The sequence below is a fragment of the Vipera ursinii genome (genome assembly GCF_947247035.1).
Source record: "Vipera ursinii genome assembly, chromosome: 2".
Lineage (NCBI taxonomy): Eukaryota > Metazoa > Chordata > Lepidosauria > Squamata > Viperidae > Vipera > Vipera ursinii.
The window spans coordinates 80,687,482-80,759,570 of NC_139513.1; the positions used below are offsets into that span (position 1 = coordinate 80,687,482).

At 40.4% G+C, this 72,089-nt stretch overlaps 2 protein-coding genes across 5 annotated transcripts; one reads left to right on the forward strand and one right to left on the reverse strand.

Annotated features, from left to right (window-relative positions):
- Positions 1-620: 620 nt before the first annotated feature.
- G3BP1 (G3BP stress granule assembly factor 1) lies at positions 621-32,909 on the reverse strand. Of its 3 annotated transcripts, none has more exons than XM_083354356.1 (12): positions 32,810-32,909; positions 20,883-20,996; positions 17,452-17,533; positions 14,384-14,557; positions 10,912-11,002; positions 7,953-8,046; positions 7,223-7,427; positions 6,149-6,250; positions 4,988-5,099; positions 4,218-4,343; positions 3,986-4,116; positions 621-3,123 (listed from the first exon to the last, which is right to left on the reverse strand). In XM_083354356.1, exons 2-12 carry the CDS (start codon positions 20,975-20,977, stop codon positions 2,917-2,919), a joined length of 1,419 nt encoding a protein of 472 aa, XP_083210482.1. In that variant the 5' UTR covers positions 20,978-20,996; positions 32,810-32,909; the 3' UTR covers positions 621-2,916. The 3 variants fall into 3 exon arrangements, with proteins under 3 accessions (XP_083210482.1, XP_083210483.1, XP_083210481.1); XM_083354357.1 differs by having other exon boundaries at positions 3,986-4,095; positions 7,223-7,430; XM_083354355.1 differs by having other exon boundaries at positions 7,223-7,430.
- An 11,486-nt stretch (positions 32,910-44,395) lies between these two features.
- On the forward strand, positions 44,396-53,538 carry ATOX1 (antioxidant 1 copper chaperone). 2 transcript variants are annotated; one of them, XM_083351808.1, is made up of 4 exons: positions 44,396-44,524; positions 48,464-48,539; positions 50,665-50,835; positions 53,293-53,538. In XM_083351808.1, exons 1-3 carry the CDS (start codon positions 44,519-44,521, stop codon positions 50,787-50,789), a joined length of 207 nt encoding a protein of 68 aa, XP_083207934.1. In that variant the 5' UTR covers positions 44,396-44,518; the 3' UTR covers positions 50,790-50,835; positions 53,293-53,538. The 2 variants fall into 2 exon arrangements, with proteins under 2 accessions (XP_083207934.1, XP_083207935.1); XM_083351809.1 differs by having other exon boundaries at positions 53,366-53,538.
- Positions 53,539-72,089: the final 18,551 nt, after the last annotated feature.

The window sequence follows — 72,089 nt, forward strand, 5'->3', positions numbered from 1 at the left end:
ATAGTAAAAGCGTTCTTCAAAAACTGGAACACTTGTTGAAACCGCAAAAAGAAATTAAATTTAACCAAATAAATGGAAAGTATGCTGAGAACAATTAATCAGAACTTTAAACACATTAGAACTCAGCAATCTGGCTAGAATGGTAATTAGAATATTGGATAAAGAATGACTTAATAAGGAGATTGCAGAGAAATATTTTGTCTTCATTACTTACCACGTAAGATACTGTAGATGACTTTGCCAAAACTTGTTGGTTTCTAGTAAGGGTTTTAGGAACCTCTACAAACAATAAAGAACTGAGATGTGGGGTTGCGTTTGGCTTTTTTAGACAAATGATAAAAACAAATCTGAAGGATAAGGAAGCAATCAGCTTTGAAATATTTGCTATTTTTTTTTACAAAATGTCTCTGTGATTGTTTGCAAGACAGGAAAGTAGGCAACCTAACTCAAACAAATTTGAGCAGGCATGCCTTTATACTCTGTTGACAAATGATCTGAAGTTAGGGCTGAGCAATGAGTTTAGGAGTCGACTCCAACTTTAATACATTGGTTGGAAAAATAACCAGCAGTTCCAAGAAGTTATCTCCAAATTTTAAGAATGCATACTAATATTGCCCAAATGTAAGCAAAAACTAATTGTTCACATTTAATACAGCATTAGCTGAGGTATCAATAGTAAACATGTCTTTGTGACGGGCAGCACAGTAAAAGGTCAAATAATTTGTGGCTTCAGGGAGAAAGACCAAATTGAACACACTGAACACATCTAGTTCATATAGATTACAATATTATTCAAGAAACAGTAAAGATGCAAAAAAGAGCAAGCAAAATGATCAAGGAAAGCACAAATACCATACAAGGAAATGTTAGAATGTGGAACTACTTGGGTGCAGAAACCAGAATTGTTTAAAATACTTCACTGTAGAGTCCTTTTCACATGTAATTTGATACAAATATTCACATAGCACACAATCATAGATCAGAGAATAAAAGCCATCAGTAGCTATTAATCTAAAGGCTTTTCTCTCAATTGTCATAAACAGTATTCTTCTACATGTTATTTGCTAGGGAATACTTAACACTTGCTTATGGCCTTTCCAAATGTTAATTGCTCATTACAACAGAAGACTGGATAGAAGTTTGTTTTCCTTTATACTGCTGCCATGTCCTTAAATAAAATACCAAATGCAATTTACTTAACTGAAATAAGACATTCAAGGAACATATTTTCAGTCCAGAGCAAAATGCTGTAGCATGATTCATGATAGCTACTAAATCAGCCTCTTAAGCTTACATCTTAGTTCTCCAAAGCCTCAAATTACAAATCTAAGTTTAAAACTATCAAAAGGTAATTTGTCCCCTTTATCAACTACAGAATACCAATAACAACTGAATTCAGCTACACCATGTCAACAGGCGTGTCACCATCTCAATACAAATTGTAATTTTAAAATTTTCTAGTATGGTGGCCCATGAACAAATGTTCAGCTGTATTCTAAATTAATATGATTACACCAGCCATACTGCTTTTAAATAGGTACTGCAGTTGGCTTTCTAGAGGCCATGCACAGTGTGATGGTCTTAATATATAGTGGAGAAGACTATCAGGCATTCCCACAGCTGCAATGTTATTTTATTTTCTTTTATATACATTCAGCAAAGACAGATGTCTCATAGCTTATCCAATGCCATGAATATAATCACAGTGAAAAATGGGTATTATCAGAAATTGGACTTTATCGTTTCCCCCTTATTAGAGCGGCATTTAAAAGCCAATCTAAGTCTTAACACATAGCAACATACTTTGTAAATTGAACATATGCATATTATAAAGATTTATGATTTCATTTCCCACAGTCATGTAATAGTGGAAGGCACTCACTTCAGAGCTAATGACAGTGTCAATACATAGCTGGGCCTCTGAAACTCCTGAAAAGCATTACACAAGTATATAAGGCTATTAAAAATAAAACTGTGCAACTATAAAACCATGTGACAATGAGAAAGGGGTCAAAAATCTCATGAAAGATTTCAACATACTCCAAAACTGAATAAAGCAAATCTATACTTTTTTATTTTTTTTTTAACAATTTGCCAAGACTGGAATGAGAGATAAATAGAAGGCACAACAATTTTGTTTCGGTTTTAATACAAATACAAACTAAACATGAAAAAGTCCCTATTTCAATAAAAAAAATTTACAAGTTCAGGAAGAGTGTTTTAAAGAGTCAAGTTCTAGACATTTAAAACCTATCCCACAATCCTTGTAAGTGGTAAAACAGTAGTGAGAATTCCTTTTCGTGATCATGTACCAAAAGAAAATATTCTATGAATACCCTTTATTCCACTTTTACAACGCCACAAAAAAAAAAAAAAAGGGTAACGTCGATTTCCAAACAGCAACATCTCCAGACTGGGAATGAAGAGGTCCTATGACCCCACCTTCCAAGGGTTGTACGGATTTCCCCGCCCTTGAAATGTTTGTCAGGTGCTAGATTTTCCTATAGGCTCCAGAACACATGCAGGTAAAAAGGGTAGTTCCAACTGACTAAAGCGCACCTCATGTCAGTAAGAGGGGGGAAAAAAGAAGAAAAGCGCCACACTTCCATTAGGAAAAAAATCACTGGTACCAAAAAAATATATATATATATATCCAGTCCATATGTCTGCAGCGAGCGAGCAAGGATTTGGTAATTCTTTCTAAAATCCATCTTTTCCTGAAATATTGTTCCACAAAGCTGGAATCTGGGACAAGGACTAGGAAGAAAAATCACAAAACCAAACACAAACAAAATGAGCCAAAATTGTATCAAACGTAGCAGTCTATAACAGGGTAGGACCACATTCCAAGATACCCAAGGCTGAAATTCACAAATCTGCAGGAAGAAGGGTTTGTCTCCTCTCGTCATCCGTTAATCACTGGCGTTGCCCGATGCCCCTTCCAGTGCCAAATCCTGGTTTCTGAGACATCCCTCCACGTGGAGGGCCTCGAATCCCACCTCCCAGCCCCCCACGGGTGCCACCAGGCCCACGGGGTCTGTTGTCTCGGCGATCACCCTCCCTGGCTGCTCGTGTTTTTTTCTCTTCTACATTCAAGCGTACTTCTCCTCTGAACATTATTGGCTGCAAGAGAAAACGAGAGAGAAATCAAGAGACAAAAAAAAAGCCATTCAGAACAGTGAATAACAGAAGTACAATCCAAGTCTACTCAGAAGCAAGACTCACTGGATTCACCATGATCTCTTTCTGGGGATCACAGGATTGCAACCTAATCCATTCAATCTTCCAAAAGGCTAAAAGATAATGCTGTGGATCCTACCACCTGTTTCAAAATAGGTATACTGTATGTGTTTCTGTGAATTTAAACCACTCCGTATTCCTTTATTTTTTAACAAGTTGGGATTACTTATGAAGTTCCTGTACAAAGCTGTAAGAACACTGGATGCTCTCCTGTCCATCATATTTGGTCTCATTTCAACATATAATAGAGTATTGTTTAAGGAGATAAGGGCTATTGCATTTCCTATTCTGTCCTTCAAAGCTTCCTGAAAATCCAAGAGAACAGTTTCGTACGTGGGGTCCAAGCAATCCACAATTATTCACTAAACTGGTGAACTACCCACACACATTTACTATTATGGCTTCAAAAAGTACCGAAGAATCCTAATATATAAGATTACACAATACTGTTTTTAAAAAACATCTTTCCGAATAACTAGAGTATGAAATTGATATTTATTTAATAATTATTTTAAATGACTACTGCACACTAATTGCAGAAATAATCTAATTACGGTAACTATGTACCACTCTTGTTAATTCCATTTTAGCAATCATTTGCCAACATAAAAGCAGAAGCATTCCGGTGATTTTTTTTGTTTGTTTTTAATACAAATATTTTCTGTTTTACTTCAAAAGGATAGATATTTAGCAAAGTTCAACACGGTCATATCACTTAAAGTTTATTAATTTGAATTTAATGTACCCTATTGCCGAGGATCTTCTGAACTGGTTCTGGATCATCAAATACCACAAATCCAAAGTTAGGGAGTTTTCCTCCACTGTTGATACGCAGTTCTACGACGTTTCCATAGCCTGCAAGAGAGTTTCCAAGTTCTTTGATCATACATTAGACTGTTCTGTGAAAATAAGCATGTACTTTTAAACACCACCAATAGCAAATTCCAACCGACAGAAGAACAATGTTCACAGCTTACTTTGAAAGAAGTCCTTTAGTTCCGACTTATCAACGTCGTGAGGAAGGTTCCCAACAAAGAGCTGTTGACTGTCTGGGTACCTCACAATCCGTCTGGTTTCCATGTCACCCTGTTCTCCTTCCCGTACTTAAATAAATGATAATTATGGCGTAAGAATACCATGAGATTAAAGAAAATGAAAAAAGCATCTATCTTAATCTTTGTTTATAGTAAAAAAAAAAGCTAAAGTCATTAATTAGGCAAATGAAATTACAAACAGGATGCAACAATTGGTCTAGTTATTCCTATTCTAGAGGCTTCATTATTGACATGTAAGTGGCATCTTACCAAAGCCTTCAAAGTAGAATAAAGACTAAAGTGCTGGTGCAGTGGTTAGAATGCAGTACTGCAGGCTACGTCTGCTGACTGCCAACTGCCAGCAGATTGGCAGTTCGATTCTCACCGGTTCAAGGTTGACTCAGCCTTCCATCCTTCCGAGGTTGGTAAAATGAGGACCCAGATTGTTGTGGGTGATATGCTGACCTTGTAAACCGCTTAAAGAGGTCTGTAAAGCACTGTGAAGTGGTATATAAGTCTAAGTGCTATTGCTATCCACATAGAATTAATTTGGACTCATTCTTTCCAACTCTTAAGCAATATTTTTGTATTTTTTAACCTAAGCACAGAAGTTGGGAAGTTTTATTTCAATACTGAATTTCCTTTTAAAAACTATACAGCATCACCACCATACAATTCTTCTATATGCCAAATACAGAATTTAGTTTTCTTACTTGTCCTAGGGCCTCTTTGTAGTGGCATGTTTGTCCGTTGCTCTCTCACCCTCTGGTCCCGCTGAGGTCTCTGGGGTGGAGTTTGGGATTCGGGCTTAGATTCAGGACGGGGCTGCAAAATGTACCAGCACAAAATGAGAGTACAAAAGACAAGCAAAATTAAATTTATTCTGTCTGCAACCATTAAGAACCTGAGGAAAACAGGCTTAAAAGATGGAATGGAGAAAATTGAAGCCCTTTCTTTCACTTAGCACAACTCGGCGTGGAAGCTGGCAGAAGTCATACTGAATTGGAAGCACTGGTGATGAAATGCTTCCTTTCCACAGTGTTTTTCATGCATTCCTGGTGATAATAGCAATATATGGTTGCATTTTATCTTTAATGTGGCAGTGTCTCCTCAAAATGATCAGGGGGTTGAAGAATAGAAACCAAGTCCAAATGATATGGCCAGGAGACAATTTTATAGTTAGAAGCAAATCCCTCCAGAGAAGGGGTGTCAAACTGCCAGGCCGCAGGCCGGATGCATCACGACGAAACCACGCCCACCCCGCCAGCAATGGGGGGAAACTTCCAATAGGTGAAGTGACGTCACGTGACATTGCGAGTTTGACATGTCTGCTCTAGACCCTAGTGTTTTTAACTAAAAAAAAAATGCCCATTCCCATTCTTAATCAAATTTTCTCCTCAGGAATTTTAGAAAGAGGCTAGAGTTATTGGGAGCGGGAGAGCCAATAAAATTGATGTGAAACCCATTGTTGCCGCTTTTTCTTTTAATATTGTGTTTACTTGAAATCAATCCCCAAGTTAAGAACATCCAACTTACAGGTAACTTGTGTAGGCTACCTCTTACTAAAAATGGTAGATGGCACTCTCCTTAAGCCAACGAACTGCTGAAGTTGTGCGATGTTTTCATGAATTGCTGAAGTTGCATATTTTTAATATATAGCCTATTTTCAGTGATTTTCAACATTCATTGAAACATTGTGCAACTTCAGCACTTTGCTGGTTTAAGGAAGGAGAGTGCCATTTGCCACCTATGCTGAACACGCCATAAACAATTGACTAGTGCTAAAAATTCAAATTAATTGTAAATTCAAGGCATCTATAGATTGTATTGAACTTGTTGATTACTCTTGCATGCATTTGGTAGGCGGTTCCTACCTGTGATGTAGGCAATTTGACAACATGGGGTGGTATGCCTGACACTGGAACTGCTCCACTGGGTGGCAAATTCTTACTGGTCACAGATGCCCATGAAGATGTCTGGGGGGGGGGGGAAAGCTTTATTAACGATAGAATCCTATGTTCTTCAAGGCTGCCCCTCTCAACTTCTACAATTTTTTACAACTCCACTGGTACAGTCTCATTTATATACATAATAAGTATATACTTAATAAATAAATAAATAAATATTTGTCACCATTTAAATTTTTCCTTCAAATTATCTCAGTAGTTAAGAATAAAACTTAAAAATAATTGGTTCTAAGTACTGGCAATTAACAAGAACAAAGATAATTATTTTTGCCTACTAAAATTGCCTTTCAATGCTTCGTTAGGGCATAGCTCAGGGGTCATGCCTGGCTGGGGAATTCTGGGAGTTGAAGTCCACAAGTCATAAAAGGGCCACGTTTGAAGAGCCCTGGCAAAGCTAAGCCATAAATAGGAAGATTTAGACATTTGGTTCTTATACCATACTACATTTCGATGCAAATACTGATGCTTACATCGGAGTTCCTTCCCACTATATGGAGTGCTTTCCGTAAGTTGGAATGACTAAATCTAACAGAGTCATGATACGTTGAAACAGTTCTCCATGTTGTATAACCATAATCTCTTATCTGCAAATAGGACTTAGATAAATCTCATTATCACCCTGTAGGTCACAGTGATGAATTGCAAGTAGTTGTTTCAAATTTCCTCAACAGCTGGTTGGTTTCCAGAAATATGGTATATTTGCCACTGGGTGTCTATGGAGGTATTGCCATTTTGTCAATAAGCTGCAAGTGAAACATCTTATAACTTGTATAGGAAAAATACGAGGATTTTGGTAGTGCTTTGGTAGTGCTTTCAGTGACACAATAACATTAAAAACAGATTTAGCAGTAATTAATTTAGTGGTGCAATTTTAGGGAACTAAAAGCCAGAAAAATAATTGCAAAAATGAACATTTTTTTAAAAAAGTAAAAAGAACAAGTTTATGGAAGGACAACATAGAAAAAAAAATTCTTGTATTACTCTAGAGTCTTCTTGCACAACAGGTGTTGGATCTGCAGGAACCGGAGAAGGACTCTTCTCAATAGCTTCCTCAGGAGCCGCTTCCTCTACCACTAGGTCAGTTTTTTCTTCTTGAACTTCTACTTCAGGTTCTTGTTCAGGCTCAGCTTCTGGTTCCGGTTCTGGCTCTACAACTGGTTCTTCTAGTTGTTCCTCCAAGTCATTGCTGCTGAAGAAAGATCTTTTCATTATAGGCGGCAATTTGTCTACACCGTTCAATAACAATCTTAACTGTTTCTAAATCCTACATAGTTAGGGTATTTATAAAACGTTCAGTTATTTATAAAATGTTCAACATAAATAATTAAAATTCAATTCTATACCGGCCTGCAAAAACGTTTTCTTGACTAAAGTCACTAATGCCTCCATTTTAAAAAAAAATAATAAAGATTCTTTCGTTCTTTTTCCTTGAACTACATACGGAAAATAGGTCTTCCAAAAATACATTATTTCTAAAAACGAAAAGAATTGATAGGGGTTTATATATTCTAAGAACAAGATGGCCAATTACCGCTGAATGGTGAAAATTTGACTCTAGAATTAACAATGGACTTCTCTGTTATCTATCAGCAGTGCTGTGAGAGGCGACTTGTAAGCAAAGGTGAGGTTAGACTGGATGTTCCGAGAACTGGACTTTTACTTCAGCTAGAGCAAGAAAAGACAGGGTAACTGGAACGTTGGGTTGACTTACCTGACCGACTGTTCATAGTAAGCTGCTGAATCATCAGCAACTGCCTCCGGAGTCTGTTGCCTTTCCTCAGGCTCTTCTGCCTCTTCCTCAGATTCTGGTGAGGGAGGAGAAAAAACAACAACTATGTATCCTACTTTGCACAAATTAAAAGGACAGCTCATAATGTTCATTCAATCTTTTATGGCTTACTAAATATGTGTACGTTTTAGGTACATATACGTTTTTATACACGTACATTTTTAATGGGACAATTAATGGGGCCAAATGCACAACCGGGAAAGAGGTCAAGGTCTTTGGGTTGCTCGGGTTGCTCTAGCAAAATCTTGAGGGAATAAACAAAATAATAAAATAATGGAATAAAAAGGAATAACTAGTGCATGCTGTCTGCTCTCCCACTCCTCCTCCACATAGCCCGGGGGTCCCCAAACCATGGGCCGTGAGAGATTTGCAACCAGGCAATGGAAACAGCCGCCGAGCGCAAGCACATGCATCTTCACTTGCGCATCGAGCGAGCGCGTGCGCTCCATTTAAATAAGCAGCAGGCACGTGTGCACGTCGCTTGCGAAAATGGAGCTGCATGCATGTGCACGAGCTTGCCAGCCACTTGCGCGAATCAACCTCTCTCCGCCCCCAGTCTGAGAAAGCCGGAAACATTGGGAACTTTGACGTAGACTATGCACTAGCCAGCAAATCCCAATTATAGGTAGTCCTTGATTTACAACCAATTATTTAGTGACAATTCGAAATTAGAATGGTACCGAAAAGTGACTTATGACTATTTTTCAGAGCCTCCCACGGTCACGTGCTCAAAATTCAGATGCTTGGCAACTGGCACGTATTTATGACAGCTGCAGTATCCCGGGGTCATCTTTTGCAACCTTCCGACAAGCAAAACCAATGGGGAAGCCAGATTCATTTAACAACTGGGTAACTAACTTACCTGTGACAAGAAAGATCATAAAATGGGGCAAAACTCACTTAACAACTATCTTGCTTAGCAACTGAAATTGTGGGCTCGATTGTGGTCGTAAGTCGAGGACTACCTGGACACAGTGACTTCCTTCTCCTGCTTCACATCCACTGATGTCTCAGGAAGGCATATCCATCTTTTCATTCTTCTTCTTCCTAGCAACTTTCCGCTGACTCAGTTCCCAGACTGATATATCACACCAGACCACCCCCATCCTTATCTTCCGGAGCCTCCTTTTACACCCCCCCTAAGCTGCCAATATCCTTGGCTTTTGCTTGACTTCCCCCACCCGAAAAAGCAGTTTCATTTCATGGATAGACCGAAACACCCAAAACATTTATTTTTAACCTTGATACAGAACACCCCAAACCTATTGTCCCATGCGTTCTATTTCTGCCTATCCTCACCTCCCAATGTTTGGCTTTTGACTGAATTGCCAGTATCAGAAAACAGAAACCGAACCCATTAGTGACTGAAGAAGGCATCCCTCCAATATTGTCTTTTCCTATTATTATTTCAGACTGTAAAAAGATTTCATCCACTTCTCTATCAGGCTTACGTCAATTAATCAGACTAGGACAGCAACACAAGTAATCCGTGACTTACAATTGTTCATTCAGTGACGGTACTGGAAAAAGTGACCTATCACCATTTTTCACACTTACGATTGTTGAAGCATCCCACGGTCACGTAATCAAAATTCAGAACCTCGGCAACTGACTCATATTTATGAATGTTGCAGTGTCCCGGGGTCATGTAATCACCTTTTGCAACCTTCTAACAAGCAAAGTCAATGGGGAAACCAGATTCACTTAACCGTGTTACTAACTTAACAACTGCGGCAAGAAAGGTCGTAAAATGGGGCTAAATTCATTTGACAACTTGTTTCACTTAGCAACAGAAATTTTGGGCACAACTGTGATCACAAGTCAAGGACTATCTGGAAAGGTCCGAAAATATATTGCAATGTAAAACAACAAGTTCATTAAGAAAGCATTTCTAATGATAACTCAGTTTACGGTAATTAGCTTTCTTACAACTTAAACTATAGAAATACCTGACAGCTAAATGGAACAACAGAGTTGGAAGGGAGATTGGAAGTCTTCTTGTCCAAGCCCCTGCTCAAACAGGAGACATCTATACCATTTCAGACAAATGGCTGTCCAATCTCTTCTTAAAAACATCCACCCACAGCTTCTGAAGGCAAGCTGTTCCATTAATTGTTCTAACGGTCAGGAAATTTCTCCTTACTTCTAAGTTAGTTCTCTCCTTGATTAAGTTTCTACCCATTGCTTCTTGTACTGCCTTTCAGGTGCTTTGGAGAACAGGTAAGCCAAAATAGAGGTAAACCAAATTTGGCTAACTCGTTAATTCTATTAATAGACAAATACAGCATAGCACCTGACTGTACTGAAAACGGCAGCTTTAAGTTAAAGGTTGAAATCAATAGGCTGTTTTCAGTTTAGTATTTTAGTATAGAAAAACAGAATTTCTGATCAAAGGAAGAATGATGAAAGTACAGATTTTCAGGGTCCTATTTTTAGATCTCACAAGTTTTGGGTAGCATTATCCTTTTTCTGGCTCGTATCTTTTCACTGATCTTCACTGTTACTGTAAATCTAGTTCTGCTTCCTCTCTGGAAATATCAACAGGTGCTGCACTTGGGCTTTATACCTAAGCAGAGTCACACATGGTTAATACTTTTACGGAGACATCAAGGGGTTTCAAGGGCTGTAAACTAGACTAAAGTAAAGTAAAAAAGTAAAATCACCAGAAGCTTAACAGTGGTCACTTGTATAATGCTACCATGTAAATAGCACAGACAAATTCACCAAATCATTAGGATTTGAAAGAGATCCTACCTTTTTATTATTCAAAGGCATATTTAAATTATGCAGACAAGTCATGATTTGGCCATTTCACTATTTAGAGGAGTTATGAACAAAAAAAACCCCGTCATAAACACAAAATTAAGATTATGGACCTTACCCTCTGGAGGTTCAGCATTCAAGTCACCAAAAACTTCATCCTGATAGCGAAATATGTCATTATGGACATAAAACTTGTTGGCAACTGATCCCTGTAGACAATACAATGTGAAAAATAAAATTCAGCAGTTTGCTCACCACAGATATTTGATTTCATTCTGTCATCCCAAAATCATTTGCAGGTAGTCCTCGACTTACAACGGTTTGTTTAGTGACTGTTCAAAGTTACATTACAACGGCACTGAAAAATGGAACTTGTGACCGTTGTTCAGAGCTACGACCTTTGCAGCATCCCCATGATCATGTGATCAAAATTCAGATGCTTGGCAACTGGTTCATACTTATGGCCATTGCTGCCAAGGCCATGCGATCACCCTTCTGTGACCTTCTGACAAGCAAAGTCAATAGGGAAGCCAGATTCACTTAACAAACTGGTTTCTAATTTATCAACTGCAGTGATTCATTTAACAATTGTGGCGAGAAAGGTCTTAAAATGGGCCAAAATTCAATGAGTGTCTCGCTTAACAACAGAAATGTTGGGCTCAATTGTGGTCGTAAAATGAGAACTACCTGTACTGGAATTTCAGTCCAAAACAGTTTTAGCTATATGTGCTATTCAGAAAATACAAGGAAAGACTTGCACAGCTGACTTAACCATTGATTTCTGAACTCTCAATCACTTCAAGCAAAATACAACAATAGAGCTCAATGACTAAAAGACAAAGAGTGAATTTTCTTAATTTTAGTGATAAGACACTGAAAATAAGCCCCACCCCGCCAAAAAACACCCTGATTTTTGGGGTGGGCCTAATATAAGCCATAGCCCCCAAAATAAGCCCTAATTAGGACACCACCCATTCCAGCCCACCTCACTGCTGCAATGTTGCAGGAAGTCGCACGGCACATCGTGTCACTACCACCACAAGGAGGCGAGATAGGTGGGGGAAGGTGGAGCTGCCCAATGCACCTGCTTCCTGCTTCTTTCAGCTGCCCCCCCCCCCCCAGGCCAGGTCATCCCTTGCTCAGCGACATTCCATTTCACTCCCCCTCCTGAGCCGGACTGCCATGCTAAGGAGGATGGCGAGGTAGGCCAAGTCCCCCTCCACGTTTTGGAGCTCGGAGGGAGAGATGGTAGAAGGCTCCACTGCGCTGTGCGCCACTGGAGGGGTTTTCTTCACGCTTTGCCCACAGATCACCTGCCTGCCAGCAGCCACCACCTCCTCCTCCTCCAACTGTCCCGTGGCTTGCGCCATGGCGGGGCAGCACCAGCCTCCCCCTCTGCCAGCCCTCCGGCGCTGCCACTGGAGAGAGCAGAGAGCAGAGAGGCTCTATGCAGCGATGCAGAACAGAGAAAGAAATGATCAGTCTATAATTTTAATGGTAGGTTTATTTTAACAGTGAGAGATTGAATAACAACAAAATAAATCCAGAAAAACGCATTTCAAAAAAGTTATAAATTGATTTGCATTTTAATGAGTGAAATAAGTATTTGATCCCCTATCAATCAGCAAGACTTCTGGCTCCCAGGTGACTTTTATATAGGTATCGAGCTGATATTAGGAGCACTCTCTTAAAGGGAGTGCTCCTAATTTCAGCTTGTTATCTGTATAAGACACCTGTCCACAGAAGCAATCAATCAATCAGATTCCAAACTCCACCATGGCCAAGACCAGGGGTAGTCAACCTCGGCCCTTTTATGACTCATGGACTTCAACTCCCAGAATTCCTGAGTCAGCAGCTGACTCAGGAATTCTGGGAGTTGAAGTCCATGAGTCATAAAAGAGCCGACGTTGACTACCCCTGGCCAAGACCAAAGAGCTGTCCAAAGATGTCAGGGACAAGATTGTAGACTTACACCAAGGCTGGAATGGGCTACAAGACTATCGCCAAGCAGCTTGGTGAGGTGACAATGGTGCGATTATTCGCAAATGGAAAAAACACAAAATAACTGTCAATCACCCTCAGTCTGGGGCTCCATACAAGATCTCACCTCGTGGAGTTTCAATGATCATGAGAGCAGTGAGGAATCAGCCCAGAACTACACGGGAGGATGATCTCAAGGCAGCTGGGACCATAGTCATCAAGAAAACAATTGGTGACACACTATGCTGTGAAGGACTGAAATCCTATAATGCCCGCAAGGTCCCACTGCTCAAGAAAGCACATGTACAGACCCCGTCTGAAATCTGCCAATGAACATTTGAATGACTCAGAGGAGAACTGGGTGAAAGTGTTGTGGTCAGATGAAATCAAAATCGAGCTCTTTGGTATCAACTCAACTCGCCGTGTTTGGAGGAGGAGGAATGCTGCCTATGACCCCAAGAACACCTTCCCCACTATCAAACATGGAGATGGAAAAATTATGCTTTGGGGGTGTTTTTCTGCTAAGGGGACAGAACAACTTCACACATCAAAGGAACGATGGAAGGGGCCATGTACTATCAAATCTTTGGTGAGAACCTTCTCCCCTCAGCCAGGACATTGAAAATGGGTCATGGATGGGTATTCCAGCATGACAATGAACCAAAACACAAGGCTAAGGCAACAAAAGAGTGGCTCAAGAAGAAGCACATTAAGGTCCTGGAGTGGCCTAGCCAGTCTCCAGACCTTTCCATAGAAAATCTGTGGAGGGAGCTGAAGGTTCGAGCTGCCAAATGTCAGCCTCAAAACCTTAATGACTTGGAGCGGATCTGCATAGAGGAATGGGACAAAATCCCTCCTGAGATGTGTACAAACATGGTAGCCAATTACAAGAAACATGTGACCTCTGTGATTGCCAACAAGGGTGTTGCCATTAAGTACTAAGTCATGTTTTGTGAAGGGGTTAAATACTTATTTCACTCATTAAAATGCAAATCAATTTATAACTTTTTTGAAATGCGTTTTTCTGGATTTTTTTTTTGCTGTTATTCTGTCTCTCATTCTTAAAATAAACCTACCATTAAAATTATAGACTGATCATTTCTTTGTCAGCGAGCAAACGTACAAAATCAGCAGGGGATCAAATAATCTTTTCCCCCACTGTACAAAGAATGTCTAAATAAAAAGAGAAGATTAAGAATGTTAGGATTCAATGAATTGGAAAAATACTCAGAAAGAGGTATTATAAATAAAAGAATAGGCAATACGTGAATTGATATACAGATGAAAAAATGCAAGTAAGATTTTTCAAGGACAGAGAATTATGAATTCATACAGTGAACAGTGGAATAAACTAGATTTAATTAATTTCCTCTCCTTTTTTACTAATTCATGTCTTCAATTTCTTTCATTCCCTACTTCTCTCTTCTTTTTCAACTTGCAAAAGATGTACTGGCAACAATATACATTTTTGGTTTAGCCAGTAAGCCAGATAGTGAGATTTCTTATCTACAACTTGTTAGAGACAGATTTTTATGGTGAAAAACGTCTTACAATAACCTAGCAGTACCTAAAATACAAAAATGTAGACAAGTATTTCCCTGGCTACATACCTCAGGAGCAAGGACAAAAGTTTGCATGAATCTCCTCATTGGCTGAGTGTTATTAGACAGCTCACCCATGACCTGCACAACAACACCATCATTAATAGTGGCGTGAGCATCCACGTGGCGGATCTTTGTGCGGCAATCCTTAAAATTCAGTGACAACACCTTCTTGTGGATATCCTAAACAATAAAATGGGGAGAAGGAAAAATACAATAAAAAAAAGATTCTCAGAAATGAAATGAAAGTAGGGATGTGCACATAAAAGGAAATATATTTTGTTTTAAATCCAAAAGAAATAATTGAGTTCTGAAAGTTCTGATGAACCATTTAGATTGGCAGTAGCTCAGTAGAAAAAATGTAGTACGTTTTGACCATTCCAGGTTCCACGTGAAATAAATCTCAGAGCACTAAACCAAAATCAGAAAACTAGATCATTCTCACTCTCTTCTCATCCTACACATTTTCCGAGCATCTTCTGCTATCTCCCCCACCTTAGGCATCACTACTTGTGGCTGTCCTGGGGGCCTACTCTTTAATGTAATGATCTCTGCACTAAGAAGCAAGCTTCCAGCACCTTCACTCTTTCCCTCTCCTTTCGGCCACTGCCAAGATTCACATCTTTTTCAAGGAAGACACTACATTTTTTTTCCTGCGCTTATCTCCTCCCAACCACTTCTGCAGTATTGTGTTCCATATATGGACTAAACCAGAGGTCCCCAAACTTTTGAGCACCAGGGACCAGTTCTGTGGAGAGCATTTTTTTCTGCGGACCAGAAGGGGCATGGTTTCATGTACAGCCCCGCTCAGGGGCAGGGGGGCGGTAGCACCGGCAGGGCACTCAGAGGCAGGGCAGCAGTAGCTCCAGTGGGACACTCGGGGCAGGGGTAGCACCAGCGGGACACTCGGGGGCAGGGCAACAGCAGCGCCAGCAGGATGCTCGCCACTAGCATGAGTGGGGGGTGTGAATGCATACGGATGTGTGCATGCACTGGCCATCCCTTCATGTGTCCCGGTGGCCAAGTGGCCGTGGCCAGGTAGTGGGCCGCGGCCCATAGGTTGGGGATCCCTGGACTAAACAAAACTGAACAGAAGAATTTATGCATTTTACAGGGAGTGCAGAATTATTAGGCAAGTTGTATTTTTGAGGATTAATTTTATTATTGAACAACAACCATGTTCTCAATGAACCCAAAAAACTCATTAATATCAAAGCTGAATATTTTTGGAAGTAGTTTTTAGTTTGTTTTTAGTTATAGCTATTTTAGGGGGATATCTGTGTGTGCAGGTGACTATTACTGTGCATAATTATTAGGCAACTTAACAAAAAACAAATATATACCCATTTCAATTATTTATTTTTACCAGTGAAACCAATATAACATCTCAACATTCACAAATATACATTTCTGACATTCAAAAACATAACAAAAACAAATCAGTGACCAATATAGCCACCTTTCTTTGCAAGGACACTCAAAAGCCTGCCATCCATGGATTCTGTCAGTGTTTTGATCTGTTCACCATCAACATTGCGTGCAGCAGCAACCACAGCCTCCCAGACACTGTTCAGAGAGGTGTACTGTTTTCCCTCCTTGTAAATCTCACATTTGATGATGGACCACAGGTTCTCAATGGGGTTCAGATCAGGTGAACAAGGAGGCCATGTCATTAGATTTCCTGCTTTTATACCCTTTCTTGCCAGCGACGCTGTGGAGTACTTGGATGCGTGTGATGGAGCATTGTCCTGCATGAAAATCATGTTTTTCTTGAAGGATGCAGACTTCTTCCTGTACCACTGCTTGAAGAAGGTGTCTTCCAGAAACTGGCAGTAGGACTGGGAGTTGAGCTTGACTCCATCCTCAACCCGAAAAGGCCCCACAAGCTCATCTTTGATGATACCAGCCCAAACCAGTACTCCACCTCCACCTTGCTGGCGTCTGAGTCGGACTGGAGCTCTCTGCCCTTTACCAATCCAGCCACGGGCCCATCCATCTGGCCCATCAAGACTCACTCTCATTTCATCAGTCCATAAAACCTTAGAAAAATCAGTCTTGAGATATTTCTTGGCCCAGTCTTGACGTTTCAGCTTGTGTGTCTTGTTCAGTGGTGGTCGTCTTTCAGCCTTTCTTACCTTGGCCATGTCTCTGAGTATTGCACACCTTGTGCTTTTGGGCACTCCAGTGATGTTGCAGCTCTGAAATATGGCCAAACTGGTGGCAAGTGGCATCTTGGCAGCTGCACGCTTGACTTTTCTCAGTTCATGGGCAGTTATTTTGCGCCTTGGTTTATCCACACGCTTCTTGCGACCCTGTTGACTATTTTGAATGAAACGCTTGATTGTTCGATGATCACGCTTCAGAAGCTTTGCAATTTTAAGAGTGCTGCATCCCTCTGCAAGATATCTCACTATTTTTGACTTTTCTGAGCCTGTCAAGTCCTTCTTTTGACCCATTTTGCCAAAGGAAAGGAAGTTGCCTAATAATTATGCACACCTGATACAGGGTGTTGATGTCATTAGACCACACCCCTTCTCATTACAGAGATGCACATCACCTAATATGCTTAATTGGTAGTAGGCTTTCGAGCCTATACAGCTTGGAGTAAGACAACATGCATAAAGAGGATGATGTGGTCAAAATACTCATTTGCCTAATAATTCTGCACTCCCTGTAGGTTCAAGTATGAGCACAGTACTTGTTTAAAAAAAGGAAGAGACCAAATTTTTGTTAACTCAATCCTCTTTCACAAAAATATAGTTTGATTAAGCTTTCCTATTTAAATTAGATATTTGTGCCACTATATCCAAAATTCAATCTCTACAGAAGGGTAAAGTACAACCAAGTCCCTGAAAAGTATACAATATTTAAAGTAACACAGAAAAAACCAAGAGACACTCGGGGACTATACTGATGCATAAAGCCTAAGAATGTAGAATGGTTTATATCATCTTGTAATGGGCTGTCGCAGTCAAATAGGAAGTCCTGATCCCTACATCCCACTTTAAAAATCAATTTCCAAGTTTGAAGGACTATTTTTTTCTAGACATTTTACATATGACTTTACAAATGCTTACAGATTGTCCGTGAACGGCATCTGCTGGTTTTCCATTTGAATCCAAGCCACCATGAACATATGAAGAATTCTTTCCATAAAATCTGTGAGACAAAAATTTACAAACACTGTACATACAATTTCAATCTACCAGGTGCATTTTCATAACATTTTATCTATTGGCATTAAGCAACAGATATAGGCTCTTGTTTAATTTAGATCTATAGATAAACAATGATTTACCAAACCAATTTCTGCAATAGATATTGGTAAGGCTCAATCTTTCACCTGCCATGGGTAAGAAATGCAGAAGGAATTTTGATATTATTTCAGGCTTGTCACAATAAAAAATTAAAACTAAATAAAAAATTTAAAGACTAAAAATTGGGGAAAATCAGGTTTTATTTAAGTCATTAATCTCACATATCTCTTCTAAGTATGTTCAGTTAATTGCTCTCATTGAAGTTGTTTAGTATCTAAAGCCTTCAGTTCTTTTGCAGAAAACTTATCTGGATCCTACTTATATAATTTAAAATATAGTAACTTACAAATTCCATCAATTCAAGCAAAGCTAATAGAAAGGAGTTGTGGGAATTGTAGTTTGAAATAATGCAATCAATTAGTTTGGGCTTGTTTCCTGATTTTCAGTTATGTATTCTTTGCAAGCTCTTGTACCTTGCTGCTGTATGCTGTATGCTGTATTCATATAATTAAGAGACACTAGCAATCACCATTCTTTTTTTTAAATAAAAAGCTACTTGCAGTCTGAACAAAATATCAGCAAAGAACATCGTTTATTTTCCCTTGGCTTGTGCCAAGGAGATAAAGTAGAATTCCGAGCCAAAATCTGTAGTTTAATCTCGCTGAAATTAGTGGAGGGATAGTGCCCATAAGGTGATGAATTTAAAATAAATTAATAAATATATGCATACATATTTCAAAGAAAGGGAAGGGAAATCTTCAGGCTGAGAAAGTCCCTAATTGAAATAAATGTTATATTGGGGTTTGTTTGTCCTGTTAATATGTTGGCTATGTGCCTCAACATTTATGGAAAGGGGGGGGCAAGGAAACCAAGGTCTCTGGTAACAGATTCTAATTCTAATTAACTGATTTTCCGTCATCAAGCGAGAGCAGAATTACATTTCTCATAATTTTTTAAAAATAGGGAATTATTCTAATATTTTCAAAAATTATTTTTAAAAGCATAATTAGGTCAATTGGAATAGCATGGTCTGGTATTCTACCTATTTTGTGACTGAAATGAAAAATGAAGATGTTCAAATTCCCATTGCATCACTTTGAGTTTTGTTCCACTAGAACACCCTATTTCAACTTTTGCTCTGTCAAAACCCAGCCAATCTTAAAATATGAAGCTGCATGTTTGCTTCATCCTGGTACTTGATGATAACTTGAATTCCAAATAAACTACTGAAAATGCCCCCCAAAATTGATGTTTTTAACATGACAAAATGTACATAAATGACATAACGACATATGTATTTCCTAACATATGCAAATATTATTCAAGACATACAATCAAGCAGTGAACAGCCTAATCAAGAAGCTACCAAGGAGAAAGTAACATCCCACCAACACTGACAGAGCCACCCACCTACTGTATATAAACAGAAAGCAAATCCCTCTCGTTTCTACCAGTGAAGAATTAACTAGTCTGGTAACAATAAGCCTGCAAGCAAACAGGCAAGCTCAGAGCAAAGACTCCACAGTTCAACCCTGAGTACATATATTCTCTTCTACTAGTATTATTTATGAATTTCTCCTAATCCATTTTTTATCAAGGGCATCATCATAGAGATGAAAAAAACTGAACTATAGCTTCCTTTTGATCTGCATATTAATTACAAAAATGCAAATTAGGCTGGTTAGTATTCAAGTATCAAAACAATTTGTCCTCGTCTTTACTTTGGTATGAAGCTGAGGGGAATTCCAGAATATGGAGTTTTTAAAAAAGGCATCTTACTTCACAGAATAGTATCGCTAAAATACAATGTAGTATATTTTCTGATAGAAGTGATACTGATCATCCTCTCCTTATGACTGACTATTCAGAATCACAACACTGAACAAAGAGATTTATGACCCATGTTGTTGTTGTTAGTTGCGAAGTCGTGTCCGACCCATCGCGACCCTATGGACAATGTTCCTCCAGGCCTTCCTGTCCTCTACCATCTTCTGGAGTCCACTTAAGCTCAAGCCTACTGCTTCAGTGACTCCATCCAGCCACCTCATTCTCTGTCGTCCCCTTCTTCTATTTCCCTCAATCTTTCCCAGCATTAGGCTCTTCTCCAGTGAGTCCTTCCTCCTCATTAGGTGGCCAAAGTACTTGAGTTTTAGCTTCAGGATCTGGCCTTCTAAAGAGCAGTCAGGGTTGATCTCCTCTAGGACTGACCGGTTTGATCGCCTTGCAGTCCAAGGAACTCGCAGGAGTCTTCTCCAGCACCATAGTTCAAAGCCTTATGACCCATGCCCAGTTACAATTGTTGCAGTGACCCCCTGGTCATGTGATCAAAATTTGGGCTCTTCCCTGCCTACACTTAGGAATCCAGGGGAGGCTGCAACTTTCCCCCACTCACCTGACTGTCTCTCATCTCTGCTCTTTTGGCCCCTGCTACCTTACCTTGTAGGGTAGCAAGCTAACCCAAAATGGTGTGGCTCACCCAGCTACCTTGTGTCCCAGTTCTGCACCAAACGTCTGCAGCCAGCTACAGTGGCCAAAGCAGAAGTGCCTCATTTCCTTAGCTACCTCCTTTTCATACCCTTTTCATTGTTCATCTACCTCCTTTTTGGACCCAGCTTCTCCTGCGGCCGTTTGCTACCCATGGCTAAAGCCAGCAATAGTTCAGGAAAGCTTTTTGTTGCGTGTCTGCCTCCCATTAGGACCCAGCCGAATACCAGGCCTCCTAGTGCCCTCCCCATCCCTCTGAAACACCCTGGCATTCCTTACCTGGGACTTATCTGCTTAACACCCATTATTCCCTATGAACGATCACAATCAGAAGTGCCAGGATTATGGTCTTTGAGCAAAGCAGCCACATGACATCTCACTTAATGACTGCTTTACTCAACAACTGTCATTTTGGCCCAACTGTGGCTGTAAAAATAGGATTAACTGTAGCAGAAAGGAGGCAGGCAGTTCATGTTCCTTTTAACATCTGCATCAAATAATTACACAATTGTTGAGAACATATTTTAGAGTGGCACAGAAAAAGCATGTACATAAGAAATTTGCTTGCATAATACCAAATTTTAAGGCGTAATTGCTGTTCTTTAATGTAGCAAGCAAATTGCTAAAAGCATTAAGAGTAAGGGTAAGGAGCCGATGTAAGAAAAAGGAATGAAAAGCACAAGTGCTATGACATACGCAAGTACCAAACAGAAGAACAGGTTAATTTATTGTTAGAAAAGCTTACAAAGGTAAGTTGAAAACTGTACCTGTGCAGGTAGTCTGGTGCTTGATTCAGCAGAGTATAATACTGTCTCACGAACTCCCGCCCAACCAGCAGGGGACTTGGCTTCTCCATCACCATTTCTTTGGTCAACTGAAAACTGAAGGCCAAAATCTTCATGAAAATCTGAACCCACCTAAAGTCTTGCAAATTAAGTTCAGCTAAATTAATGTATTATTTATTTCATATTTTATTAAATTACCCTAAAATTCAAGCACTATTCAGGGATATAAAAGTATTTGATTTTCTTCTTCCCAGGCACTCCTTAGGGTCCTTAAGGACATGAGAAAGCTCAGTCTACACTGGCTTTGCATATTCAGCCCGAAATACAGGAATTACCTCTCACTTCCAGAAATATCTCATATGAAAGGAAAAAGTTATTGCCATTCAGGCTCTTCCAATGCTCAAGAGAACATGCATGAAAGTGACAAAAGGTTTCATTTTAGTTCATCTACACTGAGAGAAGCAGCAACAGATCAATTCCTAATCCAGGGGTCTTCAAACTTGGTCCTTTTATGACTTGTAGACTTCAATTTCAAGAATTCCTCAGCCAGGCACACTGACTGAGGAATTCTGGGAGTTGAAGTCCACAAGCCATAAAAGGACAAAGTTTGAAGACCCCTGTCTTAATCTCTTTTCTTCTAGAAAAGTCCAGCAAAATACTTTCCTCTCCCTTCTGTGGATCATACAGAATAGGACCCTATGAAAAGAGCTAGATAGATCTTTCATTTTTATCAATATTTTGATCAAAGTTATCTTTCCTAGGTAGTGAAACAGTGCCCTCTATCAGAGATCTGACCACTTTGCTGGCCTTTACTATTTTCTATAGTTGTATGTGTAGGACTCTTTTACCAACAAGATGCTTTAGCTGTTTTCATGAATTCTGGAGGAGGGGGCTATATGTCACCCAAAGTCTATTGGACTTGGGTTGCTATAATTTAAATAATAGTTTAAAAAATACAACACTTCCAGCAAAATTCTGTCTGGATTTTCCAGAACTTGTAAAATACTCATTGTTACAGCTTACTTATTAAATCAAAAACTAAGTAATAGGCTTACTCTTTGAAATACGGTTTACATAAACTGGTATCTGATACAACTAGTCAAAAACCAATCTACTTCAAATATTAATATAATATCAGGTATAAAATTGTTCATGAGTTTGAAAATATATATGCTACTACCATAATAGGTTAGCCAATCTCAAAATGACATGGAAACGGTTATCACTGAAACAAAAGTATTCTCTGTAAAATATAATTTGCTCACATGAAAAGAATTAAATTTGTACACATTGATTAATCTGGATGAAATCTTAGAGGGCTAACTATGTGAAATAACTATACAAGAAACAATAAAAGCTCTCATGGCAACTCAAATACCAATATGTTTCTCATTGTGAACACAATACCTCATCAGAGGCAGGAAAGCTCATCTCGATTATTTTCCTACCAAACCCACGAACAAACGGGGTTAGCAAACATCAAGAGGTAATGAAGTACTAGCAGTGAATGTAGATAAATTAATAAATGCAAGAAATTTGTCTATTATACAATGAAACAGCTATGGGTATTCATCCACAGATAAGTTTATTAGGGAAAGTAGTATATGAAACAAACAGTATTCTTACTAACCTTGGGGAATGGTTATTTGAGGGACCATCTCTCCCTGGTTACATCTACCTATCCCATTAGGTTCAGCAGAAGAGCTCAACTATGGGTACCGCTTATATAGGGGGTTTCATCTGAGGGGACTCAGGACGAGAGCCCTTTTTCACCTTGGCATCTGCTGTCTGGAATGTCATTGCCTTTGAGGTTAGACTGACCTAACCCCATTGGCCTTTCAGAGGAGCCTGAAGCCATGGTTCTGGCCTGGGGACCAGTGGAGGTATGGAGCTGATAAGATGGTTATACTATAAACTGTTGGATGGTACTCTCCTATATTTTCCAATTGTGTTTTTTGTTGGTGGTGGGTTTTGTTACTGTTGTTTCTTGTTATTCCTTTTTCGTTTTTGTTTTTAACTTTGTGAGCCAACCAGGGTCACACGTGTGAGATGCCTGGGCCATATAAATGAATGATAGATAAATGATAGATGAGAAATATTAATATTCTGAATGAATTCTAGATTAATTGCTTCAAAATGGCAGCAAAGGACTGAAATATATTTGTTTTTGAATGGTGCATTTCAAACTGTTACCTATTTACTCTTTTTCTCAGAAACCAAAATAATATACGATATAAAATACAGTTTAACGTAAATACTTTTAAAAACCTGGTTGAACTACATAATCCATGATTTTCTGCAGCAATACAAAAATATCATTTTAAAAAAAGAAAATGCGTCAATCCATGTTGATACTAGGTTACTAAGTTCTGTAACAATATTATAAGGACAGATTTGGCTAGGACAAGTTGAAATCTGGATCTACTGCTTGATCTGGCTTCTATATCTGAACTGTTCTATTGCAGTCTGTTATTGTGTGTAAGCAAAGAAGTCCAGATCTATTATCAAAGGCCCATACAAGGCAACACTGACCAGAATAAATACTAAAAGATTCGTGAATTCTTTTAGCTAGGAATTATAGTTAATGTACACAACTCTACCTTTGTTAAACTAATATTTAATGAAGCTAAACAGCTTAACAAATGCCTACTTAAAATCACTTGAATGCATGACAGTTGAGTTTGAACAGATACCATTATATTGTAGGGATCAGATATAAACAATAGGTTATATGATATTCTAAACTGAAATTGGAAACATGCTTAGCAATTGGTTTCTGACATAAAAAAATCTCGTAACTTTACAGTAATGTGAAGGAAATTATTGTGAAGTCTAGCATAAGGTTAATATGAGAAGAAAATTCACGCAATCTCGAGAGAACGTTGGTATTCTAGAGCTCCCTAAAAAGAAACCGCAGGTACTTCTCACTAACGAACAATAATTCAGGCCAGAATTTCCATCGCTAAGTGATGTAGCCATAAAGTGCAACATGACATGACTGCACAGATTAGCGATGTAAATTCTAGCGTTCATGGCTGCTGTTGTTAAGCAAATCAGTCTGTGTCATTAAGTAAGGGTGTCCCCACTGATAACCTCCTGCTGGATTCCCCATTAACTTTGCTGGTAGGAAGCCAGCAAAGGCTGCAAATGGTGATCTGTACACTCTGATGTTCTAACTGGAAGCTGGGCACTAAGGGCCCAGATCCCAATTGTGCAATTATATGCTGCAATCAACAGGCGCACAAGGATGGGTGATAACTGTCACTTGTTCAGCACCATTTTAAGTGTGAGTGGTCACTCAGTGAGGACCACATCTACTGTACTTCAGCCCGGTGGCAGAATATCAAAGCTTAATAAGCGATAGCCCCATCAGTAATGCTTCTTTTTTACACAAATAGCAATAGCACTTGGGCTTATATACCACTCCATAGTGCTTTACAGGATTCTCTGAGCAGTTTACAAATGTCAGCATATTGCCCCCAACAATCTGGGTCCTCATTTTACCGACCTCGGAAGGATGGAAGGCTGAGTCAACCTTGAGCCAATCAGGCTCAAACCCCTGGCTGTAGGCAGAGTTAGCATGCAATACTGCATTCTAACCACTGCACACAGATACACACGCCTCATAAATATCCACTTTGGGTGGTTTAAACCTGAGGAGGAAGGAAATCTATGATACACCAGCACACTGATAACATGTGCTCTCAGAATAGAATCCACATACAGTATAGAAACTTCCCAGGTTAAGAATGAGTTCTATTCCTAACTTTTCTCTTTAACCCAAATTTCGGTAGTTGGAACTTGTGCTTAGAAACAGACTATGTATTACTAAAAATGGCAGGCAATAATGTCCTTTCTTGAAGTGACAAAACATTGAAGCTGTGCAATACTTTTACAAACTGACAAAAACGGACAGTATTTTAAAAAAACACATGGCTTCAGAGGTTCCTGAAAGCATTGCGCAACTTCAGCACACTGTTGCCTTGAGGAGACAGTACTGGCAACCTATCTGAATTCAGGGTTAGTCCTTCAGTTGGACATTCTTAACTGAGGGATTGCCTGCAATTGAAAGGGTTACAAACCAAATTAAATTGTACTACCATCTTAAACATTTCTATAGTGTAACGCTACATTCAACATAGTAAATAAAATTCTAATCTATTTCATTAAACTTACAAGATACAGTTAAGTTGGGCCACAGGATTCCATCATCTATGCAGTCTTTGGGATGCCTAAGATAGCCCCACACTACATCTCTGCTCCATTAATTTCACCGGCTATTGGTCTGCTTCTGAGGGCAGTTTAAGGTGTTAGGTCCAGGCTACCTGATGAATCATCTTGTCCCAGTAGGACACATCTGTCCTACTCATGTCGGCAAAGATAACCTAGTGCGGATCCCATCAATCGAAAAACTCTGACTTTCCGGATCCAAAAGAAGAGCCTTCTTTGCCACAGTGCCCACTCTTGGGAACATCCTATCCTCTAGAGCAGGGCTTTTCAACCTTTTCACCCATTGTACCACTTTTAGGATAAGGCAACATCCGAGTACCACCAGTCGCCTAACAAGATGTCAAAAACGTGATGACCAAAAAAAAAAAAAAAGGAAAAAAGTGATGCACAGGTAGTCCTCGACTTACAACAGTTCGCTTAGTGACTGTTCAAAGTTACAATGGCACTGAAAAAAGTGCCCCCAAGCCACAGCCAAGCAAGACACGTGCCTGCCCACCCGGCCGTGCTCTTCCTCCTGTCCGAGGTTTTCATTGTTTTAAGCATTTCTGTGAGGATTGGCAGCAGGGGTGAGGTGGGGGGGGGTGTTTGCTTTTTATTCCCCCCATTTGCTGGGTGGTTGCAGCAGGTTTTGGTCACTTCACATGACCCTGTGACTGTCATAAATGTGAATCAGTTGCCAAGCATCTGAATGTAAATCAAAAGATCCTGGAGATGCTGCAACATTCCAGCTGATCGGCGCTTCTTCAGGGCTCAGCAGAAGCACCAGGATCAGCGCCGAACTCCAGCTAGAGCCTGGTGCTGATCCTGGTGCTTCCGCTGAGCTCTGACAGCCCTACAGCTCCAGCCATTTCTCGCTCAGGCTTGTGCGGTGCTGCCACCAATTCAGCTCATTCCCCTCCCCAGCTACTTCTCTAGGATGGTCGTGTACCACCTGCCAGGTGCCAATGTACCACAGGTGGTACCCGTACCACAGGTTCAAAAGCCCCGCTCTAGAGAAAGTTCTATGCCAACCCTCCTACCCTTCTAGAAGAGCTTGAAGACCTGGCTCTGCCAGTTGGCCTGGGGATTTCCACAGTGCAGGTGGCTGCTGGATTTATGTCAACTCCCCCTCCCCCTTTACTCTTTGCTTTCCACCCACCCATCCATCTTTCCCATTTTTTTATTTCATTGTTCTATTATTTTACTTCTGTTTTGTTTATACTCTTTCATTTCTTTGTTGTTGTAAGCCACCTGGAGTACCCCCACAGTGAGATAAGTGGCAAATAAGTTTAATAAATAAATATCATGTTTGAAATATTTAAATTGATTTATAAACAATTTAGAAACAAGGGCACTATAATGCCATTCAGTGCAAAGACTTCTGATCTATACCACTGAAGAGGATCAGCTTTCAATGTCAACTTGTCAACTGCAACTCAACAGACCCGGAAAAACACCAGTTGCTGAGCTCCTAAAGAAATGCAAGCTTTTCATGGTAACTTATGAATGCTGATGTGGGGGTGGTGTGGGAGGTGTCTCTCTAGAAAGTGAAGAACATATTGTGAGCACTCTCACAAAATGACTGACAACATGAATTATGTTAGGAAGCCAGGAGCTGCATGTCTTTGATATAGTGAAGCAAACAATATTGCTGAGAATTCATCCACTTGCTTCCCACTTGGTCAAATTAGAATGATTATAGAACGCCTCTTAATAGAAATGTTGAAAAGCCACTGTAATGCATATTTAATTTTCATAACTGAAGCTATTTTGGGGGAAAGTGCCTTTCTTTATCCTTGGTTTTTTATTTCATATATTTGAAGCAATATATTTCATCTCACTTTTCAAACCAATTAGGATACATAATTAATCAAGTCAGAACCAAACTACTGTTTCTATTTGTGGAAGGGACAACAGAGTAGATGAAATTATCCAATTTCCATTATATGAAAACTACTTTGCTCCATTCTTCCCAATAATCAAGAACACTACTGAGAGGGAAAATAGGACATGGTAGCTTTCAGAAATCTTGTCTTCAGATTTCAGCACTATTTTCCTTACACCTTCATAACTAAACAGTTTTTCAGCAATGTATGGGCATAGCCACAAAATCTGATTCTGTATTTCCTTTCTGCAAGAAAATCCTTGATAGACCGACCTTGCTTAGTGACCATCTGAAGTTACGATGGACCACCAAAAAGGTGGAGTTTCGACAGCCGCACATCCCCTCCTGTCTTGTGGTTTCATTTTGGGCACTTGGCAACTGCTCACATTCATAGCTGTTTACAAATCAGCATTTGTTTCTGGTTTCCAGTGTTTACTTCTGATTTCCAATGAAAAACGCTCATTTAATGACCAGCTCAAAAAAATAAAATTAGGCAGTCACATGGTGATCCGTTTAATGGCTACCATGACTTCTTACAACAATAATCCTGGGCTCAATAATGGTTGTAAATTGAGGACTACTGTAATCAGAAATTGCAATATGTGTAAATGGAAAGTTATAAAAGATCATATTCAGACACCAACTATTTAGGAAGTAGAAGAAATGGATCTGTCTTTTACATCTAGAGTGAAATGTTCTAGAAGACTCCAGGGAATTCAGCTTCTTGCACATAATCTGCAGGTACTCCTACCATCAAATGCATGGGAATAACTAAATAGATTTAGTTTACAGTAAGATGTTACAGGTAAAAGAATTATACCCAACAGAAGTTTATTTGAAATATTATTATTCAAGCCAGTGGATTAGTAGAACTTATTTCAGTCTGGTACGCAATCTGTTTTTTCCCCGTTGTCACATTTTTAAAATTGTGAAATAGCTTTCATAAGCTGCTTAGAGATTTTGGCCATCCAGCAAGGAGGAATGTGATGGATGCTGTATGGTACATTTGCCAAAAGCATTAGAGAAAAATATAGACGACTTTTTCTGCTAGAGTTGATGGGATGGCCAGAAATAATCGGGGAGAGATGGTCCTTTAAACAGCACGTGTCATAAAGGGCTTTTAAAGCCAAATCAGCACCTTGGTTTTGCCAAGGAAACACATAATTGCCTACATCATCACATTTTGCACCAGATGGATGCTTCGTGATACTGTTCATGTGGAGTGTATTACTGTAATCCATCCAAGAGTTGATCAGAACATGAGTGATCATGAGCAGAGCCTCCCAATCCAGGAATGGGAGGAACCAGTACACAACATGAAGCTGTGCAAAGGCCCTCCTAGCCATGGCTGTCATCTGCTGTTTGAATAACAGTTACAAGTCTAGGTGGACTCCCAGACTGTATAAAGTCTGTTTGGGGCAGTGCAAATCTATCCTATAACAAAGATGGCAAAGTTCCTGAATTGGAGGGACTCCAAACCTTGGAGCCATTCAATCTTTCCAAGGCTCAGCTTAAGCCTGAAGTTCCCCATCCAGTTTCCTATAACCTCCAGGCACTGGGACACAACATCAACAGCATCATTTAATTCCAAAGCAGGAAAAAGGTATATCAATATGATACCTCACCCAATGGCAGTGGAGGATTTCACCCAGCTGCTTCATGTAGTTTTTGAATAGGGGAGAACACCAAACCCTATGGGGCACTAAATAGAATTTATGCCAATTTCTATGAATCATATAGCAACATGGGTGAGCTAATTCAAGAAGGTCTAGCAACTTACAACTATTACTAGCATTTTCCAAAAACTTGTTCATTATTATGATTTTTTATATCTACCATTAAAGGTAGTTATTTATGTTCAACTAATATTAACATCTGATACCAAGATTAATCACCCTTTTTCATTTTAGCTAATACAAACTTTAGCCTTTTCAAATAATCACAACAGTACTTTTACATGGATGGCAATCACATTTATATTCTCTAGTACCTTCTGGATTTTATTTAATCACTACATATTGTACTGAACTTATGTCACTGCTTAATATTCACCTTGTATTTAACTATGAATTGGGGAACTTTGGACTTCAGATTACCAAACACCTACTAGCCTTTCCCACTGAGCACTAGGTGCTAAAAGTTATCCTATGTTCCCCATCACTGTGAAAGATCCTTTTTGCACATGGGGATATTGTAATGCATTAAGCTGATTTTTACTCTGACATCTTAACAGTTAATAACAGCTATAGGATTAAACGACCGGTGAGGCAAACCTGGTATGGAAATCCTTAGTTTTGAAGCAGAAATCTCCATCTCTGCAGCCAGTGTTCTAATAGTAAAAGTTTTGCAAATCTTATCCCAGAATAGGAGAAACTACATTCAGCTGCTCCTTCTACTTGCTATGAAAGGAATAAACATGTCAGGAAAGGAAAAACTTTCCTTTTCATCCTCACTAGAATAAACTCAACATGGTTGACAAAATGGCAGTTCCTCCACTATGAACTCTTCTCCCACTACACACTGGTCTCCATAGAAACATCCTGCCCATGGCTTTCCCTTGGTTATATATACAACACTAACACAAATAAAAGAATGATTTAGCAACACACTCCCAACATTTAGAAATTCACAATAAAACTCTTTGCCAGCAAGGAGAGGGATATAAATTCAGTATCATTTGGTACTGTCAGTTTTGTATTCATAAAAAGCTATGACATATGTCTCAATTTTTAAAAAAAAACAAGGAAAAAGGTGCTAATTTACAGCAATTCCTCAATCAGCTGGATGGAGACGGAAGTTTTTAGTATTTTTCTGTGGCAAGTTAGTAAAGAGTAATTTTAGAGCACCATTGCTCCTTTCAAACTTATTCTCAAAGGAAAGCTAAATGAAGTACTTACAAAGTACCACATCACAAAGATGCATGAAAACTTTTCTTCTGTTCCCTTCATATAAATTATTCCTTGATTTTAAATTAGAAAGGGAAAGATGATTTGTTGCTGCAGAATGCATGTTACCAAGCCAAGTTGCCAAAAAAATGTGCCAAACCCAGCAAGAGGAAGTCAAGCTAGATTATTTTTCTGTTGCTGCCTATTATTGCATATAAAATTTAACCTTCTCATAGTAAGTCTTTTTAAGCTTCATAGGAAAACTTTTTTCTGTGAAAAATGTTCTGTGACACACATCTACAGCATCCCTTATAAGAGGAATATTAAAAAGCACAATAGGGGGGAAAGAATCAATTTTCCATATGCACTCAAAATAAAATTCTATTCAGGTACAATTGTTTGGAATAGGATGCGTAAGTACTGCTATGTCAGGCTCCAAGAATCTCTTGTGTCACTAGTATGTAACACCAGCACAAAGATCAAAATAACCATTAGGATATTTCATTGTGGTCTTTAACTTAAGGGGACATAACTGACATTCCCCAAAAGAAACTGCAGTATTGAGTTTTATAGAACTACATTCACAGTGTACAATTACATTCAAACCACAACTCTTCTGGCTTCCAAACAGCAAGTTATAAAGGAGTCATATACATAAAACTTAGAACCATCTACACTTCCTAAACGTAATGCTGCCGATAAGACAAAAATAGCACTGACTGGAAGGAAACATGGCTACTCTACAATACTCAGCATCAGATTAGAAAGCTCCCACTTGACCCAGTTTACATATTAGTTACAATGTTCACCACAGATTTCTGTTGCCAAGTGAACATACACATAAACGATTTCTATTAAGACTACCTGGGGCAAGAGTACAGCTGAGTGACAGGTGAAACGTGAAGGGCTCAAAAGTATTTGAAAATTCATGCCTACGATTTAAATGCATATATTTTCTGCACACTTACGCATACCTATCTGCACCCAAACAGGCCTGACGAAGGGGGAAGGGGTGTTTTCAGGGCAGTTATTATTAGCACTTCAACAAAATTGCATGTTTTTATAGATAGATAGATAAGATAGATAAGATAGATGATAGATAGATAGATATAGATAGATAGATAGATAGATAGATAGATAGATAGATAGATAGATAGATAGACAGATATTTGTTTTCTGAGGTTTTCACGGGGAAAAACCCGAATGACCAAAGGTCCATATATATAGATATAGATAGATATAGATAGATATAGATAGATATAGATATAGAGATAGATATAGATATATATATAGATAGATGATAGATGGATATATAGATATAGATATAGATATATAGATATATATATAGATATATCGATATAGATATATAGATATATAGAGATAGATAGATAGATAGATAGATAGATAGATAGATAGATAGATAGATAGATATTTGTTTTCTGAGGTTTTCACGGGGAAAAACCCGAATGACCAAAGGTCCATATATATAGATATATATAGATATATATAGATATAGATAGATATAGATATAGAGATAGATATAGATATATATATAGATAGATGATAGATGGATATATAGATATAGATATAGATATATAGATATATATATAGATATATCGATATAGATATATAGATAGATAGATAGATAGATAGATAGATAGATAGATAGATAGATAGATAGATATCCAGCCTAGATCTGATGGTGGTGGAATGAAATTGTCATTCCGTGAGGCGACAGACAAAGCTCGTAGCTGTGTGCCAGGGTAGCACAATAAAGCCGCGACCATGGTTCACTTTGTGAGCGCTGCCCCCTTTTTTTTTTTACCCATGCCTCCTTTTTTCTTTCCCCCTTCGCTATTGAAGGACACCATTGTCCTCTACATGCAGTTATTTCTGCTACGGTAAAAAAGAAAAAAAGAAAAAAAGGGGGGCGGCCTCTCAAGCCTCTTTCCTTTGATTATTCTCCCACCCCTACACCGCCCGAGACGGCCGGTGTCGCGGAATTTGTGTCTTTTTCATCGGGAAGAGAAGAGCCGCGGCGGCTTTTGAAGAGGCCCGTTTCCTCCCTCGGCAGGCCCGCGGCGCTTCTTTACAGACCCGCTCAGCTACCTTCTGACTGAGCGAGCTAGCCGTTCGGGGCGCGGGGCCACCTTCTTTTTTCTTTTTTTTTCCTTCCCCCTCTCAGGGCACGAGGAGGAGGCAGGGAGAAGCGAGGTTTGGCACCGATAAAAGTACCGACTCCGGGGCGGGCTTAAGAGTCGCCCAAGTCAGTATAAAAGAGGGGTCGGCAACCTCGGCTCTTTTATGACTCGTGGACTTCAACTCCCAGAATTCCTGAGCCAGCATAGCTGGCTCAGGAATTCTGGGAGTTGAAGTCCACGAGTCATAAAAGAGCCGAGGTTGCCGACCCCTGGTATAAAAGCACCATCCTCCTGGCCACGCGCGTGCGTCGAGGCCGACCCTCCCCGTCCTTCACATCCCTTGGCCGGCCGGGCCTGCTAAAGCCGCCAATTGGCTATCGCAGGCGTGTATTCCCGCACTACAAAAGGAGCAGCGAGAGAGAGAGAGAGAGAGAGGTCGTCTCGCTCGCTCGCTCGCTGCCGGCCCTCCCGCCCCACGATCTCCTCATTCCGCCACTTCGAAACCCTTTGGCCGTAAGCCTCCTTGCAGGGCCGTTGAACAGGATCGATGCCTCCAAGCAGTAGTCGGCGGCATCTCCCTTCTCCGGCCCGCTCTGGAAGCAACCAAAAAAGAAAAAAGAAAAAAAAGGCCGTAGAGTCCGAGAGAGCCCGAAACGGGATTGATTATGGAGGGGAGGAGGACCGCAGCCACCGCCGCTCGGGCCCTCTGCGCATCTATGGTGATGGTGACGACGGAGCCGTTTGCAGTCCCGTGAAGGACGTGACCCGGCCTACCCCTGCCAAACCAACCTGAGGGCGAGGCGGAGCTGGACGAGAGGAGGTTTCACTCCGAACGAGGCAGACACGCACGACGAGAGACGGGAAGCACCTCACGCAACAGCGTGCTCAGCCGCCGGGTAAATATACCTATGGCGCAGCCTAACCCTGTTGAAAGGCCACATCCAATCAGCTGTCGGCCAAGTTCCCGTCTCGGAGATCGATAGGCCACAAGAAAAAAAGGGGACGGACAGCTTCCAGAAAGGCAAGGAAATAGTCCAATAGAGTGACGGGAAGCCCCGGAACGAGGAGCAAGATTGATGCCTGCAATAACCAATAACTGCCGACAAAAGGCCTATTAAGGCAGGAATAGAAGAAATAGATTCAGGCGAAGACCAACGAGACGACGCTACCTTCATTATTAGGAGAAAGATGCCGCGGAGGCGTGGCTAGATAGCCCGCCAAGGATAGGTGCGCTGCACGGTTGAAAGTCTGATAATCAAGACTCGGAAACCCCGTGTAAAAAAGGGCGTTGCTACGGATCAGTAACGAGCGCAGAGTCCGATTACAGTACGACGAACGGTAATGTATGATTGACAGAATTGGGATGTGGACCGATTGAGTCGGGAAAGCACCTCATCCTGAAACGAGTCCGGTTCCGAGTGAATAAACGGGAGGGAGAAAAGTGGGCTCCTTGCATCGTGCCCCTCCCACAAGCGAGTCTTGCGCTGCCGCCTTGTTCGTTTGAAAGCTCAAGTTCGTATTGCTGGCCCTGATCCGGCTTGAACGACTGAACTCCACGGTGGTCGCAGAACGCGGACCTGATAATATCTGTTCCGATCTTTCATTAACTCCACAGACGGGCGCGCCAAGTATTTGCCCGGGCCGAGACCTGTACAAGCAACCAATGTGCTCACGCCTCTAATAGACTTTTTATGTTTGACTCGTAACAGAATGAAAAGTTCGATCAAAGTACACCCCCAAGTTTCAAATGAAGATTTAGGCTTTAAAAGTAGGGCTTGCCCCAGTCTCTCAAATGAATTTCCCATTTTAATTTCTGTTCACAAGTAGTAAGGCTTGTGTGATTCCAGGGCCATCTTCAGAAGGATGCTTTTGCAGTGTGATTACTACCGGTAGACTAGTATTGACAGCAATCGATACACAAGTAGTCCTTGACTTATAACCACAATTGGGACCAGAATTTCTGAGGTTAAGCAGGGCTATTGTTAAAGGATTTTATGATTTTATCATGATTTTATGACCTTTTCTGCCGTAAGCAAATCTCTGGAGTTGGTAAGTTAATGAAGCGGTCATGGGGGAATTCAGTTTTCCCCCCATTGAGTTTGCTGGTCTGAAGCTGACCAGGAAAGCTGCAAATGTTGATCACATGACCCTGAGATGCTGCAACCATAAATACATGCTGGTTGCCATATGCCTGAATTTTGATCATGTTATCATGAGGATGCTAAAATGGTTATAAGTGTGAAGACAAAGTCATAAGTCACTTTTTTCAGTGCCAGTATAATTTCTGGTCATTAATTTGTCTAGTCATTAACTAGGTTTTGGTCACTTCATGTAGCCCTGGGACACTGTGACCATTATAAATATGAATCAGTTGCCAAGCATCTGAATGTAAATCACAAGACCCTGGAGATGCTGCAACATTCCAGCTGATCCGTGCTTCTTCTGGGTGGACCCTGGCACTGATCCTGGTGCTTCCACTGAGCCCTGACAGCCCCGAAGAAGCACTGATCCTGGTGCTTTTGCTCAGCCCTGACAGCCCTGCAGCTCCAGCCATCTCTTGTGCGGTGCTGTCACTGTTTCAGCTCAGTCCCCTCCCCCACTACCACTTTTGTAGGATGGTCACGTACCACCTGCCAGGTGCCAATGTACCACAGGTGGTACCCGTACCACTGGTTGAAAAGCCCTGCTGTAGAGTGCCTTGGGGCTTAAAAAAATTAACCCAGCTGTAAGGTGAAAACAGTTTCATTAAATCTTGATAAAGTACAACCCTTTGAAAAATATGTTCCCTCACTTTAAAGAACACTGCTTGCACTCTAGAGTAATATTGTTAGGACTCATATATAGACATGTTGTTGCCAATAATGTTTTATATATTTCATAGCCATACACAGACTTTGGAAGGATAAATAAAAAAATCACACATTACTGTACACTACTGTAATATCAGTTGTCCATGTATGATGAATAAGATAACTAAAATGATAATTCCACATGTATAATTTAAATAGTATGTTCAGCATCAGAATGACTACATGCAAGAAAGATCAAACCCCAAAAGTTTCAGGAATTGTGCTTTTTCAACAAAGTAAAATCCTGCTAAACAATAATATAGAAATTCTGTTCTGCCTTACTTCTGATCAACTCTTGTACATTTTAACCAGAGCTGTGTGGCCCTTTGCAGAAAGTGATCAAAACTATTTTTGTATTCGTGCAACTAAATAATAAAAAGCCCACTAATAGAAAGCAATCTGATCTGAATTAAATGCTACTGAATAATACAGGGACAAAGGTAAGTTTTCCAGTTGATAGTTTAAAATGCTGTTACTAGATTCTAGTAAATGGGAAGATATAACTTCTCATTTATCCATTATTTATCATAGTACTGATGTAGGCTTGGTGCTACCTTCAGCTTTTTTAAAAAAACAAAATAGTTCTTCCTTTTTCTACTATAAGTGTATGCCCCCCAATATTCCAAAGTGCAGAGAATAATAGACATTCAATAAATAGCATACTGGCTGTTACAATTTAAAATTGTATTCCATCTACAAATTTCCTGAAAAAGAAATTCACTGGTATTGATCATCTAACAGCATGTGTTGTTGTTTTTTTAAAAAAAAAACTTTTCCTGCCTACCTAGGTTTGCACCAAACCTGGAGAGATGAATATAACTTTAATATGTAGTTGTAAGAAAGGTATTATCAAATAATAAACATTCAGTCAGAATGTGTTCTTTAATATATTTCAGATGCTTAATATTCCCTTGCTTTAAAATTCTTAAAAATACAGAGTTTCTCCAAGCAAGGAGTCCTAGTGGTGCCAGCCATCAAAATATATTGTTTAGCATTTTCATCTTTTCCTTCCTTAATGGATTTTCAATGGGAAGAAATGCCACTTCCAACTCTGTAATTCAATAGCTATTGTTCAAGAGTATTGAGGTATCAGGATGTTAAAAAGGGTCTAGCATATCTACCTCAGGAAACATAGGTGCTTTGGACAATCTGGAAAATAATTGAATAGCATAAAGGTTGAAAAAAGCAACAAAAGTAGCATGTAAATAGTTTTAACAAGGCGTTCAGCGTAGAATCAAAAATAAGATCCTCCCTGAAAAGCCATTAACATTTCTAACATTTCTCTATTTATTGGAAGTTGAGTAATTTTGGATGAAAACAAATTGATTTTGTATGTATCATGATACAAGCTCCTGTTATTTTAACTTTAACTTTATTGTCACTTTGAATGTACACTAATCAGCATACATTAAAATAAAAATTCATTGCATACAGCAGGGGTTCCAACCCCCAGTCTATGGACCAGTACTGGGCCGCGGCACGCCAGCAACTAGTCCACACAAAACAAACCCCCATGCTTGGGATGCAGGCAGCACACAAAACCATGCCCCCTCCAGTCTGCAAAAAAACTTTTCTCCAGTGAAACAGTCCCTGGTGCCCAAAAGGTTGGGAACCTCTGGTATACATCTCTCAAGGATCACCACCTCCCATATACACTACATAAATATGACAAAAATAAATACAGAATTATGCATATACCCACATATATTATATGACACAGAGAAACAACAGTCTAGTTCAGGTTATGTATACATTTCCTTGGTGAGAATAACGAATCTTCTGAGTTTACCAGACGGATGGCATAGGTAACAAAAGCTGGTGGGTAGTCCTGCTAGAAATACTTTGAAATCTTCTCCCAGAGGGGAGAACAGAAACAGACCGTAAAGTAGGTGTGTTGGGTCTCTAACAATGCTTTGAGCTCCTGGATACCAAGGAGCCAGCTTCCTATGATCTCAGCTGTCCATACCATTCTCTGTATGGACTTTCTACTGTATGTGAGGCACTGCTGCCACCAAATCAGACAGTGATGCAGTTTGTTAAAAAGAGCCTTGGTGGAGCAGTGGGCTAAGTAAGTAACACCAGCTGCCTGGTTCGAGTCCCACCAGGCTCAAGGTTGACTCAGCCTTCCATCCTTCCGAGGTAGGTAAAATGAGGACCCAGATTGTTGGGGGCAATAAGCTGACTTTGTAAAAATGCCGCTTGAGGGGGGGGAGGCGAAAGCCCTAATAAGCAGGCATATACATAGGATGAAGGCTATTGCTAAGCACATTGATTTGTGCTTCTTAAATTGTAAGCCGCCCTGAGTCTTCGGAAGGCGGGATATAAATGGGATTAAAAAAAATACTTTCAATCGTGCCTCTGTAAAAAGTGGTTAGGACAGAAGGAGAAAGATGTGCCCTCCTCATCCGACACAGGAAATGCAGATGCTAGTTTGCATGCTTCACTAAGGATGACGTGTGGAGACACCAATTCAGATTGTTAGTTATCTGCACCCCTAGATCCTTAATACTGTTGACCACCTCTACAGCTGCATCCTTAATACTGAGTGGAGTATGACTATGCCAGCTCTTTCTAAAATGATCTCCTTTGTTTTATCAGCATTTAGAATCAGGTTACTTTTATTGCACCAGAGCCTTCACCTCTTCCCCATAAGCATCTTCATTGTCATCCCGGATAAGACGGGATGTTTGATGTTCTCTCCAGAGCATCTGACAACATTTATTTATAATAGAAAGTCAGGTATCTATCTATGAAGTTTTATCCTTCATTTATGGCAAGACAGATATATGACACATTTTGATCCTTCCTTTCACTTGGAGTAGCTCTCAAAGAGACTTTGTTTTCTATTACATCCTTGCAGACATTGGACTGGCACTTTGTTATCTCTAAACCCCTCATTTGTTCTGATATAAAATACAGCACACTGCACACTGCTAATTCATAAATCGGTAGCTTGGGACAGGCATTTACAGATAAAATAAATGATCACAGAACCTACATTCCTTTTAAATAACCTGAAACCACATCTAATTATTAGCCTTCTACTATAAAGATCACTTACATCACAGCTTCAAACCACGACAAATTAATCTTCCCCCTTCTGGTAAAAGACCTTTGTCACAATTTGGTAATTTCTAGAGCAAGGGTATCAAACTCGATTGCGTCACGTGACATATCGTGATACATCGTCACCTTTTTTGCCTTTGTGGAGCTGGGGTAGGCGTGGCCTGCGCATGATGTATCCGGCCCACAGGCACCAGTTCAACACCCCTCTTCTAGAGAGAAACAGACTGTACTTCAGAATTTCCAGCCCACGTGGCCTTTTGGAATTTGGGAATCCAGCCTTTGTGGAGGAAGCCTTTATTAAAAGAATTGCCTTCCTCTAACCATGGTCACTCAGCATTTGCTCACTGCTCCCACCCTAAATTCTGCATTTTTAAGTGTGGAAAGGCTAGGATCCCCATACGTTGAACTTAATCATACCATGTGCTTTGACAACAGAACATAATTCTTTCCTATTGCCTTCTTCCAGATGTCTCTCAACTTCCCAGTCAAGCCAATGGTCCTCACATTTTCTAGTGTCTCATTGAATTCTAAAGGTCAGCTAAATTCTTACCTGCTATAGCAGGGGTGTCAAACTCAATTTCATTGAGGGCCGCATCAGCATTGCGGTTGCCCTCAGGGGGCCGGGTGGGCGTGGCCTACTGGGTGGGCGTGGCTAGAGTGCGTATGGCCTACTGGGTGGGCATGGCCAGCTCTACATCGTTCGCATCAAGGGTGCCTAGGGGGGCCTGGGAAGGAGTGGGACAGATCTGAGGGTCTCTGGCAGAAGGAGGGTCTCTGGGCCAGGGCCATGGCAGTGGGGGCCGTTCCCTCACTGTTTCCAGGATGGCTTTGCGGGCCACATGAAACCACTTTGCGGGCCAGATCCGGCCCCCAGGCCTTGTGTTTGACATGTCTGTGCTATAGCTATTATAAGTCTACAGCATAATCTTGTAAATCTCTTCTCTAAAGAGCTCATTTTGTTTACAACTGATAGGCAGCTAAATCAACTTTCCATACTTTTTTTAAAAAAATTAAGGTGCATATTATTAAATTGCCTTGTCTTCAAAATAGCTGAAGAATTTCAAAGAGTATTTTCAAGTTCAGCTTTTAACGTAAGTGTATTCAAAATAGATTTAAGGGGTTTTAATGATTTTTAATAAAATAGTTTAGATCAAATGTTGAGATATATTTTAAGATATCTTAAATGTAAACATTGTAAGATATTTAAGATTTACATTTACAGATTTACATTTAAGATATGTATAATGTAAAATATATAACATTGCCATGGAGTATTTTTAGCAATTTTTTTAAAATGTTCCTTTAATTAAGTATTAATTATTAAAGTCAAAGGAACATGCTAATTTAAAATCCCAGGGTCTTAATATTTTATAATGTCTTATGAAATGTTCAATGTTAATAATAGTTTCTAACATACTTTAAACTTCACAAATTTTGGAGAATTTTATATCTGTCAAATCATTAAGGATGTGAAAATTGAGAATGTCATTCATTGTGGAATTTATACTAAGCAGCTAGCTCTGGATGTACAGTATTGCTCTTTTGACAAATTACAATTAATGTTTTTGAATATTAGCATTCAGTTTTTCTTTAGAAGTAATTAAATGTAATTATAGGTTTCCACTATGCTGCAGTACAAATGAAAACACCAATTATAAAAACAGCATTGAAACTACAATATAAATGAACTCAATTGTTAATAGGATTTAAAAAGCTTATATATTTAAAAAATGAAGTTTGCCAGCATGCAAGCTTCTATTTAAGCTATTTATAATTTTGCTTGTATTTCAGTTTCCACAGATTTTAACATGCTGTAGGATTATTTCTGATAACACTGGCAAAAGTCAGAGTTGTCTCCTGCAGGTGATTACCATAAAGTTCCAAAATTAGCAGTAAACACATTCCCATTCCTTGAAAATACCACATTATCCATTTTCCACATGGCAAACAGAGATTCCTGTTAGTCTTTGGTAACAAAAAAATGAGTCTGGTAGAATCTTTTCCAACTAACACAGTTTATTAAAAGATGATTTGAAAAGATTTTCCCAGATCCTTGTCTTGCTATCCAAAGTTATTGCATCAGTCAAGGAGAATCTGACTTTTCCTGCAGTGGAATCATATTTAAAGGTCCCCACAACCAGCAATGGCAGAGATGATGGTGAAGAAGCAGCAGCGAGCTCACATCTTAAAAACAACAACTGTTTGGAATGACTGCTTTTCCTTTTATTCTCCAGCATTTTTTACTATTTTTAAGTTGGGAGTAAACAAAGAAACAAGTACCCTTTCTTCCATTTTCTGTACCCCTCTGAGCTTATTTTCTTGTTGATCATTTTACTGAACATCATTGTTCTTTTAACTTGTGCTGTTTTTGTCTTTTTTAGTTTGTTTAGCCCAAAGGATAGCCAACCAAAGAACCTTAAAATATATATAGTATGGTCAGTAAATTTAATATTTTGATAGATATTGATCAGCTACTGTAGAAGTTGGTAGTCTTGCTACATTGTCTGTGATTCAAAGATAAGGTTTCAATCTGGAAAATAGTTGCATTGGATTCCTCCAGAAAACATCGGGTAAAACAAGACTGAGAAACTGGAAAACATCCCAGAATAAGGCAATGACAAACTATTTCAGTAGCACTGACAAAACTACCTGGACCTGTTACGGTCATGCACAACAACATAAAAAGCAAGCAACATTGTACACATTATCATGCAAATAAAGTGGCTTGCCCTCTTGCGTCATTCCATCTATTTCATTTACATTGTTATGTTCATATCATTGTGTCTTCTCATGGATGTCTAAAGAGATGCCCATAAAGTCGCCAGGAATCATTTGAAAATATTTTACCATCCTATTTTTTAATTTTTAACTTTCTTAAGAACGAATAAAAAGTACAGCACTTTGCAAATAATTTAAATAAGATTAAAGAATGCTAATAATTAAATTATACAAACTAATAGCATAAGTATCAGAAAACAAAAGTGGAATAAATAAAAACCAGTGAAATTCAGTAAAATTAATCTACTTGTTGAATTATGTAGGCATCATACATGTGATGTTTCTGAAAGCCGAGATCAGTGATTTTGTAGTATTGTAAAGGATACTCCAATTCTTCATTCCAAATATCTTGCATATTATATCCAGTTATTATGTTTAAAACTGCTGATAATACTGTTCAATATTAAACCATTTTTTCTAATCAAATAATTGTTCTGATTCAAATATATTTGTTAGGACACTACTACAAATAGACAGGGTGAGTTCAGATGTGCCATGAGTGAAAAGCAGTGGTTATGTTCATGACATATACTAAGCCCAGACAAATGTCTATGGAGATTCTCAGTCATCCAGGTCATAGTTATCCCAAAGATGCTTTTTTCACGAAGCAACTGGACTTTGTTTTTTTCTTAGAAGACATTTTGCTTCTCATCCAAGAAGCTTCTTCAGCTCTGACTGGATAGTGGGGAATGAAAAGATGTATACTCCTTGCAGACAGCTGTTGAAAGAACTGTATTGTAGACTGGAGTTAGATGTCATATCCCTCCCCCTCTGTTGAGAGAGGGCTGTTCAATATTGACATAGATGGCCTCTTTGACCCCCTCTTTCAAACCAGCAGTCCTCCCTGTCCAAAATGTGAACTTTGCTGTCTTCAAAACAGTGGCCTGTCTTTTAAATGCAGATGGACTGCTGAATTTGGTCCTGGTTTGTTCTGCTATATTGTTCCATACGTTTATGAAATTGTTATTTTGTTTCCCCAATGTACAGATCTACAAGTGGCTCACTGCTTGTACTGCATATACGACATTGCTCACTTTGTGTCTGGGTGTTTTATCCTTGGGGTGGACAACCTTCTGCCTTATTCTTGGGTTTGAAGTGTGCACGTATGTTTTGTTTGCTGAAGATCCTCCTCAGCTTTTCCGATATTCCTACAACGTGTGAAATGACTACGTTGCTTTGTTTATTGTTTTCTTCTTGGTCTGTTATGGAGGAGTTCCTGCTGGGAATGTCACATGATGTGTCGCAACATATTGCGACTTTTTACCCATTGCCAGCAATGGGGTGGGTGCGGTTTCAGCATAACACATCCAGCCCGCAGTCCGGCAGTTTTACGCCCCTGGGATAGCCACATGTTCTGAGGGCTTGCTTAATGTGTTTTATCTCTTTTTCTTTTCATTCTTTGCTGGTTGGCAGGCCTTCACCTCTATGATGTAGGGTTCTAATAACTCCCATTTTGTGCTCCAGTGAGTGATGTGAATCAAAATGTAAATATTGATCTTTGTGTGGGGGGTTTCTGTAAATTTCAGTGTTAAGGCTTCTGTCTTCTTTAATGTATACAGCACAGTTCAGGAAGGCTAGACTGTTTTCCTTAACATCTTCACATATGAATTTGATGTATCTATCCATTGAATTGATATGTTTGGTGAATGCTTTCAAACAAAACAGGACCGCTGATTTGAAAGAGCGGTCAAAGAGGCCATCTATGTCAAAATTGAACAGCCCTCTTCAACAGAGGGGGAGGGATATGACATCATCTATCTCCAGTCTACAGTACAGTCCTTTCAATAGTTCCAAGAAGACTCCATACATTTGCACCGCTTGGGTGACCCTGAGGACACAGATAAGCCTCCAGGTAGCATTAACGACTTGCTAAAAGAATGCAAATGAACAGCTGTCTGCAAGGAGTATAAATCTTTCCATTCCCCCACCATCCAGTCAGAGCTGAAGAAGCTTCTAGGATGAGAAGCGAAATGTCTTCAAAGAAAAACAAGAAAATCCAGTTGCCTCGTGATTTGTACCATATGCTAGGATTGTGTGGGTTTGAGTTTGGTTTAGCTAATCTAGCTGGTAAAATGATTTAATTTGCTGTGTCAGCACAGCTGCACAATGAGGCATCTCCACAGAAGCAGATATTAAACTGGAGCACCAATACTTATCTCCTTAATATATCTAACATTTCATTTTGTTAAGTCTCTGATCAGTTGGCACTATTTTTTTTTCTTTTACTCAGATACCAAAATGCATTGTCAGCACAAGCTGCTGAGTAACAGTTAAAGAAGGCAAAATAGAAAAATGCCCCTCCCCAGCGAGAATACAACAGGTGAAAACCCTGATCAGGCCCACTGTGACATTTGACAGGACGCAGTTGTATTAACAGTATTTTAGGTTCTTGTGGTTGCTAACTTGAGTTTATTCCATGGTACTGACTTACACAATCATGTAAACTTGGTATAAAAATAAAGGGGACGTTGTAATACAGAGATACAAAGCAGCATTACACCCTCCAAAACAAGCACATGTATTTAAAATTAAATTACACTGCATTCTTTGCGACTTGCCCTTGAATAAATATGCTTTGGAAATCAGTGGCATCAAGTTTTTTAAACACTGCAGCACAACTCTGGGGAAAGCAGGTTCCACAGCAGGGCTCTGCAGTGTCACAGGTTGAAAAAGGGTGGAGTTTGGCCTACCTACTGATGTCCACCATTCTGAATCTAGTGAACCTGTGCCTGGAGATATTCCTTCCCACTATCTAAATCCCATGGAGACTTTAGACTCTTTCATCGTATTTGGATTGGTCAATTTTGGCAAAATGGGATTCCCGTAGAGTCCTAACTACCAGCAGTTTGAACGGGGCCGTATTAGTTACGTGTACAGCAATCTCAAAATCAGTGATATCCTGAATGGCTTTTTCAGCTCATTTGGAAGGTTACTCTCACAAACCAGTTGTCAGTTGCAAAACACCAGTAAACCAGAAGGCAAAACAGCCCTGCGCTTTTCATTTCATTTATTGGATTTCTATACCGCCCTTCTCCCTAGGGGACTCAGGGCGGTTCACAGGGCATATATAAATATATAAATCTAAATTTAAATTATCTTTTTAAAAAAATATATATGCACCCGCAATGTTGCTGCTCCGCAGCGATTTTTCATTATTATTTTTTCCAGCCTTTTAATTATTTTTTTGCTTTGTTTCAATTAAAAGCGTATTTACAAATTAAGTTGCTAAAAGCAAAGGCCTCGTAGACCCCGAGGAATTTTTTTTCTGCGGGCGCACGATTGCTTCCCCAAGCGTCACACGCTTCTCTACGACGATGGCCGAGCTGAGCGCCTTAAAAAGGGATGAAAGAAGCGACCGTTGGGGCTGGGGGATTTGCCGGGTAGGGGTTTTTGATTTTTTTTCCCCTTGCCTACAGAAGAAGTACGGCAGAAATATGGCCGTTCGGGAAAAGGGGCATAAGATGCCACGCCAGCCCTGACTGTTGCTGCTGGAACCAGCCACCCTCCTCCTCCTTCCCCTGTCGGGCGCCCTCCCTCCTTCCCTGCCAACTGAGGCGCTGCCTCGAACCCCCAAAGGAATTTCTCCCTCTGCCGGCACGAAGAACACGCGGCGACCCGCTTCTTTCTCCCCGCCCTACCAACGCCTGCCCAGCTGCCAGCCGACGGCTTAGAAAGGAGGAGCCGCGGCGTCCGGGCCAGGGAGGAGCAAGCTACGGTCTGGTCGGCAGGCCTTTCGCTTTGCTGAGGCTGGACGAGCGGGAGCAAGCGAGAAAAGGTGTCCGGAGGAGGAGGAGGAGCAGCAGCCATGCCGGTAGGTGCTTGCACAGCACCCTCTAATCCGAAACTCGAGTTGGGGCGGCGAAGGAGAAAAAGGAGGGCCCGAGCCCAGGAGGAGGCGCTGCAAAGGAAGTTTCCTGGCGGTCCTTCTCGCTTGTGTAGCGGCATCAGCTCTCCGGTGCCCCTCTGTGATTTCCTTTTTTTTGAGGGGGTGGGGTGGGGAAGAAGCCCTTCGCCTTTCGTGGGGAGAGTCCTGTTTATCTTGCTCCCCGGTTTGATTCCCCCAAGCGCCCCCCCCCAGTCTGTAAGATCTCCTAAATCAGCGTTTCCCAACCTTAGGAACTTGAAGATGCGTGGACTTCAACTCCCAGAATTCCCCAGCCAGCTATGCTGGCTGGGGAATTCTGGGAGTTGAAGTCCACGCATCTTCAAGTTCCTAAGGTTGGAAAACGCTGTCCTAAATCGCCTTGGGATTCCAGAAGAAAGGATGACCCGTCGGCGCGGGGGTTGCCCCTGGGCGGAAGGGACGGGCGAGGGGGATTGTCGCGGAGTTTTGCTGAGGCTTCTTCTTAGCCTTGCCCAGATTGATGTCCTCCAGAATTCCCCGCCAAGTCCTAATACTTCTAGAGCAGGGGGTCTTCAAACTTGGCCCTTTGATGACTGGTGGACTTCAACTCCCAGAATTGAAGGCTGAGGAATTCTGGGAATTGAAGTCCACCAGTCATCAAAGGGCCAAGTTTGAAGACCTCTGTTCTAGAGGCATCGGTTTGGTTAAGGCTGCTGGCAGTCTTTTTTTTTTTTTCTTTCAAAATGAGGCGTTTTGTGAGAAATTAGTCCTTTTGGCCAACGGGATTTTGCAGATGTTTTTTTAGACCTCGCAATGGTATGCTACCCTCCCCCCACACCCCCCCAAAACAATAACCTGGAAAATTGTGCTTGGCCACACAAAATCCTGCGCTTCATTTTTCCACAGAACAAATGAATCCTTTACTATTCGTGCGTGGCTGTGTGTCCTATTGAATACATTTTTTTTCTCCAACTTGGTACTCTTCTGATGAGTTTCATCCTATCTTGAGTGTTTTAGCCCAACAAACCTGTCGGATCCAAATGATCTGTCACCAGGATTGGGAGAGAAGACCTGAGGTCCTCCATTATTAACTGTAAAGGATTTGTTGTAATTTATGTCAGTACAGTATACACCCTTCCTGGCCATGTTCTAGGACTAACAGTATATCTTTGCTCCAATTCCATATGAAAGAGCATGTTTTATAAAGCCGCCTAATTTGCCTACCTTCTCAAGCTTCAGTAAGGGTTATCTGCCAATAAACTGCTTGATTTGAAGTATCAGCTCAGGCCAAGTGAAATCTTCTCTATCCATTGGTTTTTGCAGATAATTGTGGCCTTCCAGATAGAACTGCTTTGGATGCTTAAGATACATATATATACACACTTTATGCTTATGTATTTATTATTAAATTTATTAAATGTATTATTATTAAAGTTATTAGGCACATGAGAAATACTCCCCTTAAAACAGCCATTTCATGATGCCAACTACTGCTTACATAATAAGCAGCAATTTCTAACTAGCTATGTACAGTACAAAAATTATAATAACTCCAATAATTTCTAGCTAGTAGTCACTCTGGCTAGGAGTTCTTGTAACTTAAGAGTCTTAGTATAATGCAGGAACATTGGTTTGGAGAGTACTGTATTTGAGTAACAACATCCCAGTTTGGTAAAGCTGACAATACTTTTTTTTAAAAAAAATGAGCATTTCTAGCAGCACATAAAGTGGACATAGACCTCAGTAGCGTTAATTGAGTACTGATGGATTGCAATTAATTAGCTGCATTTGTATTACTAGGATACTAGTCCTTAGTTAAACTGGGTTTCCAGGTATGCATGACATGATTATCTGGACTGTCTTTGCACAATTCACAGAATCTCCATCTTCTGGTCATTCACAATGCAATTATGGCCTTTAACCCTAACATTTCCCTGTTTTTACAATAATTTTAGTTGTATTTTTCCTCCATGAGGGCAGAACCCTATATAATCAAGTGCTGGGATCTTAAAAAAATATTATAGGTTCCTCTTTAGAACGTGTTCTTCAACACAGCAGTTGCAGTTTTATGTCTAGTTGTTTATAAACTGTTTGCATATTGCAAAATTTAGCCACTTTGCGATTTATATGGAAATATCCTGGACATTAACTGATGCGACAGATTAACAGAGCCTGTTCTATTTAATTTTATATCCGTCCTCTGTTCTTCCCTTTTCCACAAAATGTGGTTCAGATCCATAATCACCACACTAAGAAGTTTATTGCTGCAGGAGCAGCAACAATGAAAAAAGTGTTGCTGGGAGTGGGGAAGTTCATCCAAGAATTACAGGACAAGTTTTTCTGCCACTTCTGGCTAATCCATGGTGATCCAAGTATCTTGTTGCTTTCTGTGGACTGGGGAATGAGGTTTCGAGTTTGTAGAGTGGCATCACTGAAGCCTGTGTTCTTTTCACTGTACTGTTACTCAGCTATGGCAACTTCCCAGCTTTGCAGGGGGCGTGGAAGAGCACACAGGACCGCCATATGCTTTCTCTCATTCTTTTTTCTCTCAGAACTTAAAACTAACCACTATGGCTTTCTTTGTTCTGGATAGAAAGTAGGCAAAAGAAGTCATCACCCTTCCTGTACTGACCCTGATGCACTGACTGCATCATGGGCCTTATGTTAGATAATGGGAGATGTGGGTCTGAATAGCTTTCTCTGTCATATGTGGCACTCACTGTCCATTGTACCTCAAGTTCTGGAATAGAAAACTTGACAGAGTCTTGTGGCATCTAAAAGATCAATCAAATACGTCTGATTAATTGGGTTGATATCCATGAACGCTTACCATATTATGGAACTACCATAAATACGAGAGTTTTTAGTGTTCCCATATAGCAGTGATGGTGAACCTTTTAGAGACCGAGTGCCCAAACTGCAACCCCAAACCCACTTATTTATCACAAAGTGCCAACACGGCAACTCATACATTAACATCTTTTGTCTTAAAAGAAATATACAATAACAAAGCTTTCAATGATACAAACAACTTTTTACTGAAATCTCTGGTGATTAGTGTGTCTCTTAGGGGAAACAAACTAGACTTTCAGTCATCCTTCTTACTTCTAGTGAAAGTAGAAATGCTTAGACTCAGAGATTTGGCCCTACCTACATTAGGGCTTGCATCCACTTCTGTCCACACATTCCTTAAGTAGGATTCCACACTTTTCTCCAATTTCAATCTCGGTGAAATGTACCTGAAGTGTTACTTTAAAAACCGGTTAGTCCTTTTCAGAATGACACTTGCTTCTCTCCTTGACTACCTCCCCCTGCAACAAATTCTAGCAAGAGTGCACAAAAAGCCACAGAGACAATTGGATAATTCTCCAAGGGCTGGCTGAGTTGTTCACAAAGAATCCAAGTTGTGGTTCACAAATTATGTTTGCATGTTTATGTTCTATAAAGCAGACATGTCAAACACAAGGCCCGGGGGCCAGATCCGGCCCACAAAGTGGTTTCATGTGGCCCGCGAAGCCATCCTGGAAACAGTGAGGGAACGGCCCCCACTGCCTTGGCCCAGAGACCCTCCTTCTGCCAGAGATCTGTCCCACTCCTGCCCAGGGCCCCATAGGCACCCTTGATGCGAACGATGTAGAGCTGGCCATGCCCACCCAGTAAGCCATATGCACTCTAGCCACGCCCACCCAGTAGGCCACGCCCACCCTGGCCATACCCACCCGGCCCCCTGAGGGCAACCGCAATGCTGATGCGGCCCTCAATGAAATTGAGTTTGACAGCCCTGCTATAGAGTGAAGATTTGTGAATATTAGTTAACATAATATTTAATTGTGCTTTGCATTGTACATGTAATTTAGACAGTGATGAGTTTCAGTAATCTTATTGTTTTAATTCTCATGATTTCAGAAACATGAGTTCTTTGTGGATATGACCTGTGAAGGATGCCTCAATACTGTAACCCGTGTTCTCAACAAACTGGGAGGTGAGAGAAGTTTGGCAGACTCTAATATTTCCAACTGTTTACAACTGTTCTTGCTTGGAACACTTGAGAGTTTTGCTCATAACCTATCTAGAAAAATTGACATCAGAAACTCAAAGATCAGTATCAACTTTATAAGATGATATCCTACTAAAATATTTTTGATAATTCCACCGCACTTGAACTATGTTCTCCCCCACAGTATGCCACAGTAAATTCATATTTATGTATTGAATTTATTATTAAAGACTGCCTTTCTATTAATATGGATAGTTGCCTGAACTAAATAATATCTGTTGAGAAATACATGTTGAATTTGCATTTTATGATTTTTAATGAGAATATGGAGAATCCCCTTCTGAAAATCATTTCCTCTGCTGGATTATTATAGATTGTCCTGTAAACTTTATTTGCATCATTCAGGACTTGATCCTACGTTCATTTAACAAATAAGTTTTCTATGTAACTTTTGGTCTGAGAAGACCTCTACTACTCTCTTTCTGATCTTAATAGGGCTCTACCCTCCTCCTGTCCTAAATTAGAACTGGTATAATGTGGCTTTTTGAAAGATATCTTATACAGAATGTATACTTCCATGTTCAGAACTAAATGAAGGCCTTATGAATGTGATTCAGTGAAATGCACCTAGAAGCTTCACGTTAACTGTTTTGTATGTAAACATATATTTATGTTATGATTAAGGTGGATTGAATGGGTGTACAGGAAGTCCTTGAATTACAACCATTCATTAAGTGATGTTTAAAGTTACAGTGGCATTGAAAAAGGGGATTTATGACCTGTCCTCACACTTAATGACCACTGCAGCATCCCCACAGTCATGTGATCAAAAATTAGGTGCTTAACAACCAGCATGTATTTATGATGGTCGCAGCATCCTGGGATCATGTGATTGCCATTAGCAATCTTCCCAACTGGCTTCCGACAAATTCACTTAATGGCCACATGATTCACTTAACGACTGAGATTCACTTAACGACTGGCAAAGCAGGTCATAAAATCTCGGCTAACAACTGCCTCACTTAGCAACAGTAAATGTGGTTGAGAACTACTTGTCTAGCTACTAGTCATTATGCACATTTATCATTTTTGACATACCATATGTCCTGATTTTATATCCAGCGGGCCTCGGAGAATTTCCTGTTGTGTTTATCTTTTCTAGATAATAAAAAAAGTTTCTATCAAACTTTGGAAAATATGTATGTCTTCTATTGCATTTTTGTTGTCCCTGGAAAATATGTATATTTTTCCCAGAAACACTGGAGAATGTGCACACGTCAGCACAAGCCCAGCAATAATATTGTACTTTGACCATGCAGTAAGCAAGATCTCCAAGTAACTTTGGTAATTTGACAAATCAGCTAGGTGTTAATAGGTCAGTATATTCTTTTCGCAAGCAATGTTGGGCAATTTTATATAAATCAATACCTGCTGAGTATAATCCAGCACTACTGTGCACATTATGCCCATGTATCCACATAGATAAATAAAACTGTTCTATACTGTAGTACTGCATAGAAATGAGTATCATTTTGATCAGTCACAGATTTATATTCTTAGAGGTCAGTTTTATTTCAAGTAAGCTGTGCCACTCCCTAAACCCTTAATACAGGGTTGGGAACCAGACCGTGGAAACGGTGGGCAAAGGTACCCGGATGAAACTGCATTTCTCAAAGCAGCACAAAACCATACCATCTTCCTTTTCTACCCCCACCACGCCGCCACTACCACCTCTACTGGTCCGCCAAGTCGTAAAGATTGGGGACCGCTGCCTTAATACACACACAATAACAGAGTTGGAAGAGTCCTTGGAGGTCTTCTAGCCCAACCCCTACTCAAGCAGGAGACCCTATACCAGGGGTAGGCAACCTCGGCTCTTTTATGACTCATGGACTTCAACTCCCAGAAATCCTGAGCCAGCATAGTCATAAAAGAGCCGAGGTTGCCTACCCCTGCCCTATACCATTTCAGACAAATAGCTGTCCAGTCCCTTCTTAAAAGGCTCCAGTGATGGAGCACCCACAACTTATGAAGGCAAGCCCTTCCATTGGTTTATTGTTCTCGCCGTTAGGCAAAAAATACCATGCCTGTTATTTCTTTCCTCTCTCAGGTGTTCAGTTTGAAATTGACCTACCCAACAAGAAAGTGAGCATTGATTCCACTCACAGTGTTGATACATTGTTGGACACCCTGAAGAAAACTGGGAAAAATGCCTCCTATCTCGGAGAGAAATAAACATTTAGAAAAATGTTGCTGATTGGGCTCTTTTGCTTTAAGAAAGGTTAGTTGTCAGAATTATTTAAAAACTGCTGTCTGAGCACAACTGAATATGATGTGAAATGTGCTGGAATAGCAGCCTCAGGTGTTAATGAAATATATTGATCTGTTGTTAGTTTTGTGAAGACTAACTACTCTCTCCTGCTTCAGATTAGCAGAAATAAAAGGAGTTAGGTGTGAAAAAAATTAATGTCATATTTTTATATATGTGACTCTGCCCAAGAGTAGAGACTGTGCATCACCACCCCATCCCTTGTACAAAAAAAAAGTTGTATTACTTATAACTGGATTTGTGTTGGGGCTATATAGCTGTGAAGACAAAGAAAGTATCCAGGCCAAGCCTTATCCAGCATATTGCTGAGCAAGCAGCTAGGGCTGCACGTAGCTGACATTTTAGGAGGAGTTAAATCTGTCCAACAACCAGTTTGGTGAGCTGGAGGAGCAAAGGACCAGCTTAATCAGGCGTCATCTTTCCCTCAAAATCCTACAGCATGATCCTTTTTCTTTCCAAATTCTGCCTTGTGCAGGAATAACTACAGAAGTGTGCTTGCAGCAGCCATTCATGTCCACAAGGAGAAGTGTTTAGGCCCTATGTTTATTTAATTTTATTTGTTAAAGTACTTTTACCCCTCCTAAAAAGAAAAATAGCCTTTCAGAGAACTGGAGACTGTGCAGGTAGCATTGTTATAAGATTCAGCTAACCACAGATCATTTTTTCAGTCTTCCCTTCTCTTTGATAAAACTGATTGTACACACTTCTGTAGCAGTTCAACTCTTCTGGCCACATCAAGTCTCATCCCACATCCAGCCAAAACATAAAGCTAAAATTTTGATAAAATCAGTAATAAATGGGTTTTGTCAAAATATGAACCTGTCTCACATGGACTGAACAGTATTTTTTTTTAATAGATGGAGTACATCCTTCCTCCTTTGTACTTCAGCTTCAGGTTACAGTTACAGATTGAACACTTTTCCTTACGTGAATTGGAGAGTGGGTTGTATACAAACCAAGATGATGTCACACATTCAGAGAGGGTCAAAAGCATCATAGAACAAAGTGTCTTAACCATCTTATGGGAAGCAAGAACGAAAGATGCTATACATACTTCTTGGAAAATCAGGTTCTAGAGCAGGGGTCTCCAAACCTGGCTGCTTTAAGACTTGTGGACTTCAGCTGCCAGAATTCCTCTGCCAGCATGGCTGGCTGAGGAATTCTGGGAATTGAAGTCCACAAGTCTTACAAGCAGCCAAGTTTGAAGACCTCTGTTCTAGAGCATGGGAACCACTACAGAGATGGCCCAAATTCCATGGACCCCCTCATGGAAGAAGAACTCTTACTGGGCCTTCTTGAGATGATTGAGCTGAATGGACAAAATAAGTTTTTACAAAGTAGTGCCTGGTTCCCAAACGCTACAGAACAGCATATTTGGGCTCTGTAGGCAATCAATAGCACTATGGGCCTGGAAGCATAGGTAGCCAGTGCAGTGACTTTAAAATCAAATGTATTGTCCTGTAATAGTGATGTTGTCTTGCCAGCTACTGGCTACTACATTCTGCACCAGGTTATTTCCAAAGGCTGCCCTACACACAGCATGTTCTAGTAAGCCAAACAAATAGGCTTTATATTTCTATCTGAGGATTTTTTTAACAGAGAGATCAGTAGGATCCACTGCTATGAAGTATGCCACTTTTTATTTTTGGAGGAATGTGGATAGGGTACGGTAGCGGCAGAAGTAATCTATTGTGCTAGCTTCCCATCTACACTGAATTTTGATAGCTACCACATTGGAATAGCTTAAAGTAAAGGATGAAGTTTTAAAAGTAAAATCAGAAATAGGAACATCCAAAACACAATAAAACAGAGACAATAGTTTCTAGTTCCACCAATAGCACAACTCAAGAGGATTATATCAACACCAGTTACTGCTATTATGAGAAATCACTGTGTTTATTTTATATCCATTTACAGGTAGTCCTTGACTTACAACCATTTGTACAGCAGCACTGAAAAAAGTGACTTATAACCACTTTTCATATGACTACTGTAGCATCCCTGTGATCATGTGGTCAACATTTGGACGCTTGGCAACTGGCATGTATTTATGACAGTTGCAATAACCTGGGGTCATATGATCACCTTTTGCGATCTTCTGACAAGCAAAGTCAATAGGGAATAGAAAGTCAATAGATTCACTTAACAACCGTCTTACTAACAGTTGCAGTGATTCACTTAACAGCTGTGGGAAGAAAGGTCATAAAATAGGACAAAATTCGTTTAACGACTGTCTTTCTTAGCAACAGAAGCTTTGGTCGTAGGTCGATGACTGTATATTGTGGATGTATCTGTACAGTATTTTTAAACTCTAATAATGTATCACAATTTGCTTAAAGCGGTTGTGCTATGTAGCTTCCACCAGCAGGTGGAGATCATGTCTAACTCTTACTTCCCCTGGTTTTCCAGCAATGCTTTTAATATGGCTTCAGTAAGAAGGGAGTTACCTCTACTTCTGTTGATCCTGTTCCTTTGACTGCAGTTGCCTGGCCAGATGTTGAAAAAGAGAGAAAGGAAGAAAACAATTTTCCGTGGGAAAAAAGACTAAGAGAAAATGTGACCCCAGATGGCCCAATTTTCCTCTTACAAATGTAACGCTTATGCATTCTTCTGTTATGATCTTGTAATAAAGCAAGGAGCTGTTCCTATTTTCATGTAAAAGTCTCGACTGTGCATTTTTTCAGAAGCAGCCAGTAGCTTTTAGAAGAATCAAGCTGGTTAATTCATATTCACCTAATATTCTACAGCAGACTTTTGCAGACTTGTGCCCATTAAATGGCTATGACGCTAGAGATGATGAAAGAGTGGCCAAATATTCTTGAGAATCTCAGATTGCAGAAGGATATACAGGAATGTGCCAGGACCAAATTGAGCTCATGTAGTTTTTACATTCACTCTTACTATACTTCCCTTTCTATAACCAATAGTGCTTCTAACCCTCCCTTCCCTCCTTTTCTGCAATTTATTTATTTATTTATTTATTTATTTATTTATTTATTTATTTATTTATTTATTTATTTATTTATTTAATTTATATACCGCCCTTCTCCCGAAGGACTCAGGGCAGTGAACAGGGCAATACATAAAAACAAGATACAAAAATTAAAAATTATTAAAAAGTAATTAAACAATGCCCATAATAAATTAATACAGATTAAAAATTGAAGTCCATTTATAAAATCCCACCCCGTCCCATCAGCCAGGCCAGCTTGTTTAAAGAAATGGGTTTTAAGATCGTGCCGGAAGGAGCGGAGATCGGGCGCCATCCGGAGCTCGACCGGAAGATGGTTCCATAAATCCGGTGCACCCACAGAGAACGCCTTCCCCCTGGGGGCCACCAGTCGGCGTTCTTTGACCGGTGGCACCCTGAGGAGGCCCTCTCTGTGGGAGCGTACTGGGCGGAGGGAAGTTGACGCCGGCCGCAGGTGCTCCCCAAGGTATTCCGGACCCATGCCATGTAGGGCTTTGTAGGTCATTACTAACACCTTGAACCTCACTCGGAAGACAACTGGAAGCCAATGCAGCTCGCGGAGCAAAGGTGTGACATGGGAGTGTCGGGAAACTCCCAATACAACTCTCGCGGCTGCATTCTGTACCACCCATCTCAACAGTACCTCTAGGTGGCTTACAGACAATATAGTGATATAAAGCTCACACAATTATCGGCAGAAAAAATAAATCTGGTGGTTTTATTATATATTAATCCCCAACTAAAACCAGAACTTGTACTAATCATTGAGCATGATAGATTTCCTGGGGCAGAAGTTAATTTGCACGGGACTATGCCTCAGCTAATAATAAAATACTGTTTTATAAAGAAATTATAGATTTGAGATATAGATATATTAATTATTTTCTTTTAAAAATTGATATTTGATAGCCGGTTAAAATGGAGTGTTTTTCCCCACAGCTGGATAGAACTTCTGAGGAGAGAAATCTCTAAACTACCCCTTGCATACATAGGCAAAGTTGGAGTCCTGACAGTACCATGCTTTTGGTTTTGTGGCTAGACATTCTTCAGACAAAGCCATGAAAACCATTTTGTATTTTAGGCCTCATTATATTGAAATTATTAGGATTTAAGTACTTAATGATGAATTGATTTCATTTTTAATAAAACCTGAGTGTGGAATTGGAATTTGTGAAGGGCATTTCTCCTAATTTTTTAAAATAAACGTAGGCTAACTTAGGAGAGTGCAAAAGTTGGGTTGAAACTTAACATTAAGAAAACCAAGATCGTGGCATCCGGCCCTCTCAATTCCTGGCAAATAGATGGGGAAGAAATGGAGGTAGTGACAGATTTTATTTTCCTGGGCTCCAAGATCACTGCAGATGGGGACTGCAGCCAAGAAATTAAAAGACGCTTGCTCCTGGGGAGGAAAACAATGGAAAATCTAGACAGTACACTAAAAAGCAGAGACCACCCTGTCAACAAAAGTCCATATAGTCAAGGCTATGGTCTTCCCAGTTGCAATGTATGGCTGTGAAAGTTGGATCATAAGAAAGGCTGAGCACCAAAAAATTGAAGCCTTTGAACTATGGTGCTGGAGAAGACTCCTGCGAGTCCCTTGGACTTCAAGGTGATCAAACCGGTCAGTCCTAGAGGAGATCAACCCTGACTGCTCTTTAGAAGGCCAGATCCTGAAGCTGAAACTCAAATACTTTGGCCACCTAATGAGAAGGAAGGACTCACTGGAGAAGAGCCTAATGCTGGGAAAGATTGAGGGCAAGAGAAGAAGGGGATGACAGAATGAGGTGGCTGGATAGAGTCACTGAAGCAGTAGATGTGAGCTTAAATGGACTCCAGAAGATGGTAGAGGACAGGAAGGCCTGGAGGAACATTGTCCATGGGATCACGATGGGTCGGACACAACTTCGCAGCTAACAACCAGAAACTTAGTTCAATAACCAGAGATCTATTTTCTGCACACAAAATTATTTAACATTAGATATAAACATAAGTGTGGCCAGGTTTATAGCTGATTTCTCTTAATCCTTTGCAATTGTTAAAAGGGAGAGATGAAATTACTATTTATGTGTATGATGCCTTTATTAGTTTTACAAATAACTCAAGGGGGTGAACATATCCAACACACCTTCTCTTGTTTTCCCCACAACAACAGCCCTGTGAAGTGGGTTGAGCTGAGAGTGACTGACCCAAAGTCACAACTGGCTTTCGTAAGCTAAGGAAAAATTCTAAGCTTTCATATTTTCAACATTACACTTAAGAAAAATATCAAATTATGTCTCCTTACATCTTCAGATCACAGAATGAAGCATAACAAAAGATAAACATAAGCATAACATTTTTTAACTATTATCAAGAAATTATTTTCCTGGGAGTTCTACCTATATTCCAAATACATGGCATTTTTTTAGGCACTCAAATTTCTTTACTTAGCATTTCAGGGTCATTACAACAGTTAATATCTTTAAAAAAGCAGTGGAAAGTAAGAACATTTTAAAAAAATGATTGTATAAAAGTTGGTTAAATGTTCAAGCTATACCACATTTTATGTTGATTTCAAGTCTTTGCTTCTACTCTGCTTTGGTAAGTATAGCATTTATTTTATTTGATCAGATACATAACTGTGCAAATTTTTTTGCATTTGTTTAAAGTCTAACTAGATCTAAACAAAGTAAGGGAAAGTAATTCAACAAGACCATTCACCAAGATTAAATTAACTGAATCAGGATAGAGAATTCTGGGAACTATAGTTCCAATACTTCCAAAAGCCTTCAAGTATTATTTATCTGATTAGATTTCAGGACTGTCCATTTCCACATCAACTTTGGATAGGCTCACAATATAAAAAATAAATAAAAATAAAATAAAATATGAAGATGTAACAAATACATCTAATAAGGAGTTGATCTACCCTACCCCAAAGTCTGGGAAAACAAACAGGTCTTCAAGGTTTCTGGAATGTCATCATGGTAGGAGCCATCCAGATTTTGCGGGGACAAGATTTCAGGTGCTGTGTCAAAGAATCTACTTTCTGAGTCTAGAAATATTTATTTATTTATTTATTTATTTTAATTCCATTTATATCCCGCCCTTCTCCGAAGACTCAGGGCGGCTTACAAGCTTAGCAGTAGCCTTCATTCTATGTATATGCCTGCTTATTAGGGCTTTCACACACACCCCAAGCGGCATTATTACAAAGTCAGCTTAATTGCCCCCAACAATCTGGGTCCTCATTTTATGACACTATTTAATCAAGGAGACCTAGAGAATGCCCACTCTAATGGCTCTTACCAATCAGGCAGATACCATTGGAGATTGGTGGGTCCTTCACATAACGTCAGTTCTCCCATGCCATGCAGAGCTTTACAGGTGATAACCACCATCTTGAATAACACTCAAAAACATACTGGCAACCAGTGCAGCTCATGAAGCAGAGATGTCATGCGAGCATGCCTAGACAGACCCCCACTGCTTGTACTATTGTATTCTTGACCAGTTGACGCTTCCAAGTGTCATGGCATTTTTGACAGTTTTCAATTTAATTTAATTTAATTTAATTTCAATTTAATCTTACTTAAATTGTATTGTTTGGAGCACAATCCTAAATTTATCATTGCAGGGTTATGAGAAAGATTAATCCTCTTTGAAGTATTTGTGGTTCATGGCCCCTCAATGTGTGAGAAACCCTTTCTATCGTTGTTATGACTTGCTGTCCTTCTTTAAAATATCTGTTGAAATAATAGTAGTTTTTTTGAAAATATGCATTGGTATATCCCCGTTATTTTAATATTTCTCCTTTTGAAAGGCTATCAGGATTTATTATTAGAACCAGTGGTTCCTTATTTAAATAATACAAGCCCTGGCTCCCATTGATATAATCGTCAACTCCCTGAGATCATCTTCCTTCAGTCAGATCTGCAGCATTGTTCCTTTTCTCTTAGTTTCACAGACAACTAATGACTTGTGTTTTTTTTCATTCATTTAGCAATTCGTGTCCTTCTCTATTTACCACTCTTGTCTTGCAAGCCTCAATCTTCCATACATCATAGTCGTCCATAGAAGAGAATATATGTAACTCAGGGCTGAACTGTGGAGCCCATGGTGCTCTCTGCACTTGCTTGCTTGCTTGCAGACATTTCAGGTAACATCATCAAGTAATGTAACAGCTGATTACATTACCTAATTGGGTATTGAAATGTCAACAAGCAATCAACCAACCTCAGCACCAAGGGCTCCCATCATTGTCATCAAGAGATGGGTCCATTCACCTCCACCTCCTGCTATTAGTAAGGACGGTACTGGTCAGTTTGGCTAGCCATGAGTCTTTTGTGTATCAATTACTGAACAGCCTTATGGAAAAGATTAAGTGTCCATAAGGAAGTCAGTTCTTCCATCCAAGTTACATTAGGAGATGGAGTAAGAGAGATTATCCATCCAATCATGATCTGTCATATTCCATAACTCACTTAGTCTCCCATCCACCTGCTCCTCTTCCTCTCTTTTCAAAGCATTTTGACTTATGAAGAATTCGTGGACATTTACAACTATTTTATAAAACTTCAGGTGGCCAATATTACCACCACGGGTTTGGGATATTTTTTTTTCTTACGGCCAGCAGAGCTACTGCTGCATTTCTTCTCTGAAACTTAACAATATTATTGCAAGACGAAAAGAGAGCAATTTATTTGGCACACACAGCACAGTTTTTGCCATGGTCTCCAATTCACAACCAGATGTCTTCTTCTCTAAATTTTGGTGCCTTTACTCTCCTTGTAGAGCTAGCTGAGCATCTGAGTGAAGAAATAGCATGACTAGAGTTTTACCATGTGGCGGAAGGTTTTCTATGCTATTCTTTCTGTTGGCAGAACAAAAGAGTGAGCCAAAAACAGCTGGCACTTCAATAAATCACAGAGTTTTTATGTGCATTCTCATGTTCAGTCCTGCCATCTTTTGTAAACAATAAGTCTCAGTAAATGATAAGCTTAAAAACTAAAATTAATACTGCACTCTGCAAACAAGCTGAAAATCTAGCTAATAGCTAAGAGATCTCTGGAGGCATCAGAAGATATGTTGTTGCTTGGAAATATATATATGCAGCATTTCTACCATAGCAATATACATTGCCAAACAGGAAATTTGAAATGAATATAAATAATGTTACAACCAGAAAGATGCATCTCTTTTTTACTATATTGACAATTCCATCCTCTCCCCACTCTATCTAATCCTAACCCAACAAAAGCATTTTGAGTTTAATTATTCTGCTTTCCCCGGCCTTGTGCCCTCTAAATGTATTGGGACTTCAATTTCCAACACCCCTCCCCCATTCAGCATTTCAAAATCTTGGAGCTGATCCATTGGACAAACTAGTTAACATGCTTATTTTAGAGCATCACTTTTCAGGACAAACATATATATTAGCAATTTGAATAATTTACACAAATAATGAACTGTCGTAAGTTGTGACTATAGCCTGTGGACAGCCTTGGGCTAGGCTGAAACAGGAAAGAAGATGTAACTAGCAAGGTGTTCAAAAAGACTTGACAAATACTTAAAACATATATATATATATATATATATATATATATATATATATATATATATATATATATATATATGAGAGAGAGAGAGAGAGAGAGACTTAGAAGTGAAGTTTCACAACTGAAGTAGTTCTTGTATGTTTATACTAAACATTATTTTGTGCTCATTGCAATCAAACAGCTTCTTGGCCCTTCACAGTGGTGCCTCATTGGGGGGCAGGGGTGGGGTGGAGAGCATTCCTGGAAGGATGAGTAAAAGAAGCCATAAATATACACCAATAGTATATACTTACCCAAGACATAAAAGTCAATTCCTTCTACTTTACTTATTTCACTAAAGCCAAACTTCCTTCTGTAATCTGGAACATTTAATTATTTGGCCCACAGTAGCTCCCTTCCTCTGCCATATCTCTTAACATATTTTGAAGGACAGCCTTTAGTGTATTGCGTCTGTAATTTTCTTGATTCTCTCTCAGTGGATGGGTTTAAGAAGCCTCTTCCTTTTTGATAGCTCTCTCAAAATTTGAATCTTTTGCCTTAAGACATTTGATACGGAGTGTGTTATCATAGTTATGCACAGCAAAATGCAGAATAATAGAGTTGGAAGGGACCTTGGAGGTCTTCTAGTCAAAGCAGGAGACCCTATATACTACTTAGGACAAGTGGCTATACGATGTCTTCTTAAAAGCCCACAACTTCTGAAAGCAAGCCATTCCACTGGTTAATTGTTCTCAATGTTGAGAAATTTCTCCTTAATCCCAGGTTGCTTCTCTTTCCATCCATTGTTTCTTGTCTTGCCTTCTGGTGCTTTGAAAAATAGTTTGACTCTTTGTGGCTGCCCCTCAAATATTGGAACGCTGCTATCGTGTCACCCCTAGTCTTTCTTTTCATTAAACTAGACATACCCAGTGGCGTAGCGTGGGGGGTGCAGGGGGGCCGGCTGCACCGGGCGCAACATCTGGGGGGGCACACTCACACTCGCAGCTCTCTGCCCCTGCCTGGCTCACTCACTCTCTCTCACTGCAGTGCTGGCTGTGCGAATCCGATCCGAGCTGCCAGGTCGCCGCCCACTGTGGAGGGGGGGTGCCAGGCGTGCGGTGCGGTGCAGAGAGAGAGCGAGGGACTATCTGGGGGAGGGACAGTGCAGCGGCCGCCCAGTGCTAAAATCCACGGGTTAGGGGGCACAAATTACTTGCCTTGCCCCGGGTGCTGACAACCCACGCTACGCCACTGGACATGCCCCATTCCTTGTAACTGTTCTTCATATGTTTTACCTTCCAGTCCCCTAATCATCTTTGTGGCTCTTCTCTGCACTCTTTCTAGAGTCTCAACATCTTTTTATAATCTGATGGTCTGGTGATCTGGATGCAGTATTCCAGATGTAGTCTTACTAAGGTTTAAATTATTTTTATTTTAAATTATTAAATTATATTTAAAATATAAATTATGTGGATACTCACCTCTTTTTCTTAAAAAAGATCTACTATTGCTAAGCAAGATATTTGCTCCTTAACTAAATGCTAATAGACATAGCAGTTTTTTCCTGATGGAAATTATATCTTTATTGCTATAGTTCAAGATAAAGTTGGAACAGGGAAGATACCGATAAAAAGGGTTAATTAATTTGCCTCCAGATTAACTGTCTTTGCACAATTCAAAATGCTATTTTTAAGAGAGATCTAGCTATAGTACCACCAGCCTCTGAAGTTTATGCATATTTGAAAGCAACCTCTGACTTTATGTTCCAAATGCAACACTTCAAAAGCAGAATTGAGTTCAAAGTTCAGAGTTTCATTAAGTCAAAGGAGTATTTAGAAATCACTGACCCCAAAGTATACAGCTGCCTTATAGGTTTGCCTTTTGATGTATAAAATGTGCAGTTCTCATTGCCATGCAATTGTTAGGATTACTTAAGTATAAATATACAAGTAGTCCTAGACTTATGACAAGAGCCCAAAATTTCTGTTGTTGCTAAATGAGACATTTGTTAAGTGACTTTTGCTCCATTTCTCAACCTTTCTTGCCACCGTTGTTAAGTGAATCACTGCAGTTGTTAAATTAGTAACACAGTTGTTAAGTGAAACAGGCTTCCCCATTGACTTTGTCAGGAGATCACAAAAGAGGATCTCATGGCCTTGGCAGCAACGGCCATAAGTATGAACCAGTTGCCAAGCATGTCGCCTATTGACTTTATCAGAAAGTCACAAAAGGGGATCACGGTGACTTCGAGACACTGCAACCATCATAAATAAATATGAACCAGTTCCCAAGCATCTGAATTTAGATCACATGACCATGGAGATGCTGCAAGATGTTGTAAGTGTGAAAAATGGTCATATGTCACTTTTAAATGCCACTGTAACTTTGAACAGTCGCTAAATGAACTGTTGTAAGTCCAGGACTGTCTGTATTTAATGTAAGCAGATTTTCCTTTCTATAGGAAAGGAAACTCGGTGATGACTTTTAAAAGAGCGCTGGCTTTCACACTGAATGGTGGGGGACATGGGGTCCAAGGGCCTCAGATTGTACCCGATACACTAAGCATCTCATGTGAACTCAATGAGTTTTAGAAAAGGATTTCACGAAGTCCCATTTCACGTTGGTTCTCTCATTTCAGTTCAAACAAGCTGAGTATTGAAATCTATACGGCTTTAAAGACAGTGATACAGCACAACTCTCATATATATGATCAAGAGCAGTGGTGGGATTCAAATATGTGAACAACCGGTTCTATGTGGGGATGCCGCTTCCGGAAGTCCATTCTGGGCCTGGGCAACAAAAAAATAGCTATCAGTTCTGCCGAAGTGGTGCGAAATGGCTGAATCCCTCCACTGATCAAGAGCCAGCAACTATTAACAGCAAGGGGTGAGGGGAATTCAACTGAGGGCCTCAATAAGTAGTAATCAATATTGTGGCAGAAAGAGCCATATCCAGTATTGGGGGTAGACAAAATAGGTGGGCTATACCAGACATCTGGGGTCAGGCTTTTCAGGAAACTTTTTTTTCATTTATTACAACATACTTATTTTAGGGATTACAATATCATCTACTGTACGTGTGTCTCCACCACAAAATGGCAGGACACTGTTGTGAGTTAGCAATCATGATCAGAGGGGCTTAAAGGAGGTAACCAGGATTTAGAGACTATAAGCAACCAGAATCCTAAACATATTACAGGCAAGTGTGTTTACAAAAGTTCCTTTTTCCTTGTTTCGAAACTCTTTTCCTGGAAGACAGAACAGAACAGAATAACGAAGTTGGAAGGGACCTTGAAGGTCTTCTAGTCCAACCCCCCTGCTCAGGCAGGAAACCCTACTACACCATTTCAGACAAATAGTTGTCCAATCTCTTCTTAAAAGCTTCCAGTGTTTGAGCATTCACAACTTCTGGAGGCACAATTTATGTATATATAAAACCTGCACCTCTGCTTTCTTCATTCCACATTGCTCCCAAGCCAAAAATAGAATAGTTAGAATTATTGTTTTGCTACCTCAAAGTAGGAAAACAAAGCTGAAGCAAACATAGACGTGTTCTTGAAAATAGAGAATCAGACCCATTCACTTAAGCATACAGAGCAGGAGGTTCTCACAAAGTGAGCTGGCTCCTCCAGCTCAGAATGTCATCCATCCAAAATTTTATGATACAAGCAGAGTCTACTATGTTGAACTATTTTCTAACAAATTTACACAGATGAAATGTCATATTTCTGTATTAATACAGCATTTCCACAGTCAATACTGCTGCTATTTTTAGGTCTTGGATGTGCATGTTGTGGTCTTAGTGATATTACCCACATAATACATAAAATAGACATACAGAGAAATATAACTCATTTGTGATTTATATCCCACTTTTCTGGTCTTACCTTTCTACCATCAAGTAAATCTTGTCTCCTGGCAACTACATGGACAAGTCGCAACGGTTTTCTCTGCAACATTTTTTGGAACTTGTTTACCCTTGCCTCCTTCCTAGTATCAGAGAGAGTATCAGGCCCAAGAACACCCAGCTGGCTTTATGCCTAAAGTGTCCAGGTTTTTAGCTTTATGCCTTAACCATTACACCAAACTACACATTTGTGTGTGTCTTTGTCTCTCTGTCTGTCTGTGTCTCTCTGTCTGTCTGTGTCTCTGTCTCTGTCTCTCTCTGTCTCTCTCTCTGTCCCTTCAAATAGAATAGAATAGAATAGAATAGAATAGAATAGAATAGAATAGAATAGAATAGAATAGAATAGAATAGAATAGAATAGAATAGAATAGAATAGAACAGAATAGAGTAGAGTAGAGAATAGAACAGAACAGAACAGAACAGAACAGAACAGAACAGAATAGAATAGAATAGAATAGAATAGAATGGAGTAGAGAATAGAACAGAACAGAACAGAATAGAATAGAATAGAACAGAACAGAACAGAACAGAACAGAACAGAATAGAATAGAATAGAATAGGTTGGAAGGGACCCCTGCTTAGGAAGGAAACCCTATACCATTTCAGACAAATGGTTGTCCAATCTCTTCTTAGTCAGAGTTGACTCTTGGCAACTCCCTGGGAAGTCCTTGCAATTTTATTTTATTTTTTTGGTAAGATTTCACCACTATAACAAATTGGCTCTTTTAGAGCTTGCAAAATTTCTACTCATAGGGCTCTCCAAATGAATAATAGAAAAAGATTCTAATTGCATTCTTTGCTACCTTTCCTGCTTTATTAATCCACCCCCCCTTATTCCTTCTTCCATGTTTCTTGTTTTGCTATTTCACTTCATCTTAAAGTTATGCTTAGTTGTGTTTTTTTTCCCCAGAGCATGTGGTTGCAGCAATGATGGGGAAAGGAAAAAAGACCATCTGCAGCTCAAAAGGAATTCACCAACAGCTGTTGCAAAACAATGGCATCCTTCAAAGATTGTTTAGGATGAAGTTTCAAAAGCTCACAGGCCTACAGAACTGAAGCAAGGATTCCAAACAAAATGTTAACCGTGTACAATTCATGCAGACACCGGTTTTGTAAGCCAGCGATTAACTGACCTTGAGGCTTGGGAATGAATTTTCATGAACTGAAACCTAGTGCAAAAAAAAATACTCTTGGAATCATAACATCTCAGGCAAAAAAAAATTGTTGCAAAGCATCAAAATTGGAAGTTTATAGATTGTCGTCATTTAAGCAAGAAATGAAGTTCAGCAACATCCTACAGGAGTATCAGAGGCAAGCTAGTCTGTTATTATTATTGTAAGAAACAATTAGGAAGCAATAACTCTTGTTGTCTAATGCAAATCATCCAGAGTTGTTCTAATAAATCCAGATCTTCTTTTTCTCCTTTTCATTTCCCAACACATTCAAGGTTCTGGTAATGGTCTTTAAGGCCCTACATGGCATGGGTCCGGAGTACCTCGGGGACCACCTGCTGCCAGCGTCAACTTCCCTCCACCTTGTGCGTTCCCACAGAGAGGGCCTCCTCAGGGTGCCTCTGGTCAGAGAGTGTCGGCTGGTGGCCCCCAGGGGGAGGGCCTTCTCTGTAGGTGCTCCGGCTTTATGGAATCAGCTGCCGGTCGAGCTCTGGACGGCACCTGACCTTCGCTCCTTCCGACGCGGTCTGAAGACCCATCTATTTGAACAAGCCGGCCTGGCCTGATGGGGATATGTTGGGGTTTTAATGGGGATCTTTATATTGTATATTGTTATCGACTGTTTTAGCTGGGCTACTATTTAATTCTTTTTTAATTTTTGTATCTTGTATTTTTTATGTATGCCCTGTTCACCGCCCTGAGTCCTTCGGGAGAAGGGCGGTATACAAATACAATAAAACTAAAAACTAAAAAACTAAAACTTTTGAAGGAGCATGTTTCCAGGAATATTTGATTAAATAACATTTGCATTCACCATTCCAGTATTTCATATGATTTCATAGTGGGATCTTCTGCTGCCTTCTGCTTAATAATAATAATAATAATAATAATAATAATAATAATAATAATAATAATAATAATAAGAAGAAGAAGAAGAAGAAGAAGAAGAAGAAGAAGAAGAAGAAGAAGAAGAAGAAGAAGAAGAAGAAGAAGAAGAAGTTGGAAGGGACCTTAGAGGTCATCTAGTCCAACCCCCTGCTCAGGCAGGAAACCCTATACCATTTCAGACAAATGGCTGTCCAGTCTCTTCTTAAAAACTTCCAGTGTTGGAGCATTCACCACTTCTGGAGGCAGGTTGTTCCACTGGTTAATTGTTCTAACTGTCAGGAAGTTTCTCCTTAGTTCTAGGTTGCTTCTCTCCTTGACTAGTTTCCATCCGTTGCTTCTTGTCCTGCTTTCAGGTGTTTTGGAGAATATCTACATTACAAAGTTTAATATATTTATGGCTTTGATGTGGCACATCAAAAACATATTTTGAGGTATCTTAGTATGTGAACCCTCCCCACATCGCAATTTCTGGTCCTGTATATCAGGGCTTTTCAACCTTTTCACCCATTGTACCACTTTTAGGATAAGGCAATATCCGAGTACCACCTGTCGCCCAGCAAGGTGTCAAAAACCTGACCCCAGAAAAAGGAAAAAAAATGATAAAGTACAAGTAATCCTCGACTTACAACAATTCGCTTAGTGACTGTTCAAAGTCACAATGGCACTGAAAAAGTGAACTATTTTTCACACTTATGACCATTTTTCACACTTATGACTGTTGCAGCATCCCCAGAGTCATGTGATTTACATTCGGATGCTTGGCAACGGATTCATACTTATAACATTCAGTGTCCCAGGGTCATGTGATCAATGGCCAGGTCATCATTCAGGTTGCGGGGTGCCTGTGTGGGGGGGGGGGGAAATCCGCGGGTCTCTGGTGGAGGGGACTGGGACTGGGATGGGTGCCTTCCCTCTCTCCCATTGTCCCTTCCTTCCTTCTTTCTTTCCTTTCCTTCTCTCCCTCTTTGTCCCTTCCTTCCTTCCCTCCCTCTCTCCCATTGTCCTGTGCCCAGATCCCAGCCTGGGTTTGGCAGGTAGCGGAGTATTCTCATCCACACAGAGTGGCTGGGCAAAGTAAAACCACCGACATCACAGCCCTGCCTGTGCACGCACAGAGGCAGAGGAGAGTGCATGCGCCTCAGCCTCTGCACGTGTACACAGGCAGGGTGGGTTCACCTCCTGTTTTCAGGCATGTACATTACAAACCGGCTACTTCTCCCAGTCATTTTTCCCCTACCGGAGCCCAGCGTTTGAGCCAGGTTCCCCAATCCTCTCCGCGTACATCGTTCTTCCCATAGCTCTCCCCAGCGCTGTCAAGAGATACCCATTTCTGGCCGCATTGCTACCGTTCTTAAGTTACACCCACCCGAAGGCAGAGAGAGAGATGTTTTTCTCCCTTCTCGAAAGGAAACAAACCCGCATCGCCACCAAGTCACCCTTCCTTCGGGCGAAGTAATCTCTGGACCCAACTTTGATACTGTTTTAGCCTGAAGCAGGGAGTCGGAGAGCTGCGTCACTCTCGTCATTTGGACTCTTCTTTTACACCCCGGGAGCAGCTTGCCTTTCAAACCTCCGATATATAACAGAAGGGGAAACCTGCTGCAAAGGCGCATCTCACAGAGTCTTTGCCAAGCGACGCCTGCGCTCCACCGCTGCAGAAAAAGAAGCACCGCATTTCCACCAGTGCAGGCAGCCCGGGTCCTGTGAGAGGCCGAGTGGGAACGAAGCAGCCCTTGGGTCTGCGCTGCGGAAAGGCCACAAGTGCTGGTGTTGCCTGGGCTCCTGCCCAGGGAGGCTGCTTGCTAAATGACCTGGGCAGCAGCCTGGGATCAGCATTTCTGAGCGCGACGTTTGAGCACGATTCAGCTGATCCCAGGCTCCTGCCCGGCTCACTTGCTTGTGGAAAAGAGGCTGCTTGCTAAGTGAGCTGGGGAGAAGCCCGGGATCAGCCGAGCCATGCTCAGAAGTCGCACTCAGAAATTGCACTCAGAAATGCTGATCCCGGGCTCCTGCCTGGCTTATTTGCTTGCAGAAAATAGGTTGCTTGCTAAGCGAAGCCCCAGGATCAGTGGGCTACCTGGCGCTGATCCTGGGGCTTCACTTAGCAAGCAGTATGTTTTCCCCAAGCAAACTGGGCAGGAGCCATTTGCTTGCTTCCCCTTCTCCCCCCAAACACTCCACTTGCTCACTCACCCTTCCTCGCTTGCCACTCCGCTCACTGTTCCTCCGAAAACAGGCTGGTCTGCCCTCCTCCCTTTCTCTTCCAGGTGCACCAGAAGTTCCAATTAGCATGTCGCCACAGATCCTGGGGATTCCGGCAAGCTCTGCAGCTCCAGTTGAACTCCAGGTCTGTGTGGCTCCGTTTTGACTTGTTCCCTCCCCCACTGTAATTAGCTAGGCTGGGCTCGCGTACCACCAGCCAGGGGCTCGCGTACCACCAGTGGTACGCATACCACCGGTTGAAAAGCCCTGCTGTATATATCATGTAAACCCAAACATTTTGGTTGAGTAAATCATGATTAAATTAACAATGAATAACTATGCCATGTGAACAAAGCCATTCTCTTTCACAAGAATATTCGGAACCCTCATTCTGTAAAGTTTAAGTTTAAGTTTATTAAATTTTTATACCGCCCTTCTCCCGAAGGACTCAGGGCGGTGAACAGGGCATATAATAAAAATACAAAAGTACAAAAGTTAAAAAAGAATTAAATTATTGCCCAAAATAAAACAGTAAGAATATACAAATATTAAAACCCTAAGTTAACTCCCCATCAGGCCAGGCCAGCTTGTTCGAATAAATGGGTCTTTAACCCACGCCGGAAGGAGCGGAGATCCGGTGCCATCCGGAGCTCAACCAGCAGTTGATTCCATAAAGCCGGGGCGCCCACAGAGAAGGCCCTCCCCCTGGGGGCCACCAGCCGGCATTCTCTGACCGGAGGCACCCTGAGGAGACCCTCTCTGTGGGAACGCACAGGGTGGAGGGGAGTCGACGCCGGCAGCAGGTGGTCCCCGAGGTATTCCGGACCCATGCCATGTAAGGACTTAAAAACCATCACTAAGACCTTGAACCTCACCCGGAAGACAACTGGTAACCAATGCAGCTTGCGGAGCAAAGGTGTAACATGGGAGTACCGGGAAACTCCCAAGACAACTCTCGCGGCCGCATTCTGTACCAGTTGGAGCCTCCAAGTGGTCTTCAAGGAAAGCCCCATGTAGAGAGCATTGCAATAGTCAAGACGAGAGGTCACGAGCGCATGAGTGACCGTACACAGGGCATCCCGGTCTAGATAGGGCCGCAACTGACGCACCAGGCGAACCTGAGCGAAAGCCCCCCTAGTCACGGCTACTATATGATCTTCTAAGGTAAGCCATGAATCTAGGAGGACTCCCAAGTTGCGAGCCCTATCCACGGGGGGTAAAGACTCACCCCCCATAGAAAGCGATGGAACATTTTGAATGTCCTGGGATGCCGGAATGTACAGCCACTCAGTCTTTTTTTTTATTAAAAAGTTTTACAATACATTTTTTCTTTAACCAACCAAAAAAAAAGAAAAAAAAACCTCCCAACCCCCTCCCCCCCACCCTCTTCCCCCTCCCCAAGCCTCCCCAACCCCTCCCTCCCTTTCCCCTCCCCCCTCCCCGCTTCCCAGAGCAAAATACAGGGTATAAAAATACAATCATAATCTAACTTACGCAAACAATCCTAAACTATTTAAACTACTGAACTTTAACTCATATAAGAAAACTCCAAACATATATATATATATATCATATCAATAATTATACAAATACAAAATAATACTTTCCAATCTAATACCAAAACACAGGGTATAAAAATACAAACAATCATGATCTAACTTACGCAAACAATCCTAAACTATTCAAACTATCAAACTTTAACTCATATAGGTAAATTCCAAACATACATATATATATATCATATCAATGATTATTCAAATACAAAATAATACCTTCCAATCTGATATCCAATAAAAACAATCTCAAATAAACCAATTTATATCAATTGTCTAAAACTATTCCTCATTCCAACTAAGCTTTAAATTCACATTATCCTAATGTGTTATACAACTTAAAATACCATAGATTACTTTCCAAACTTAAGAAATTTTTATATAATCACATCATTCTTATATTCTTGTATTCTATTACCTATGCCAATATTACCCATAAAAATATTACAAATTAACTTCAATCACAAAAAAACCAATTTATATCAATTTTATAAAACTATTCTTCTATCCAACTAAAAGCTTAAAATTTTTCATCCAAATAATATCACGTCGTCTCAATTCTTGTGTCAAAAAAGCAAATTCCTTCCTTTTCCTTAAAATCTTTGAAGGGATCTCTTTTAAAATCAGAACTTTTTGCTCAGCAATTACAAAATCAATGTTGTAGGAGGCCTGGATAACTTCATTTCTAATCATTCTCTTTGTAAAATAAACCACCACATCTCTAGGTAGTTTCCTTTGTCTTGCGATCCACGAATTAACACGGAAGATTTTATCTATATCTTGCATTATTTCATCTGCTGGTCGCTTCAACACCCCTTCCAAAGCCTCAGAAACCATTTTCTCCAAATTTTCCTTAGGATTTTCTATTAGGCCTCTGATTCTTAAAGCGAACTCCATCTGAGAATATTGTGTCGAAATCAAATCATAATTCATTTTCTCTATTACATTTTCAGTTTCTGTCATTTTGGCTTCCAATCTAATATCATTTTGAGCAAGATCTTCCACTCTGTCATCCAAAATCCCAATACTTTTAACCATGCCCTCTATTGCAGATGTGATGTCTGCTCTCATTTCTTTTAATTTCTCTGTAAACTTCTCCTCCAACTTTTTCTCCATTATTTCAACAAATTGCTGCATTTGCTTTTCCATAGTCTCTTGCAACAGATTCTGCAAATCTTTTACTGTAAAAGCTGATACAGATTCAGATGCAGAGGACAATGAAGTTTTCACCGAAGACTGCTGCCTCAGGGCAGGAACTTTAGAAGATATAGCTGCCATTTTCACCCTCTATTGTTAACTACGCACTTTCACATGTAGATTCAGCAAAGTCCATTGAGTTAAAGATCAAAGCATCATCTTCACCAAAATCTCCTGCTTCGCTCTGCCTGCGTCCTCGTTCTCAAAAGCTCTTCCTTGCTAGCAGGGATGGTTGCGAACGCCCTGTTCTGCTCCAAAAAACCCGGAGCAGAGGCGCCTCGCAGTCCGGAGCATGCCCAGGCTTCGGGGGGGGCTCAATCCTTCCGCCGCCAAAACTATAAGTTCTGGCAGCCCCGGGGAGCTCTACCCCTACCTGGATGCTCACCCCCTCCTCTTCTCCTGAGGTGGGGGCTTCCGAGCCACCGAACAGCTGATCAGCGCTGTTTTCGGCGGCTCTACGGAGCTGCGAGGCTGACAGCCAGGAAATGGCTGCCTCCAGCGTCGCCTTGCCATCCGGAAGCCTACAGCCACTCAGTCTTGTCAGGGTTGAGATGAAGTCTGTTCCTCCCCATCCAGACCTGAACCGCCTCCAGGCAACGGGACATCACAGCGAGGGCATCACTGGGGTGGTTTGGGGTCGAAATAAAAAGTTGGGTATCATCGGCATAAAGGTGTGATTAAGATTAGTAACAGGATTCTCAGTCTTTGAAATGCTACTGTAATTTAGCAAACCAGTGGAAATGTTTGAACCTCTTACATTGATAAATTGCAACCCCCCCTGCATTTCAGCCAGCATGACTGGTGCCAACAAAGAGGGTTGCTAGGAGCTGAAGTTAGAAGGCCACAGATTTCCCAGTGTTTTGCAGAAGAAGAAAAAAACACGGGGATTTATTTTTCTGTTTCTTGATGGTGCTTCCATGTCTCATGTAGTCCTGTGTTTGGGAGACACACAAAATGCTTGTCTGGTAGGCCTCGTTCATGTGACGTTAGGCCTAACATCACATGAATGAAGCTGCCTCAGGAAAGGATGCTAAAATGACCCCAGTGTTATAGTGGGCAGTTAAGAAATGTGGAATATAAAAAAACAAAATCTATTCCATCTCTCTGATCCAGTGCAGATAGTAGTCAAATTACAACCATTATTTAGTGACCATTTGAAATTACCATGACATGGAAAAAATGACTTATTAGCCATTTTTCACACTTAACAAAAGCTACAGCATCCCATGGTTACATGATCAAAATTCAGATGCTTGGAAATTGGCATGTATTTATGATGTCCCGGGGTCATGGGATCACTTTTTCTGACCTTTTGACAAGCAAAGTCAATAGATTCACTTAACAACTGTGTTACTAGCTGAACAACTGCAGTGATTCACTTAACTGTGGCAAAAAGGTGATAAAATGGGGCAAAACTCACTTAACAACTGTCTTGCATAAAAATGAAAATTTGAGGCTCAATTATGGTTGTAAGTCGAGGTTTACCTGTATACTTTTTCTTGAGTGTAAAATAACTCATAATGATTCAGAATACCAATCTAAATATTGCTAAAAGGAATGTGACTGCCACTAACTCACATTCTCTTTTCCTCCATCCCCCCCTAGTCTCTGGAGATATTTAGGGGACAAATACCTGATATAACAAAATACCTCTGTTCTTTTCCCCAGTCAACTCTCACGCCATTATCTGCCATCAGCACCCAATCTGAAATGACTTGGTGAGTCAGTTGGCAGCTACTGTTTTTAGTTCTCCCTGCTGGAATAAATAGAAAGTAAAAATTAAAGCATCCAGAGAGTGCCT

Coding starts and splice junctions, on each gene's coding strand:
- G3BP1 (XM_083354355.1), bottom strand. CDS start 20,977: ATGGTGATGGAGAAGCCAAGTCCCCTGCTGGTTGGGCGGGAGTTCGTG. Junction 14,558..17,451: donor ATGCCGTTCACGGACAATCT/GTAAGCATTTGT, acceptor TTTATTGTTTAG/GATATCCACAAGAAGGTGTT. Junction 11,003..14,383: donor CTTTTGTCCTTGCTCCTGAG/GTATGTAGCCAG, acceptor TATTGTCTACAG/GGATCAGTTGCCAACAAGTT.
- ATOX1 (XM_083351808.1), top strand. Junction 48,540..50,664: donor TGTTCTCAACAAACTGGGAG/GTGAGAGAAGTT, acceptor TTCCTCTCTCAG/GTGTTCAGTTTGAAATTGAC.